Source organism: Chlamydotis macqueenii, chromosome 26 (assembly GCF_036417535.1).
Source record: "Chlamydotis macqueenii isolate bChlMac1 chromosome 26, bChlMac1.mat, whole genome shotgun sequence".
NCBI classification, from domain to species: domain Eukaryota; kingdom Metazoa; phylum Chordata; class Aves; order Otidiformes; family Otididae; genus Chlamydotis; species Chlamydotis macqueenii.
The window spans coordinates 4,413,591-4,481,596 of NC_141581.1; the positions used below are offsets into that span (position 1 = coordinate 4,413,591).

General features: G+C 62.4%; 3 protein-coding genes across 7 annotated transcripts; all 3 read right to left on the reverse strand.

Annotated features, from left to right (window-relative positions):
* Positions 1-30,350: 30,350 nt before the first annotated feature.
* On the reverse strand, positions 30,351-33,291 carry LOC147597572 (perilipin-3-like). 3 transcript variants are annotated; one of them, XM_086767552.1, is made up of 7 exons: positions 33,230-33,291; positions 32,949-33,144; positions 32,739-32,821; positions 32,436-32,655; positions 31,672-31,856; positions 31,484-31,597; positions 30,351-31,024 (listed from the first exon to the last, which is right to left on the reverse strand). In XM_086767552.1, exons 1-7 carry the CDS (start codon positions 33,269-33,271, stop codon positions 30,629-30,631), a joined length of 1,236 nt encoding a protein of 411 aa, XP_086623678.1. In that variant the 5' UTR covers positions 33,272-33,291; the 3' UTR covers positions 30,351-30,628. The 3 variants fall into 3 exon arrangements, with proteins under 3 accessions (XP_086623678.1, XP_086623677.1, XP_086623676.1); XM_086767551.1 differs by having other exon boundaries at positions 33,224-33,291; XM_086767550.1 differs by having other exon boundaries at positions 32,949-33,147; positions 33,224-33,291.
* A 2,176-nt stretch (positions 33,292-35,467) lies between these two features.
* LRG1 (leucine rich alpha-2-glycoprotein 1) lies at positions 35,468-37,063 on the reverse strand. Its single transcript, XM_086767553.1, has 2 exons — positions 36,980-37,063; positions 35,468-36,838 (listed from the first exon to the last, which is right to left on the reverse strand). The coding sequence occupies exon 2, from the start codon at positions 36,824-36,826 to the stop codon at positions 35,807-35,809; it is 1,020 nt and encodes a 339-aa protein (XP_086623679.1). The 5' UTR covers positions 36,827-36,838; positions 36,980-37,063; the 3' UTR covers positions 35,468-35,806.
* A 653-nt stretch (positions 37,064-37,716) lies between these two features.
* On the reverse strand, positions 37,717-57,567 carry SEMA6B (semaphorin 6B). 3 transcript variants are annotated; one of them, XM_086767542.1, is made up of 17 exons: positions 57,428-57,567; positions 45,637-45,785; positions 45,144-45,273; positions 44,900-44,960; positions 44,741-44,803; positions 44,247-44,348; positions 44,028-44,118; positions 43,826-43,945; positions 43,634-43,722; positions 43,310-43,527; positions 43,051-43,182; positions 42,588-42,737; positions 41,647-41,841; positions 40,281-40,421; positions 39,936-40,013; positions 39,660-39,718; positions 37,717-39,569 (listed from the first exon to the last, which is right to left on the reverse strand). In XM_086767542.1, the coding sequence occupies exons 2-17, from the start codon at positions 45,749-45,751 to the stop codon at positions 38,578-38,580; spliced, it is 2,736 nt and encodes a 911-aa protein (XP_086623668.1). In that variant the 5' UTR covers positions 45,752-45,785; positions 57,428-57,567; the 3' UTR covers positions 37,717-38,577. The 3 variants fall into 3 exon arrangements, with proteins under 3 accessions (XP_086623668.1, XP_086623667.1, XP_086623666.1); XM_086767541.1 differs by lacking the exon at positions 57,428-57,567 and adding an exon at positions 49,013-49,140; XM_086767540.1 differs by lacking the exon at positions 57,428-57,567 and adding an exon at positions 48,493-48,644.
* Positions 57,568-68,006: the final 10,439 nt, after the last annotated feature.

The window sequence follows — 68,006 nt, forward strand, 5'->3', positions numbered from 1 at the left end:
TTGCGCTGGGACAGTTACAGCCGTGTTTTGCAAGCTGTCCGGGGTTCTGAGGCACTAAAAGTGCGGATGTGTGGCCACTGTGCAACACGAGAACCGGCTGCTCTGAAAGCCCTTCCTGCTCTTCCCGTACGCTTTCTAGCAGCTCTACGGACACACACACGTCAGCCTCTTCACTGTCCTACACAGCTAGCACGCTGGCAGTTACTGTCAGCTTGGAACCAGCCGCGCAGAAGGCAGTCGCCCTCCAACCGGCGAACAGTGCACATTCGCGGGCACACGCGAGCTGGCCGCACTCGGAGCTTTCGCGGCTCTTCTCTCGCTCTTTCCCGCAGAGCTCCGGCGATGCACAACTCGAACCGCGAAAGCCAAAATGAGCTTTGTGCAAGCTGCGCAGAAGAAACAAGGCACTAAACCGGCAAATGTCCAGCTAATCTCCCACGTGAAAAGGGTCAGCAAGGAAAGCTCTTGCTAACAGCCCAGAAGCATTGCGACTCTTCTCTGGATGATTTGCCCACCAACACTTCACATCAGCTCAAGCCGGCTGCCCGGAGGAAAAGCGGCTAGGAAAGATCGCAGAAAACACGGTTGTTGCCGCACGAGAAGTGCCTGCTCCGGAGGCTTCTTGCGAACAGCGCTAAAAGCACGCGAACATCGCGTTTCTGTGCTTTCCTGAACAGCTTGCGCTGGGACAGTTACAGCCGTGTTTTGCAAGCTGTCCGGGGTTCTGAGGCACTAAAAGTGCGGATGTGTGGCCACTGTGCAACACGAGAACCGGCTGCTCTGAAAGCCCTTCCTGCTCTTCCCGTACGCTTTCTAGCAGCTCTACGGACACACACACGTCAGCCTCTTCACTGTCCTACACAGCTAGCACGCTGGCAGTTACTGTCAGCTTGGAACCAGCCGCGCAGAAGGCACTCGCCCTCCAACCGGCGAACAGTGCACATTCGCGGCCACACGCGAGCTGGCCGCACTCGGAGCTTTCGCGGCTCTTCTCTCGCTCTTTCTCGCAGAGCTCCGGCGATGCACAACTCGAACCGCGAAAGCCGCAATGAGCTTTGTGCAAGCTGCGCAGAAGAAACAAGGCACTAAACCGGCAAATGTCTAGCTAATCTCCCACGTGAAAAGGGTCAGCAAGGAAAGCTCTTGCTGCTCTTCACTCGCTCTTGCTAACAGCCCAAAAGCATTGCGACTCTTCTCTGGATGATTTGCCCACCAACACTTCACATCAGCTCAAGCCGGCTGCCCGGAGGAAAAGCGGCTAGGAAAGATCGCAGAAAACACGGTTGTTGCTGCACGAGAAGTGCCTGCTCCGGAGGCTTCTTGCGAACAGCGCTAAAAGCACGCGAACATCGCGTTTCTGTGCTTTCCTGAACAGCTTGCGCTGGGACAGTTACAGCCGTGTTTTGCAAGCTGTCCGGGGTTCTGAGGCACTAAAAGTGCGGATGTGTGGCCACTGTGCAACACGAGAACCGGCTGCTCTGAAAGCCCTTCCTGCTCTTCCCGTACGCTTTCTAGCAGCTCTACGGACACACACACGTCAGCCTCTTCACTGTCCTACACAGCTAGCACGCTGGCAGTTACTGTCAGCTTGGAACCAGCCGCGCAGAAGGCAGTCGCCCTCCAACCGGCGAACAGTGCACATTCGCGGCTACACGCGAGCTGGCCGCACTCGGAGCTTTCGCGGCTCTTCTCTCGCTCTTTCCCGCAGAGCTCCGGCGATGCACAACTCGAACCGCGAAAGCCGCAATGAGCTTTGTGCAAGCTGCGCAGAAGAAACAAGGCACTAAACCGGCAAATGTCCAGCTAATCTCCCACGTGAAAAGGGTCAGCAAGGAAAGCTCTTGCTGCTCTTCACTCGCTCTTGCTAACAGCCCAGAAGCATTGCGACTCTTCTCTGGATGATTTGCCCACCAACACTTCACATCAGCTCAAGCCGGCTGCCCGGAGGAAAAGCGGCTAGGAAAGATCGCAGAAAACACGGTTGTTGCTGCACGAGAAGTGCCTGCTCCGGAGGCTTCTTGCGAACAGCGCTAAAAGCACGCGAACATCGCGTTTCTGTGCTTTCCTGAACAGCTTGCGCTGGGACAGTTACAGCCGTGTTTTGCAAGCTGTCCGGGGTTCTGAGGCACTAAAAGTGCGGATGTGTGGCCACTGTGCAACACGAGAACCGGCTGCTCTGAAAGCCCTTCCTGCTCTTCCCGTACGCTTTCTAGCAGCTCTACGGACACACACACGTCAGCCTCTTCACTGTCCTACACAGCTAGCACGCTGGCAGTTACTGTCAGCTTGGAACCAGCCGCGCAGAAGGCAGTCGCCCTCCAACCGGCGAACAGTGCACATTCGCGGCCACACGCGAGCTGGCCGCACTCGGAGCTTTCGCGGCTCTTCTCTCGCTCTTTCCCGCAGAGCTCCGGCGATGCACAACTCGAACCGCGAAAGCCAAAATGAGCTTTGTGCAAGCTGCGCAGAAGAAACAAGGCACTAAACCGGCAAATGTCCAGCTAATCTCCCACGTGAAAAGGGTCAGCAAGGAAAGCTCTTGCTAACAGCCCAGAAGCATTGCGACTCTTCTCTGGATGATTTGCCCACCAACACTTCACATCAGCTCAAGCCGGCTGCCCGGAGGAAAAGCGGCTAGGAAAGATCGCAGAAAACACGGTTGTTGCCGCACGAGAAGTGCCTGCTCCGGAGGCTTCTTGCGAACAGCGCTAAAAGCACGCGAACATCGCGTTTCTGTGCTTTCCTGAACAGCTTGCGCTGGGACAGTTACAGCCGTGTTTTGCAAGCTGTCCGGGGTTCTGAGGCACTAAAAGTGCGGATGTGTGGCCACTGTGCAACACGAGAACCGGCTGCTCTGAAAGCCCTTCCTGCTCTTCCCGTACGCTTTCTAGCAGCTCTACGGACACACACACGTCAGCCTCTTCACTGTCCTACACAGCTAGCACGCTGGCAGTTACTGTCAGCTTGGAACCAGCCGCGCAGAAGGCAGTCGCCCTCCAACCGGCGAACAGTGCACATTCGCGGCCACACGCGAGCTGGCCGCACTCGGAGCTTTCGCGGCTCTTCTCTCGCTCTTTCCCGCAGAGCTCCGGCGATGCACAACTCGAACCGCGAAAGCCGCAATGAGCTTTGTGCAAGCTGCGCAGAAGAAACAAGGCACTAAACCGGCAAATGTCCAGCTAATCTCCCACGTGAAAAGGGTCAGCAAGGAAAGCTCTTGCTGCTCTTCACTCGCTCTTGCTAACAGCCCAGAAGCATTGCGACTCTTCTCTGGATGATTTGCCCACCAACACTTCACATCAGCTCAAGCCGGCTGCCCGGAGGAAAAGCGGCTAGGAAAGATCGCAGAAAACACGGTTGTTGCTGCACGAGAAGTGCCTGCTCCGGAGGCGTCTTGCGAACAGCGCTAAAAGCACGCGAACATCGCGTTTCTGTGCTTTCCTGAACAGCTTGCGCTGGGACAGTTACAGCCGTGTTTTGCAAGCTGTCCGGGGTTCTGAGGCACTAAAAGTGCGGATGTGTGGCCACTGTGCAACACGAGAACCGGCTGCTCTGAAAGCCCTTCCTGCTCTTCCCGTACGCTTTCTAGCAGCTCTACGGACACACACACGTCAGCCTCTTCACTGTCCTACACAGCTAGCACGCTGGCAGTTACTGTCAGCTTGGAACCAGCCGCGCAGAAGGCAGTCGCCCTCCAACCGGCGAACAGTGCACATTCGCGGCTACACGCGAGCTGGCCGCACTCGGAGCTTTCGCGGCTCTTCTCTCGCTCTTTCCCGCAGAGCTCCGGCGATGCACAACTCGAACCGCGAAAGCCGCAATGAGCTTTGTGCAAGCTGCGCAGAAGAAACAAGGCACTAAACCGGCAAATGTCCAGCTAATCTCCCACGTGAAAAGGGTCAGCAAGGAAAGCTCTTGCTGCTCTTCACTCGCTCTTGCTAACAGCCCAGAAGCATTGCGACTCTTCTCTGGATGATTTGCCCACCAACACTTCACATCAGCTCAAGCCGGCTGCCCGGAGGAAAAGCGGCTAGGAAAGATCGCAGAAAACACGGTTGTTGCCGCACGAGAAGTGCCTGCTCCGGAGGCTTCTTGCGAACAGCGCTAAAAGCACGCGAACATCGCGTTTCTGTGCTTTCCTGAACAGCTTGCGCTGGGACAGTTACAGCCGTGTTTTGCAAGCTGTCCGGGGTTCTGAGGCACTAAAAGTGCGGATGTGTGGCCACTGTGCAACACGAGAACCGGCTGCTCTGAAAGCCCTTCCTGCTCTTCCCGTACGCTTTCTAGCAGCTCTACGGACACACACACGTCAGCCTCTTCACTGTCCTACACAGCTAGCACGCTGGCAGTTACTGTCAGCTTGGAACCAGCCGCGCAGAAGGCAGTCGCCCTCCAACCGGCGAACAGTGCACATTCGCGGCCACACGCGAGCTGGCCGCACTCGGAGCTTTCGCGGCTCTTCTCTCGCTCTTTCCCGCAGAGCTCCGGCGATGCACAACTCGAACCGCGAAAGCCGCAATGAGCTTTGTGCAAGCTGCGCAGAAGAAACAAGGCACTAAACCGGCAAATGTCTAGCTAATCTCCCACGTGAAAAGGGTCAGCAAGGAAAGCTCTTGCTGCTCTTCACTCGCTCTTGCTAACAGCCCAGAAGCATTGCGACTCTTCTCTGGATGATTTGCCCACCAACACTTCACATCAGCTCAAGCCGGCTGCCCGGAGGAAAAGCGGCTAGGAAAGATCGCACAAAACACGGTTGTTGCCGCACGAGAAGTGCCTGCTCCGGAGGCTTCTTGCGAACAGCGCTAAAAGCACGCGAACATCGCGTTTCTGTGCTTTCCTGAACAGCTTGCGCTGGGACAGTTACAGCCGTGTTTTGCAAGCTGTCCGGGGTTCTGAGGCACTAAAAGTGCGGATGTGTGGCCACTGTGCAACACGAGAACCGGCTGCTCTGAAAGCCCTTCCTGCTCTTCCCGTACGCTTTCTAGCAGCTCTACGGACACACACACGTCAGCCTCTTCACTGTCCTACACAGCTAGCACGCTGGCAGTTACTGTCAGCTTGGAACCAGCCGCGCAGAAGGCAGTCGCCCTCCAACCGGCGAACAGTGCACATTCGCGGCCACACGCGAGCTGGCCGCACTCGGAGCTTTCGCGGCTCTTCTCTCGCTCTTTCCCGCAGAGCTCCGGCGATGCACAACTCGAACCGCGAAAGCCAAAATGAGCTTTGTGCAAGCTGCGCAGAAGAAACAAGGCACTAAACCGGCAAATGTCCAGCTAATCTCCCACGTGAAAAGGGTCAGCAAGGAAAGCTCTTGCTAACAGCCCAGAAGCATTGCGACTCTTCTCTGGATGATTTGCCCACCAACACTTCACATCAGCTCAAGCCGGCTGCCCGGAGGAAAAGCGGCTAGGAAAGATCGCAGAAAACACGGTTGTTGCCGCACGAGAAGTGCCTGCTCCGGAGGCTTCTTGCGAACAGCGCTAAAAGCACGCGAACATCGCGTTTCTGTGCTTTCCTGAACAGCTTGCGCTGGGACAGTTACAGCCGTGTTTTGCAAGCTGTCCGGGGTTCTGAGGCACTAAAAGTGCGGATGTGTGGCCACTGTGCAACACGAGAACCGGCTGCTCTGAAAGCCCTTCCTGCTCTTCCCGTACGCTTTCTAGCAGCTCTACGGACACACACACGTCAGCCTCTTCACTGTCCTACACAGCTAGCACGCTGGCAGTTACTGTCAGCTTGGAACCAGCCGCGCAGAAGGCAGTCGCCCTCCAACCGGCGAACAGTGCACATTCGCGGCCACACGCGAGCTGGCCGCACTCGGAGCTTTCGCGGCTCTTCTCTCGCTCTTTCCCGCAGAGCTCCGGCGATGCACAACTCGAACCGCGAAAGCCGCAATGAGCTTTGTGCAAGCTGCGCAGAAGAAACAAGGCACTAAACCGGCAAATGTCCAGCTAAACTCCCACGTAGAAAGGGTCAGCAAGGAAAGCTCTTGCTGCTCTTCACTCGCTCTTGCTAACAGCCCAGAAGCATTGCGACTCTTCTCTGGATGATTTGCCCACCAACACTTCACATCAGCTCAAGCCGGCTGCCCGGAGGAAAAGCGGCTAGGAAAGATCGCAGAAAACACGGTTGTTGCTGCACGAGAAGTGCCTGCTCCGGAGGCGTCTTGCGAACAGCGCTAAAAGCACGCGAACATCGCGTTTCTGTGCTTTCCTGAACAGCTTGCGCTGGGACAGTTACAGCCGTGTTTTGCAAGCTGTCCGGGGTTCTGAGGCACTAAAAGTGCGGATGTGTGGCCACTGTGCAACACGAGAACCGGCTGCTCTGAAAGCCCTTCCTGCTCTTCCCGTACGCTTTCTAGCAGCTCTACGGACACGCACACGTCAGCCTCTTCACTGTCCTACACAGCTAGCACGCTGGCAGTTACTGTCAGCTTGGAACCAGCCGCGCAGAAGGCAGTCGCCCTCCAACCGGCGAACAGTGCACATTCGCGGCCACACGCGAGCTGGCCGCACTCGGAGCTTTCGCGGCTCTTCTCTCGCTCTTTCCCGCAGAGCTCCGGCGATGCACAACTCGAACCGCGAAAGCCGCAATGAGCTTTGTGCAAGCTGCGCAGAAGAAACAAGGCACTAAACCGGCAAATGTCCAGCTAATCTCCCACGTGAAAAGGGTCAGCAAGGAAAGCTCTTGCTGCTCTTCACTCGCTCTTGCTAACAGCCCAGAAGCATTGCGACTCTTCTCTGGATGATTTGCCCACCAACACTTCACATCAGCTAAAGCCGGCTGCCCGGAGGAAAAGCGGCTAGGAAAGATCGCAGAAAACACGGTTGTTGCTGCACGAGAAGTGCCTGCTCCGGAGGCTTCTTGCGAACAGCGCTAAAAGCACGCGAACATCGCGTTTCTGTGCTTTCCTGAACAGCTTGCGCTGGGACAGTTACAGCCGTGTTTTGCAAGCTGTCCGGGGTTCTGAGGCACTAAAAGTGCGGATGTGTGGCCACTGTGCAACACGAGAACCGGCTGCTCTGAAAGCCCTTCCTGCTCTTCCCGTACGCTTTCTAGCAGCTCTACGGACACACACACGTCAGCCTCTTCACTGTCCTACACAGCTAGCACGCTGGCACTTACCGTCAGCTTGGAACCAGCCGCGCAGAAGGCAGTCGCCCTCCAACCGGCGAACAGTGCACATTCGCGGCTACACGCGAGCTGGCCGCACTCGGAGCTTTCGCGGCTCTTCTCTCGCTCTTTCCCGCAGAGCTCCGGCGATGCACAACTCGAACCGCGAAAGCCGCAATGAGCTTTGTGCAAGCTGCGCAGAAGAAACAAGGCACTAAACCGGCAAATGTCCAGCTAATCTCCCACGTGAAAAGGGTCAGCAAGGAAAGCTCTTGCTAACAGCCCAGAAGCATTGCGACTCTTCTCTGGATGATTTGCCCACCAACACTTCACATCAGCTCAAGCCGGCTGCCCGGAGGAAAAGCGGCTAGGAAAGATCGCAGAAAACACGGTTGTTGCCGCACGAGAAGTGCCTGCTCCGGAGGCTTCTTGCGAACAGAGCTAAAAGCACGCGAACATCGCGTTTCTGTGCTTTCCTGAACAGCTTGCGCTGGGACAGTTACAGCCGTGTTTTGCAAGCTGTCCGGGGTTCTGAGGCACTAAAAGTGCGGATGTGTGGCCACTGTGCAACACGAGAACCGGCTGCTCTGAAAGCCCTTCCTGCTCTTCCCGTACGCTTTCTAGCAGCTCTACGGACACACACACGTCAGCCTCTTCACTGTCCTACACAGCTAGCACGCTGGCAGTTACTGTCAGCTTGGAACCAGCCGCGCAGAAGGCAGTCGCCCTCCAACCGGCGAACAGTGCACATTCGCGGGCACACGCGAGCTGGCCGCACTCGGAGCTTTCGCGGCTCTTCTCTCGCTCTTTCCCGCAGAGCTCCGGCGATGCACAACTCGAACCGCGAAAGCCGCAATGAGCTTTGTGCAAGCTGCGCAGAAGAAACAAGGCACTAAACCGGCAAATGTCCAGCTAATCTCCCACGTGAAAAGGGTCAGCAAGGAAAGCTCTTGCTGCTCTTCACTCGCTCTTGCTAACAGCCCAGAAGCATTGCGACTCTTCTCTGGATGATTTGCCCACCAACACTTCACATCAGCTCAAGCCGGCTGCCCGGAGGAAAAGCGGCTAGGAAAGATCGCAGAAAACACGGTTGTTGCCGCACGAGAAGTGCCTGCTCCGGAGGCTTCTTGCGAACAGCGCTAAAAGCACGCGAACATCGCGTTTCTGTGCTTTCCTGAACAGCTTGCGCTGGGACAGTTACAGCCGTGTTTTGCAAGCTGTCCGGGGTTCTGAGGCACTAAAAGTGCGGATGTGTGGCCACTGTGCAACACGAGAACCGGCTGCTCTGAAAGCCCTTCCTGCTCTTCCCGTACGCTTTCTAGCAGCTCTACGGACACACACACGTCAGCCTCTTCACTGTCCTACACAGCTAGCACGCTGGCAGTTACTGTCAGCTTGGAACCAGCCGCGCAGAAGGCAGTCGCCCTCCAACCGGCGAACAGTGCACATTCGCGGCCACACGCGAGCTGGCCGCACTCGGAGCTTTCGCGGCTCTTCTCTCGCTCTTTCCCGCAGAGCTCCGGCGATGCACAACTCGAACCGCGAAAGCCGCAATGAGCTTTGTGCAAGCTGCGCAGAAGAAACAAGGCACTAAACCGGCAAATGTCTAGCTAATCTCCCACGTGAAAAGGGTCAGCAAGGAAAGCTCTTGCTGCTCTTCACTCGCTCTTGCTAACAGCCCAGAAGCATTGCGACTCTTCTCTGGATGATTTGCCCACCAACACTTCACATCAGCTCAAGCCGGCTGCCCGGAGGAAAAGCGGCTAGGAAAGATCGCAGAAAACACGGTTGTTGCTGCACGAGAAGTGCCTGCTCCGGAGGCTTCTTGCGAACAGCGCTAAAAGCACGCGAACATCGCGTTTCTGTGCTTTCCTGAACAGCTTGCGCTGGGACAGTTACAGCCGTGTTTTGCAAGCTGTCCGGGGTTCTGAGGCACTAAAAGTGCGGATGTGTGGCCACTGTGCAACACGAGAACCGGCTGCTCTGAAAGCCCTTCCTGCTCTTCCCGTACGCTTTCTAGCAGCTCTACGGACACACACACGTCAGCCTCTTCACTGTCCTACACAGCTAGCACGCTGGCAGTTACCGTCAGCTTGGAACCAGCCGCGCAGAAGGCAGTCGCCCTCCAACCGGCGAACAGTGCACATTCGCGGCTACACGCGAGCTGGCCGCACTCGGAGCTTTCGCGGCTCTTCTCTCGCTCTTTCCCGCAGAGCTCCGGCGATGCACAACTCGAACCGCGAAAGCCGCAATGAGCTTTGTGCAAGCTGCGCAGAAGAAACAAGGCACTAAACCGGCAAATGTCCAGCTAATCTCCCACGTGAAAAGGGTCAGCAAGGAAAGCTCTTGCTGCTCTTCACTCGCTCTTGCTAACAGCCCAGAAGCATTGCGACTCTTCTCTGGATGATTTGCCCACCAACACTTCACATCAGCTAAAGCCGGCTGCCCGGAGGAAAAGCGGCTAGGAAAGATCGCAGAAAACACGGTTGTTGCTGCACGAGAAGTGCCTGCTCCGGAGGCTTCTTGCGAACAGCGCTAAAAGCACGCGAACATCGCGTTTCTGTGCTTTCCTGAACAGCTTGCGCTGGGACAGTTACAGCCGTGTTTTGCAAGCTGTCCGGGGTTCTGAGGCACTAAAAGTGCGGATGTGTGGCCACTGTGCAACACGAGAACCGGCTGCTCTGAAAGCCCTTCCTGCTCTTCCCGTACGCTTTCTAGCAGCTCTACGGACACACACACGTCAGCCTCTTCACTGTCCTACACAGCTAGCACGCTGGCAGTTACTGTCAGCTTGGAACCAGCCGCGCAGAAGGCAGTCGCCCTCCAACCGGCGAACAGTGCACATTCGCGGCCACACGCGAGCTGGCCGCACTCGGAGCTTTCGCGGCTCTTCTCTCGCTCTTTCCCGCAGAGCTCCGGCGATGCACAACTCGAACCGCGAAAGCCAAAATGAGCTTTGTGCAAGCTGCGCAGAAGAAACAAGGCACTAAACCGGCAAATGTCCAGCTAATCTCCCACGTGAAAAGGGTCAGCAAGGAAAGCTCTTGCTAACAGCCCAGAAGCATTGCGACTCTTCTCTGGATGATTTGCCCACCAACACTTCACATCAGCTCAAGCCGGCTGCCCGGAGGAAAAGCGGCTAGGAAAGATCGCAGAAAACACGGTTGTTGCCGCACGAGAAGTGCCTGCTCCGGAGGCTTCTTGCGAACAGCGCTAAAAGCACGCGAACATCGCGTTTCTGTGCTTTCCTGAACAGCTTGCGCTGGGACAGTTACAGCCGTGTTTTGCAAGCTGTCCGGGGTTCTGAGGCACTAAAAGTGCGGATGTGTGGCCACTGTGCAACACGAGAACCGGCTGCTCTGAAAGCCCTTCCTGCTCTTCCCGTACGCTTTCTAGCAGCTCTACGGACACACACACGTCAGCCTCTTCACTGTCCTACACAGCTAGCACGCTGGCAGTTACTGTCAGCTTGGAACCAGCCGCGCAGAAGGCAGTCGCCCTCCAACCGGCGAACAGTGCACATTCGCGGCCACACGCGAGCTGGCCGCACTCGGAGCTTTCGCGGCTCTTCTCTCGCTCTTTCCCGCAGAGCTCCGGCGATGCACAACTCGAACCGCGAAAGCCGCAATGAGCTTTGTGCAAGCTGCGCAGAAGAAACAAGGCACTAAACCGGCAAATGTCCAGCTAATCTCCCACGTGAAAAGGGTCAGCAAGGAAAGCTCTTGCTGCTCTTCACTCGCTCTTGCTAACAGCCCAGAAGCATTGCGACTCTTCTCTGGATGATTTGCCCACCAACACTTCACATCAGCTCAAGCCGGCTGCCCGGAGGAAAAGCGGCTAGGAAAGATCGCAGAAAACACGGTTGTTGCTGCACGAGAAGTGCCTGCTCCGGAGGCGTCTTGCGAACAGCGCTAAAAGCACGCGAACATCGCGTTTCTGTGCTTTCCTGAACAGCTTGCGCTGGGACAGTTACAGCCGTGTTTTGCAAGCTGTCCGGGGTTCTGAGGCACTAAAAGTGCGGATGTGTGGCCACTGTGCAACACGAGAACCGGCTGCTCTGAAAGCCCTTCCTGCTCTTCCCGTACGCTTTCTAGCAGCTCTACGGACACACACACGTCAGCCTCTTCACTGTCCTACACAGCTAGCACGCTGGCAGTTACTGTCAGCTTGGAACCAGCCGCGCAGAAGGCAGTCGCCCTCCAACCGGCGAACAGTGCACATTCGCGGCTACACGCGAGCTGGCCGCACTCGGAGCTTTCGCGGCTCTTCTCTCGCTCTTTCCCGCAGAGCTCCGGCGATGCACAACTCGAACCGCGAAAGCCGCAATGAGCTTTGTGCAAGCTGCGCAGAAGAAACAAGGCACTAAACCGGCAAATGTCCAGCTAATCTCCCACGTGAAAAGGGTCAGCAAGGAAAGCTCTTGCTGCTCTTCACTCGCTCTTGCTAACAGCCCAGAAGCATTGCGACTCTTCTCTGGATGATTTGCCCACCAACACTTCACATCAGCTCAAGCCGGCTGCCCGGAGGAAAAGCGGCTAGGAAAGATCGCAGAAAACACGGTTGTTGCCGCACGAGAAGTGCCTGCTCCGGAGGCTTCTTGCGAACAGCGCTAAAAGCACGCGAACATCGCGTTTCTGTGCTTTCCTGAACAGCTTGCGCTGGGACAGTTACAGCCGTGTTTTGCAAGCTGTCCGGGGTTCTGAGGCACTAAAAGTGCGGATGTGTGGCCACTGTGCAACACGAGAACCGGCTGCTCTGAAAGCCCTTCCTGCTCTTCCCGTACGCTTTCTAGCAGCTCTACGGACACACACACGTCAGCCTCTTCACTGTCCTACACAGCTAGCACGCTGGCAGTTACTGTCAGCTTGGAACCAGCCGCGCAGAAGGCAGTCGCCCTCCAACCGGCGAACAGTGCACATTCGCGGGCACACGCGAGCTGGCCGCACTCGGAGCTTTCGCGGCTCTTCTCTCGCTCTTTCCCGCAGAGCTCCGGCGATGCACAACTCGAACCGCGAAAGCCGCAATGAGCTTTGTGCAAGCTGCGCAGAAGAAACAAGGCACTAAACCGGCAAATGTCTAGCTAATCTCCCACGTGAAAAGGGTCAGCAAGGAAAGCTCTTGCTGCTCTTCACTCGCTCTTGCTAACAGCCCAGAAGCATTGCGACTCTTCTCTGGATGATTTGCCCACCAACACTTCACATCAGCTCAAGCCGGCTGCCCGGAGGAAAAGCGGCTAGGAAAGATCGCAGAAAACACGGTTGTTGCCGCACGAGAAGTGCCTGCTCCGGAGGCTTCTTGCGAACAGCGCTAAAAGCACGCGAACATCGCGTTTCTGTGCTTTCCTGAACAGCTTGCGCTGGGACAGTTACAGCCGTGTTTTGCAAGCTGTCCGGGGTTCTGAGGCACTAAAAGTGCGGATGTGTGGCCACTGTGCAACACGAGAACCGGCTGCTCTGAAAGCCCTTCCTGCTCTTCCCGTACGCTTTCTAGCAGCTCTACGGACACACACACGTCAGCCTCTTCACTGTCCTACACAGCTAGCACGCTGGCAGTTACTGTCAGCTTGGAACCAGCCGCGCAGAAGGCAGTCGCCCTCCAACCGGCGAACAGTGCACATTCGCGGCCACACGCGAGCTGGCCGCACTCGGAGCTTTCGCGGCTCTTCTCTCGCTCTTTCCCGCAGAGCTCCGGCGATGCACAACTCGAACCGCGAAAGCCGCAATGAGCTTTGTGCAAGCTGCGCAGAAGAAACAAGGCACTAAACCGGCAAATGTCCAGCTAATCTCCCACGTGAAAAGGGTCAGCAAGGAAAGCTCTTGCTGCTCTTCACTCGCTCTTGCTAACAGCCCAGAAGCATTGCGACTCTTCTCTGGATGATTTGCCCACCAACACTTCACATCAGCTAAAGCCGGCTGCCCGGAGGAAAAGCGGCTAGGAAAGATCGCAGAAAACACGGTTGTTGCTGCACGAGAAGTGCCTGCTCCGGAGGCTTCTTGCGAACAGCGCTAAAAGCACGCGAACATCGCGTTTCTGTGCTTTCCTGAACAGCTTGCGCTGGGACAGTTACAGCCGTGTTTTGCAAGCTGTCCGGGGTTCTGAGGCACTAAAAGTGCGGATGTGTGGCCACTGTGCAACACGAGAACCGGCTGCTCTGAAAGCCCTTCCTGCTCTTCCCGTACGCTTTCTAGCAGCTCTACGGACACACACACGTCAGCCTCTTCACTGTCCTACACAGCTAGCACGCTGGCAGTTACTGTCAGCTTGGAACCAGCCGCGCAGAAGGCAGTCGCCCTCCAACCGGCGAACAGTGCACATTCGCGGCCACACGCGAGCTGGCCGCACTCGGAGCTTTCGCGGCTCTTCTCTCGCTCTTTCCCGCAGAGCTCCGGCGATGCACAACTCGAACCGCGAAAGCCGCAATGAGCTTTGTGCAAGCTGCGCAGAAGAAACAAGGCACTAAACCGGCAAATGTCCAGCTAATCTCCCACGTGAAAAGGGTCAGCAAGGAAAGCTCTTGCTGCTCTTCACTCGCTCTTGCTAACAGCCCAGAAGCATTGCGACTCTTCTCTGGATGATTTGCCCACCAACACTTCACATCAGCTCAAGCCGGCTGCCCGGAGGAAAAGCGGCTAGGAAAGATCGCAGAAAACACGGTTGTTGCCGCACGAGAAGTGCCTGCTCCGGAGGCGTCTTGCGAACAGCGCTAAAAGCACGCGAACATCGCGTTTCTGTGCTTTCCTGAACAGCTTGCGCTGGGACAGTTACAGCCGTGTTTTGCAAGCTGTCCGGGGTTCTGAGGCACTAAAAGTGCGGATGTGTGGCCACTGTGCAACACGAGAACCGGCTGCTCTGAAAGCCCTTCCTGCTCTTCCCGTACGCTTTCTAGCAGCTCTACGGACACACACACGTCAGCCTCTTCACTGTCCTACACAGCTAGCACGCTGGCAGTTACTGTCAGCTTGGAACCAGCCGCGCAGAAGGCAGTCGCCCTCCAACCGGCGAACAGTGCACATTCGCGGCCACACGCGAGCTGGCCGCACTCGGAGCTTTCGCGGCTCTTCTCTCGCTCTTTCCCGCAGAGCTCCGGCGATGCACAACTCGAACCGCGAAAGCCGCAATGAGCTTTGTGCAAGCTGCGCAGAAGAAACAAGGCACTAAACCGGCAAATGTCCAGCTAATCTCCCACGTGAAAAGGGTCAGCAAGGAAAGCTCTTGCTGCTCTTCACTCGCTCTTGCTAACAGCCCAGAAGCATTGCGACTCTTCTCTGGATGATTTGCCCACCAACACTTCACATCAGCTCAAGCCGGCTGCCCGGAGGAAAAGCGGCTAGGAAAGATCGCAGAAAACACGGTTGTTGCCGCACGAGAAGTGCCTGCTCCGGAGGCTTCTTGCGAACAGCGCTAAAAGCACGCGAACATCGCGTTTCTGTGCTTTCCTGAACAGCTTGCGCTGGGACAGTTACAGCCGTGTTTTGCAAGCTGTCCGGGGTTCTGAGGCACTAAAAGTGCGGATGTGTGGCCACTGTGCAACACGAGAACCGGCTGCTCTGAAAGCCCTTCCTGCTCTTCCCGTACGCTTTCTAGCAGCTCTACGGACACACACACGTCAGCCTCTTCACTGTCCTACACAGCTAGCACGCTGGCAGTTACTGTCAGCTTGGAACCAGCCGCGCAGAAGGCAGTCGCCCTCCAACCGGCGAACAGTGCACATTCGCGGCCACACGCGAGCTGGCCGCACTCGGAGCTTTCGCGGCTCTTCTCTCGCTCTTTCCCGCAGAGCTCCGGCGATGCACAACTCGAACCGCGAAAGCCGCAATGAGCTTTGTGCAAGCTGCGCAGAAGAAACAAGGCACTAAACCGGCAAATGTCCAGCTAATCTCCCACGTAGAAAGGGTCAGCAAGGAAAGCTCTTGCTGCTCTTCACTCGCTCTTGCTAACAGCCCAGAAGCATTGCGACTCTTCTCTGGATGATTTGCCCACCAACACTTCACATCAGCTAAAGCCGGCTGCCCGGAGGAAAAGCGGCTAGGAAAGATCGCAGAAAACACGGTTGTTGCTGCACGAGAAGTGCCTGCTCCGGAGGCTTCTTGCGAACAGCGCTAAAAGCACGCGAACATCGCGTTTCTGTGCTTTCCTGAACAGCTTGCGCTGGGACAGTTACAGCCGTGTTTTGCAAGCTGTCCGGGGTTCTGAGGCAGTAAAAGTGCGGATGTGTGGCCACTGTGCAACACGAGAACCGGCTGCTCTGAAAGCCCTTCCTGCTCTTCCCGTACGCTTTCTAGCAGCTCTACGGACACGCACACGTCAGCCTCTTCACTGTCCTACACAGCTAGCACGCTGGCAGTTACTGTCAGCTTGGAACCAGCCGCGCAGAAGGCAGTCGCCCTCCAACCGGCGAACAGTGCACATTCGCGGGCACACGCGAGCTGGCCGCACTCGGAGCTTTCGCGGCTCTTCTCTCGCTCTTTCCCGCAGAGCTCCGGCGATGCACAACTCGAACCGCGAAAGCCGCAATGAGCTTTGTGCAAGCTGCGCAGAAGAAACAAGGCACTAAACCGGCAAATGTCTAGCTAATCTCCCACGTGAAAAGGGTCAGCAAGGAAAGCTCTTGCTGCTCTTCACTCGCTCTTGCTAACAGCCCAGAAGCATTGCGACTCTTCTCTGGATGATTTGCCCACCAACACTTCACATCAGCTAAAGCCGGCTGCCCGGAGGAAAAGCGGCTAGGAAAGATCGCAGAAAACACGGTTGTTGCCGCACGAGAAGTGCCTGCTCCGGAGGCTTCTTGCGAACAGCGCTAAAAGCACGCGAACATCGCGTTTCTGTGCTTTCCTGAACAGCTTGCGCTGGGACAGTTACAGCCGTGTTTTGCAAGCTGTCCGGGGTTCTGAGGCACTAAAAGTGCGGATGTGTGGCCACTGTGCAACACGAGAACCGGCTGCTCTGAAAGCCCTTCCTGCTCTTCACGTACGCTTTCTAGCAGCTCTACGGACACACACACGTCAGCCTCTTCACTGTCCTACACAGCTAGCACGCTGGCACTTACCGTCAGCTTGGAAGCAGCCGCGCAGAAGGCAGTCGCCCTCCAACCGGCGAACAGTGCACATTCGCGGCTACACGCGAGCTGGCCGCACTCGGAGCTTTCGCGGCTCTTCTCTCGCTCTTTCCCGCAGAGCTCCGGCGATGCACAACTCGAACCGCGAAAGCCGCAATGAGCTTTGTGCAAGCTGCGCAGAAGAAACAAGGCACTAAACCGGCAAATGTCCAGCTAATCTCCCACGTGAAAAGGGTCAGCAAGGAAAGCTCTTGCTGCTCTTCACTCGCTCTTGCTAACAGCCCAGAAGCATTGCGACTCTTCTCTGGATGATTTGCCCACCAACACTTCACATCAGCTCAAGCCGGCTGCCCGGAGGAAAAGAGGCTAGGAAAGATCGTAGCAGGCACGGTTGTTGCTGCACGAGAAGTGCCTGCTCCGGAGGCTTCTTGCGAGCAGCGCTAAAAGCACGCGAACATCGCGTTTCTGTGCTTTCCTGAACAGCTTGCGCTGGGACAGTTACAGCCGTGTTTTGCAAGCTGTCCGGGGTTCTGAGGCAGTAAAAGTGCGGATGTGTGGCCACTGTGCAACACGAGAACCGGCTGCTCTGAAAGCCCTTCCTGCTCTTCCCGTACGCTTTCTAGCAGCTCTACGGACACACACGCGTCAGCCTCTTCACTGTCCTACACAGCTAGCACGCTGGTAGTTACCGTCAACTTGGAAGCAGCCGCGCAGAAGGAAGTCAGACAATTACTCCAACACCGGAAGTGCCTGCTCTAAAAGTTCTTGCTGCTCCTCACCGACTCTTCCCACCACATCTACAGGCTCAGAAACATTGAGTCTCTGGGCTTTCCTCCACCACCAGGACTCTGACACTTACCATCACCTAGAGCTGCTGCACAGTGAGAAATAAATCTTAAAAATCACGAACGTCAGACGATTGCTCCAACACCAAAAGTGCCACCTCTGAAAGTTTAGTTGTGTACATGGTGGCAAAAGTCAGAGTCCTGATTTTCTAGGAAAGAACGGAGCCCCAATGTTGCTGGGCTTGTAGATGCGGTGGCAAGAGCCACTGAGGTGTTTTCAGAGCTGGCACTTCTGGTGTGGGATCTACCGTCCAACGTTCATGATATACAAGTGTTTTCACTGGGCGGCCATAAGCGCACGGTGGTAAACGTTGGACTGCTGGTGTTCTAGGAAATCTCGCAGTCCCAATATTTGTGAGCCTGTAGATGCGGTGGCAAGAGCCGGGCAGGAGAAGCAAGAGCTTTCAGCAATGTCACTTCTGGTGTGGGAGCAGTCTTCTGACGTTTGTGATTTTTAAGATTTTTTTCAAAAGGGACTGCTGAGTTGAGGTGATGGTAGACGTCGGAGTCCTGGTGTCCCAGGAAATGCCGGATCCCCAATGTTTGTGAGCCTGTAGATGTGGTGCCTAGAGCTGGTGAGAAGCAGCAAGACCTTCCAGAGCTGACACTTCTGGTGTGGGAGCAGCTGTCCGACATTCATCATTTTTAAGCTGTGGTTTAACACTAGGCGGACAGCTCGAGCTGGTGTTAAATGTCGGAGTCCTGGTGGTCTAGGAAATCCCGGAGCCCCAATGTTTCCTGGCCTGTAGATTTTTTTTACGCCTGTAGATCTTTACCACCCTGTCCTGGTGGTCTAGGAAAGCCCGGAGCCCCAGAGTTTGGAGCCTGTATGTGTGGTAGCAAGAGCCGGTGAGGAGCAGCAAGGGTATTCAGAGCTGGTCACCATGTAACAAAAGGTTCAGGATTTTTAAGATTTTTTCCCACTGAGCAGTAGGGACTGTTTCTCACTCCTTACAAATGAGTCCTTCGTCAGGAAAAGAAAAAAAAAACAGACTTCCTCTTCCATTAATTGTTTCTCTAAGCTATATGGGTACGTGACTATGTTTTATAACTGTATTCTTGTCCTGGTTCTGGCTAGGATAGAGTTAATATTTACCTGAGCTGGGTGGAGTACTGAAGCTGGTAGCCCCTATGGCTGGGATAGTTAACTAATTAGCTAACTGCTGGGGCTCAGTATGTAAGTGAGGAGGGTGATGAAAGGAGCCTCCTGCTACTTGGAAGAAACTAGGTGTGGAGATTTGTTGTAAGCCATTATACTATATTTGTATTGCATCACTGTTTTGTTTTCTTCTGTCATTACCGTTAAATTTACTTTTTGTTCAATCTCAACCCACGTGTTTGGTTTTTTTCCTGGTTTTCTTTTGTTTACCAAATCTCCCCCTGTTCTCTTGGAGGGTGGGGGGGGAGTGAGAGAGAGACTGCGTAGTCTGGTCCCGATCGGGGCTGAACTACAACAATTCTTTAAGTGCATACATATATAGTTGTGATTAACTTATTGTCCCCTATATCAATCCCCCCTTTTTATCACACTAAGTAAATTCTTTTACTTAAACAGTTTCCCTGAATGATATGAAACATCATACATGGTTTTGTTTAGTGACGGGGGGGCCTAAGGTGGTAGCTTCTGTAGGAAACTGCTAGAAGTCGCTCCCCTTTGTTCAGTGGACTCGGCCGGGCCTAGAGCGGACCCACTGCTGGCCAAGGCCGAGCCAATTGGTAGCAGAATGTCCCGTGATAACACCTCTGCGATAACGTATTTAAATAGGGGAAAACAGAAAAAAAAAAGGGAGAGATGTGAAGCAGCTGAGCGGGGGGCAGAGAGGGGGAAGCGCGAGCCTTGTGGGCCTTGCAGGCCTCACCCTCTGGCCTCCCGCCGGGCAGCCGACTGGGCCCAACTCGGCCCGGCCTGGCTGCAAGAAGTGGAGAGGAGCAGTTGAAGTGAATAAGATGTAAAAAGGATCCTGAGAGGCATCTGCCAGCCTGTTGTGAGGAACGGCTGCAGACGCCAAGGTCAGTGAAAGAGGAGGGGGAGGAGTAATGCGGCTCCTGGCCAAGATTCCTCTGCAACTCGTGGTGACGACCATGGTGGAGCAGGTTGTCCCCCTGCAGCCCATGGAGGTCCACGGAGGGGCAGAGATCCACCTGCAGCCCGTGGAGGACCCCACGCCGGAGCAGGTAGAGGCCTGAAGGAGGCTGTGGCCCATGGAGGGCCCGCTGGGACAGCTGTTCTAGAGGGACTGCACCCCGTGGAAGAGATGACCCACGCCGGAGCAGTTTCACGGAGGACTGTGGCCTGTGGGAGGGACCCCACGCTGGAGCAGAGGAAGAATGCAAGGAGTTCTTCCCCCGACGATGACACAGAGGCGTGTGATGAACTGACTGTGACCCCCATTCCCCCCCCCCCCAGCCCCAACCCCCCCCTCCGTGCCGCTCGGGAGGGGAAGGTAGTAGAGATAATGTTAAGCCCGGGAAGAGGGAGGGGTGGGGGGAGGTTATCTTGTTCCCTGTCTCATTCTCCTGCTAGTTTTAGAAATAAATGAGTGTTTTTCCCCAAGTCGAGTCTGTTTTGCCTGTAACGGTAACTTTAAAAATTTCTTCCCGTCCTTATTTCAAACCTCGAGCCGTTTTTCTTATATCATCTCCTCCTATTCTCTCGGAGGGTGGGGGGAGCGAGAGAGAGACTGTGTAGTCTGGTCTCGATCGGGGCTGAACTACGACAGTGGCCCAGCTGTCTGAGAGCAGTAGCAGCTGTCATTCTAAACATTCAAGAAGCCTGAAAGTTCACTCTAGGCCAGAAAATGACTGTCCTAGTTTCCCAGACTGTATCTGCGATCCTTGAAGCAAAAGGAGGGCATTGGTTTTCCCCACAAAGGTTCCTGAAATATCAAGCTATAATGGTTGAACAGGATGATGTTGAAATCATGACCACAAACATCATCAATCCGGCCTCATTCCTTGATGGGAACATCGGGGAGCCGGTGAGTCATGACTGCGTGGAAACAATTGAAACCATGTATTCTAGTCGAACGGATCTTAAAGATGTCCCTGTCGATGGAGCCGAACATTGGTTCACCGATGGAAGCAGCTATATGTTAAATGGAAGGCGACATTCCGGATATGCTGTTACCACTTTTGAAAAGGTGATAGAGTCCAGGCCACTATCAGCCGACGTCTCAGCCCAAAAGGCCGAGATCATAGCCCTTACCTGAGCCCTGGAGAGAGCCCAGGGAAGGACTGTAAACATTTGGACTGACCCTAAATATGCCTTTGGGGTGGTACATGCCCATGGAGCAATATGGAAGGAAAGAGGACTGTTAAATTCTCATGGAAAAACCATCAAACACGCAGAAGGGATTTTGAAAATCCTGAATGCAGTCCAGCTTCCCAAAAAGGTGGCAATTATGCATATTAAAGCACACCAGAAAGTGAGCACAGAATTGGAAAGAGGAAATGAGCTGGCAGATAGGGAAGCAAAACAAGCAGCTAGAGAAACAATCAAGGTAGAGGGTGCGCTAATACCTGATGGACAGGTATTTCTAGAAGGTAAACCAGAATACACAAAGGAAGTCGGCAAACTTATTAATGATCTAAAGGGGTCATATAATGAGGAAGGGTGGGCCAATTACTACCCCTCACACGGGAGGGTAGTAATTCCCTCCTACATGATATGGTCAGTAGTCCGAGAAGAACTGGGGGGGAGGGGGGGGCAGAAGCCCTATATAAAGATCTCATCAGGAACATAATAGCGCGAAACTTAGACACTACCGTTAGACAAGTAACTCAACAATGTGATCTTTGTCTCCAGACTAATCCTAAAGTTGTAAAAGGGCCGAAACTTGAAAAAATCGGAAAGGGGAATGGTCCGGGACAACGTTGGCAGATTGATTTCTCAGAACTCCCTAGAAAAGGGGGGTATCGATACTTATTAGTACTTACGGATACCTTTTCAGGCTGGCCAGAAGCTTTCCCGTGCGGAACTGCTAAAGCCTGGGAAGTAACCAAAATACTGCTCCAGGAAATAGTACCTAGGTTTGGAGTCCCAGCAGTAACGTCCTCGGATACAGGACCACATTTTGTGTCCAGAATAGTACAAGCAATTAGCCACCATCTAGGGATAGAGTGGCAATTACATATCTCTTACTGACCACAATCAAGTGGCCAGGTGGAGAAAATGAATCACCCAATCAAACAACAGATTGTCAAGTTGGGTCAGGAAACTAATCTAACTTTACCATTAGCTCTTATACGAATACGAACCAGACCAAGAGCAAGAGAAGGGCTTAGTCCATTCGAAATTCTATATGGACGACCCTATGGGGTACAAAAGGGAACGTCTTCACAAATTGGTGAAGAAATAATGACCTCCTATATGGTGGCACTAAACAAACAATTAAAAAGAATTGAAAAACATGCAATGGGAACACGTCGTAGGGGTCTGGATGGGCCTGTTCACGATATACAACCAGGGGACTATGTATATGTTAAGTCTCTTACAGAAAAAACTCTGGAACCACAGTGGGCCGGAACTTTTCAAGTCCTCCTCACCACCTACACGGCAATTAAGGTAAAGGGACAGAACTCCTGGATACACCATACTCGGATCAAGAGAGCCTCTGCAACCTTGTGGAAAGTAACTCCAGACAACAACGAAGACTTGAGACTTAAACTCGTTCGAACGGATAAGGGCAGGAACACTGCAGTAGTGAACCGGAGGGACACCACAGCAAACGATACCGGACAAAGAAACCGGGACCGGCCAGTAACTAATCTCGCCCAAATCTGTCATCGGTGCAGTTTATATCTTATTTGTCATTTTATTATAGGAAATATAAAACCCATTTTAGCAGGTCACCAAAGGCAGTACGTTATCTACAGAAGTAGCTGTACTAATCCACTAGACCAACTAAATCCTAAAATGACCAATTGTTTAATTGGAATTGTGATTGGGCTTACAATATTTTCCTGCATCTTACCACTAACTTGTAATCAAAAGGACACCAAATGGCCGTGGTCTCACGCCTCCCTTGGGTTTACAGGAAGCATGGGACCACCTTTTAAACGGTCGGGCTTAAACTTGGCCACTGTGGTTATGCACAAAATGGAAATGTACTCAGGGCATGAGTGGGGCTGGGACAGAGGCAACAGGGATCCTTAATACTGTGGTGCGCCCCGTTGTGATCTTATTGATTAGCTTAGGAATTTTATTAATATTAACTATTGTGCTGTACCTATGGGTTTGGAGAATGTTTAAGAAAGTAACACTGTCGTAGTTCAGCCCCGATCAGGACCAGACTACGCAGTCTCTCTCTCACTCCTCCCACCCTCCGAGAGAACAGGGGGAGATAATGTAAGGAAAAACGGCTCGAGGTTTGAGATAAGGACGGGGAGAAATCCTTAAAGTTACCATCACGGGCAAAACAGACTCGACTTGGGGAAAACTATTCATTTATTACTACAAACAGCAAGATAATGAGACAGAGAACAAGATAACCTCCCTCCACCCCTCCCTCTTCCCAAGCTTAACATTATCTCTACTACCTTCCCCTCCCGAGTGGCACAGGAGGGGGAAGAGGGAATGGGGATTGCGGTCAGTTCAGCGTTGTTTTACGCTGCTGCTTCATGGTTGGGGGAAGAACTCCTCACATTCCTCCCCTGCTCCAGCGTGGGGTCCCACCCCTACGCCACAGTCCTCCGTGAAACTGCTCCGGCGTGGGTCATCTCTTCCACGGGTGCAGTCCCTTCAGAACAGCTGTCCCAGCGGGCCCTCCATGGGCCACAGCTGCCTTCAGGCATCCACCTCCCCCAGTACGGGATCCTTCATGGGCTCCAAGTGGATCTCTGCTCCTCTGTGGACCTCCATGGGCTGCAGGGGGACAACCTGCTCCACCATGGTCGTCACCACAGGCTGCAGGGGAATCTTGGCCAGGAGCCACATTAGCCAAAACCCTGGCCCTTAGCACTAACCCTGGCCCCTAGCAGTAACCCCGGCCCCTAGCCCTAACCCTGGCCCCTAGCCATAACCCTAGCACCTGGCCGTAACCCTGGCCCAAAACCCTGGCCCCTAGCCCTAACCCTGGCCCCTAGCCCTAACCCTGGCCAAAAACCCCAGCCACTAGCCCTAACCCTGGCCCCTAGCCCTAACCCTGGCCACAGCACTAACCCTGGTACCTAGCACTAACCCTGGCCCAAAACCCTGACCCCTAGCCCTAACCTTGGCCCCTGGCCCAAAACCCTGGCACCTAGCCCTAACCCTGGCCCAAAACCGTGGCCCCTAGCCCTAACCCTGGCCCGTAGCCCTAACCTTGGCCCATGGCCCAGAACCCTGGCCCCTGGGCCAAAACCCTGGCCCCTAGCCCTAACCCTGGCCCCTAGCCCTAAGCCTGGGTTCTAGCCCTAACCCTGGCCCCTAGTCCTAACCCTGGCCCAAAACCCTGGCCTCTAGCCCTAACCCTGGCCCCTAGCCCTAACCCTGGCCCCTAGCCCTAACCCTGGCCAAAACCCCGGACACTAGCCCTAACCCTGGCCCACAACCCTGGCCCCTAGCCCTAACCCTGGCCCAAAACACTGGCCCCTAGCCCAAAACCCTGTCCCCTAGCCCTAACCCTGGCCCAAAACCCTGGCCCCTAGCCTCAACCCTGGCCCAAAACCCTGGCCCAAAACACTGGCCCCTAGCCCTAACCCTGGCCCAAAACCCTGGCACCTAGCCCTAACCCTGGCCCCTAGCCCTAACCCTGGCCCAAAACCCTGGCCCCTAGCCCTAACCCTGGCCCCTAGCCCTAATCCTGGCCCAAAACCCTGGCCCCTAGCCCTAACCCTGGCCCACAATCCCGGCCCCTAGCCCTAACCCTGGCGCAAAACCCCGGCCACTAGCCCTAACCCTGACCCACAACCATGGCCCCTAGCCCTAACCCTGGCCCCTAGCCCTAACCGTGGCGCCTAGCCCTAACCCTGGCCAAAATCCCGGACACTAGCCCTAACCCTGGCCCAAAACCCTGGCCCCTAGCCCTAACCCTGGCCCCTAGCCCTAACCCTGGCCCAAAACCCTGGACCCTAGCCCTAACCCTGGCCCCTAGCCCTAACCCTGGCCCAAAACCCTGACCCCTAGCCCTAACCCTGGCCCACAATCCCGGCCCCTAGCCCTAACCCTGGCCAAAAACCCCAGCCACTAGCCCTAACCTTGGCCCACAACCCTGGCCCCTAGCCCTAACCCTGGCCCCTAGCCCTAACCCTGGCCCCTAGCCCTAACCCTGGCCAAAACCCCGGACACTAGCCCTAACCCTGGCCCACAACCCTGGCCCCTAGCCCTAACCCTGACCCAAAACCCCGGCCCCTAGACCTAACTCTGGCCCCTAGCCCTAACCCTGGCCCAAAACACTGGCCCCTAGCCCAAAACCCTGTCCCCTAGCCCTAACCCTGGCCCAAAACCCTGGCCCCTAGCCTCAACCCTGGCCCAAAACCCTGGCCCAAAACACTGGCCCCTAGCCCTAACCCTGGCCCAAAACCCTGGCACCTAGCCCTAACCCTGGCCCCTAGCCCTAACCCTGGCCCAAAACCCTGGCCCCTAGCCCTAACCCTGGCCCCTAGCCCTAATCCTGGCCCACAATCCCGGCCCCTAGCCCTAACCCTGGCCCAGAACCCTGGCCCCTAGCCCTAACCCTGGCCCCTAGCCCTAACCCTGGCCCAAAACCCTGGCCCCTAGCCCTAACCCTGGCCCACAATCCCGGCCCCTAGCCCTAGCCCTGGCCCAAAACCCCGGCCACTAGCCCTAACCCTGGCCCACAACCATGGCCCCTAGCCCTAACCCTGGCCCCTAGCCCTAACCGTGGCGCCTAGCCCTAACCCTGGCCAAAATCCCGGACACTAGCCCTAACCCTGGCCCAAAACCCTGGCCCCTAGCCCTAACCCTGGCCCCTAGCCCTAACCCTGGCCTCTAGCCCTAACCCTGGCCCCTAGCCCTAACCCTGGCCCAAAACCCCGGCCCCTAGCCCTAACCCTGACCCAAAACCCCGGCCCCTAGACCTAACTCTGGCCCCTAGCCCTAACCCTGGCCCCTAAGCCTGGCCCCTAGCCCTAGCCCTGACCCAAAACCCCGGCCCCTAGACCTAACCCTGGCCCCTAGCCCTAACCCTGGCCCAAAACCCTGGCCCCTAGCCCTAACCCTGGCCCCTAGCCCTAACCCCGGCCCCTAGCCCTAACCCTGGCCCACAATTCCGGCCCCTAGCCCTAACCTGGCCCAAAACCCTGTCCCCTAACCCTAACCCTGGCCCAAAACCCTGGCCCCTAGCCTTAACCCTGGCCCAAATCCCTGGCCCAAAACCCTGGCCCCTAGCCCTAACCCTGGCCCAAAACCCTGGCCCCTAGCCCTAACTCTGGCCCCTAGCCCTAAGCCTGGCCCAAAACCCTGGCCCCTGGCACAAAACCCTGGCCCCTAGCCCTAACCCTGGCCCAAAACCCTGGCACCTAGCCCTAACCCTGGCCCCTAGCCCTAACCCTGGCCCAAAACCCTGGCCCCTAGCCCTAACCCTGGCCCCTAGCCCTAACCCTGCCCCAAAACCCCGGCCCCTAGCCCTAACCCTGGACCCTAGTCCTAACCCTGGCCCAAAACACTGGCCCCTACCCCTAACCCTGGCCCCAAGCACTAAACCTGGCCGCTAGCACTAACCCTGACCCAAAACCCTGGCCCCTAGCCCTAACCCTGGCCCCTAGCCCTAACCCTGGCCCCTAGCCCTAACCCTGGCCCAAAACCCCGGACACTAGCCCTAACATTGCCCCACAACCCCGGCCCCTAGCCCTAACCCTGGCCCACAACCCTGGCCCCTAGCCCTAACCCTGGCCCAAAACTCCGGCCACTAGCCCTATCCCTGGACAAAAACCCCGGCCCCTAGCCCTAATCCCGGCCCCTAGCCCTAACCCTGGCCCAAAACCCTGGCCCCTAGCCCTAACCCTGGTCCACAACCCCAGCCCCTAGCCCTAACCCTGGCCCAAAACCCCGGCCCCCAGCCCTAACCCTGGCCCAAAACCCTGGCCCCTAGCCCTAACCCTGGCCCAAAACCCTGGCCCCTAGCCCTAACCCTGGCCCACAACCCCGGCCCCTAGCCCTAACCCTGGCCCAAAACCCCAGCCCCTAGCCCTAACCCTGACCCAAAACCCTGGCCCCTAGCCTTAACCCTGGCCCAAAACCCTGGCCCCCAGCCCTAACCCTGGCCCAAAACCCTGGCCCCTAGCCCTAACCCTGGCCACTAGCCCTAACCCTGGCCCAAAACCCTGGACCCTAGCCCTAACCCTGGCCCCTAGCCCTAACCCTGGCCCAAAACCCTGACCCCTAGCCCTAACCCTGGCCCACAATCCCGGCCCCTAGCCTTAACCCTGGCCCAAAACCCTGGCCCCTAGCCCTAACCCTGGCCCAAAACCCTGGCCCCTAGCCCTAACCCTGGCCACTAGCCCTAACCCTGGCCCAAAACCCTGGACCCTAGCCCTAACCCTGGCCCCTAGCCCTAACCCTGGCCCAAAACCCTGACCCCTAGCCCTAACCCTGGCCCACAATCCCGGCCCCTAGCCCTAACCCTGGCCCAAAACCCCGGCCACTAGCCCTAACCCTGGCCCACAACCCTGGCCCACAACCCTGGCCCCTAGCCCTAACCCTGGCCCCTAGCCCTAACCCTGGCCAAAACCCCGGACACTAGCCCTAACCCTGGCCCAAAACCCTGGCCCCTAGCCCTAACCCTGGCCCAAAACCCTGGCCCCTAGCCCTAACCCTGGCCCAAAATCCCGGCCCCTAGCCCTAACCCTGACCCAAAACCCCGGCCCCTAGACCTAACTCTGGCCCCTAGCCCTAACCCTGGCGCAAAACCCTGGCCCCTAGCCTTAACCCTGGCCCAAAACCCTGGCCCAAAACACTGGCCCCTAGCCCTAACCCTGGCCCAAAACCCTGGCACCTAGCCCTAACCCTGGCCCCTAGCCCTAACCCTGGCCCAAAACCCTGGCCCCTAGCCCTAACCCTGGCCCCTAGCCCTAATCCTGGCCCACAATCCCGGCCCCTAGCCCTAACCCTGGCCCAGAACCCTGGCCCCTAGCCCTAACCCTGGCCCCTAGCCCTAACCCTGGCCCAAAACCCTGGCCCCTAGCCCTAACCCTGGCCACTAGCCCTAACCCTGGCCCAAAACCCTGGCCCCTAGCCCTAACCCTGGCCCACAATCCCGGCCCCTAGCCCTAACCCTGGCCCAAAACCCTGGCCCCTAGCCCTAACCCTGGCCCCTAGCCCTAACCGTGGCCCCTAGCCCTAACCCTGGCCAAAACCCCGGACACTAGTCCTAACCCTGGCCCAAAACCCTGGCCCCTAGCCCTAACCCTGGCCCCTAGCCCTAACCCTGGCCTCTAGCCCTAACCCTGGCCCCTAGCCCTAACCCTGGCCCAAAACCCCCGCCCCTAGCCCTAACCCTGACCCAAAACCCCGGCCCCTAGACCTAACTCTGGCCCCTAGCCCTAACCCTGGCCCAAAACCCTGGCCCCTAGCCCTTACCCTGGCCGACAACCCCGGCCCCTAGCCCTAACCCTGGCCCACAAGCCTGGCCCCTAGCCCTAACCCTGACCCAAAACCCCGGCCCCTAGACCTAACCCTGGCCCTAGTCCTAACCCTGGCCCAAAACCCTGGCCCCTAGCCCTAACCTTGGCCCCTAGCCCTAACCCTGGCCCAAAACACTGGCCCCTAGCCCTAACCCTGGCCCCTAGCCCTAACCCCGGCCCGTAGCCCTAACCCCGGCCCAAAACCCCGGCCCCTAGCCCTAACCCTGGCCCACAATTCCGGCCCCTAGCCCTAACCCTGGCCCAAAACCCTGGCCCCTAGCCCTAACCCTGGCCCAAAACACTGGCCCCTAGCCCAAAACCCTGTCCCCTAACCCTAACCCTGGCCCAAAACCCTGGCCCCTAGCCTTAACCCTGGCCCAAAACCCTGGCCCAAAACCCTGGCCCCTAGCCCTAACCCTGCCCCAAAACCCTGGCACCTAGCCCTAACCCTGGCCCCTAGCCCTAATCCTGGCCCAAAACCCTGGCCCCTAGCCCTAACCCTGGCCCCTAGCCCTAATCCTGGCCCACAATCCCGGCCCCTAGCCCTAACCCTGGCCCAAAACCCTGGCCCCTAGCCCTAACCCTGGCCCACAACCCTGGCACCTAGCCCTAACCCTGGCCGCTAGCCCTAACCCTGGCCAAAAACCCTGGCCCCTAGCCCTAACCCTGGCCACTAGCCCTAAGCCTGGCCCAAAACCCCGGCCCCTTGCCCTAACCCTGGCCCAAAACCCTGGCCCCTAGCCCTAATCCTGGCCCAAAACCCCGGCCCCTAGCCCTAAGCCCGGCCCAAAACCCTGGCACCTAGCCCTAACCCTGGCCCCTAGCCCTAACCCTGGCCCAAAACCCTGGCCCCTAGCCCTAACCCTGGCCACTAGCCCTAACCCTGGCCCAAAACCCTGGCCCCTAGCCCTAACCCTGGCCACTAGCCCTAAGCCTGGCCCAAAACCCTGACCCCTAGCCCTAACCCTGGCCCAAAACCCTGGCCCCTAGCCCTAATCCTGGCCCAAAACACTGGCCCCTAGCCCTAACCCTGGCCCAAAACCCTGGCACCTAGCCCTAACCCTGGCCCCTAGCCCTAACCCTGGCCCAAAACCCTGGCCCGTAGCCCTAACCCTGGCCCAAAACCCTGGCCCCTAGCCCTAACCCTGGCCCCTAGCCCTAATCCTGGCCCACAATCCCGGCTCCTAGCCCTAACCCTGGCCCAGAACCCTGGCCCCTAGCCCTAACCCTGGCCCCTAGCCCTAACCCTGGCCCAAAACCCTGGCCCCTAGCCCTAACCCTGGCCCACAATCCCGGCCCCTAGCCCTAGCCCTGGCCCAAAACCCCGGCCACTAGCCCTAACCCTGGCCCACAACCCTGGCCCCTAGCCCTAACCCTGGCCCCTAGCCCTAACCGTGGCCCCTAGCCCTAACCGTGGCCAAAACCCCGGACACTAGCCCTAACCCTGGCCCAAAACCCTGGCCCCTAGCCCTAACCCTGACCCAAAACCCCGGCCCCTAGACCTAACCCTGGCCCCTAGCCCTAACCCTGGCCCAAAACCCTGGCCCCTAGCCCTAACCTTGGCCCCTAGCCCTAACCCTGGCCCAAAACACTGGCCCCTAGCCCTAACCCTGGCCCCTAGCCCTAACCCCGGCCCCTAGCCCTAACCCCGGCCCAAAACCCCGGCCCCTAGCCCTAACCCTGGCCCACAATTCCGGCCCCTAGCCCTAACCCTGGCCCAAAACCCTGGCCCCTAGCCCTAACCCTGGCCCAAAACCCTGGCCCCTAGCCCAAAACCCTGTCCCCTAACCCTAACCCTGGCCCAAAACCCTGGCCCCTAGCCTTAACCCTGGCCCAAAACCCTGGCCCAAAAACCTGGCCCCTAGCCCTAACCCTGGCCCAAAACCCTGGCACCTAGCCCTAACCCTGGCCCCTAGCCCTAACCCTGGCCCAAAACCCTGGCCCCTAGCCCTAACCGTGGCCCCTAGCCCTAACCCTGGCCCAAAACCGTGGCCCCTAGCCCTAACCCTCGCCCAAAACCCCCGGCCAGGCTACACTGGCCCCGCCCCCGGGACCCGATATCTCCCCCCCGGTACCGGATCCCCCAGGAATTGAATGCACCGACCCCCGCCAAGGGACCGGATTCCCTGGGAGTGGGCTGCCCCGATCCCCCCCCCCCCAAGACTGGGATCGGGACCCCTCCTGGTTCAGGATGCCGTCCGGGACCAGGCTGAACCGACCCCCCCGGGACAGGGACCCCCCGAGACCAGATTCCCCCCCCGGGACCGGGCTGCACCAATGCCTCCAGGCCCTGATCCCCCAAGCCAGGCTGCACCGACCCCCTGCCCCCCCGGGACAGATCAGGCACTGACTCCCCCAAAACCCCCCCTCCCCTTGTGGGGCGTCCCCCAGCACGAGGCTCCCAGTGCTCCCCGCCACCGGGCCCAGTGGTGAGGATCAGACTGGCCCCAGTGGGTGCCAGTGGTGGGAGAATGGCCAGACCTCGGGTTTGGGGGGGATCCCGGTGCCGCGGCCCCCCTGCGCCTGCAATTTGGGGGATCCCCAGGGCCCAGCCCCGCGGCGGCGATAACCAGGCCGAAGTCCAGTGCCACACGGCCACGGTTCACAGTCCAGCCGCCACGGCACCCCGCATCCCAGCACCCCACCCGCACCCGCCCCGTTCCCCCCATCCCGGCACCCCGCCGGCCAAACCCTTCCCATGGGGTCACCCTGCACCCCGGCTCTGCCGCCCCTGCCGAGCCCCCCGGCACGACAGGTGGCTGTGCTGTCGTGAGTCGTTTTAAGGCCTAAAGGTTTTTTTCTTCCTCGTTAAAGTGCTTCGAAGCCACTAAGACAAAAAAATCTCGACGCTCCCAGGCTCGGGGATGGCACGGGGAGCCCCCAAACCCCAAACGGGCAGGGCTGCGTCCTCCACGCGCCACCGTCCCCTCCCTCTCTGAACGAGTCCCCATCAAGGGTCCCCACGCCGGGTCACCGAGTCCGTCGCCGCCTCATCCGCGGGGTTCGCTGCTGCGGGCGGGTGGGTGCTCCCCCGGTTTGGCGGTGTCGGGGCTCAGTGCACCCGGTGCGTCCCCCCAACGGTGATGCAACCCTCCCACTTGGCCATCTCCACGGGGAAATCCTCCGGATACTCCACCAGCGCCGGGGCGAAGGGTCCCACCAGCCAGGGCAGGGGCGCGTGTTGCCCCACGTACTCCAGCAGCTCGTCGATGCTCAGCTGTGCCCGCATCACCGTCTCCCGGCTCTGCGCCAGCACCAAACCCGACAGGTCGTGCAAGGAGCGGGCGCGGGAGAGGGAAGCCTGCACGCCCTCCACGCTGTGCCGGACGTGTCCCGCTGTCTCCTGCACGCTGCTGGGGAGAACTCGGGCGCCGGCGGCCAGGCGGGTGCAGGCGGCGCAGAGCTGGCGCAGGAGCCCGCGCAGCATGGCCAACGTTCGCATCTCCACCTGCAAGGGAGCCAGCGGGCAGCAGCAGCCCTGGGGCACGATGTTCACCCTGCCCGGCCTGCCTCGGACACCCCTACCTTCGTGTCCCCCGTGAGCGTGGTCCCTCATCCTAAACCTTGGTGTCCTCCATGGCCATGGCTCCCCACTCCAAGCGCTGGTGTCCTCCATGGCCATGGCTCCCCACTCCAAACCTTGGTGTCCTCCATGGCCATGGCTCCCCATTCCAAACCTTGGTGTCCTCCATGACCATGGTGCCCCATCCAAAACCTTGGTGTCCTCCACGGGCATGGCCCACCACCCCAAACCTTGGTGTTCTCCATGATCATGGCTCCCCACTCCAAACCTTGGTGTCCTGCACAGGTATGGCCCACCACTCCAAACCTTGGAGTGTCCTCCACAGGCACAGCCTCCCACCCCACCCCACATCTTGGTGTCCCCCACAGTACCCACGCCCAGTACCTCGCTCTCCTCCATGGGCACGGCGTCCTGCTGGCTCCACTCCAGCCACATGCGGTGGAGATGCTGCTGGGCGCCGTACAGGGGCCCATCCATGCCCTGCCGTCCCTGCTCGATCTGGGGGAAGGGACGGCGAGGTGGGAGCGTGCCAGGCTGGCATGGGGCTGGCGCGCTCCCCGCTGCATCCTTACCAGCTCGAAGACGCGGTGGAGCTGGGCCAGGACCCGCTGGGCGCTGTGCCGCGCCCGCCGCAGCTCACCCAGCGAGTACCGCAGGGCTTGGTGCCGCAGCTTGGCCGAGAGCGAGCCCACGCGGACGAAGTAGCTCTGCCGTCGTCTCTGCCGTTCCGGTGAGGCCACTGCGACGCCTGCCACCACTGCGGGGCCAGGGGGTGAGAACGGCGTGGTTGGACCATCCCGCGCCAGACACCGGAGTGTCCCGCCGCCGGCGCTGGAATGAGCCCCCCCCGAACGCCGTACCCTGTCACGGGGACGTGGAGGTGCCCGGTTGCAGGATGCTTGGCCACCGAGTCATGCGGAGGTGTCACCAAAAAGCCAGGTGGCCTCTCCGGTCACCTCTGCCGTGACACGCGGCCAGCTCTGCCCACCGCTACCCCGTGCCGAGCTATAAATACCCGGGGTGGGTGGCACAGGGCTATATTTGCTTTCTGGTTTCCAGGTGAGAGTTCACCCGCTGCCGTGCCGCGTTCCCCGGCTTTGGGTTCTCGCCAGGTGGGGATTGTCCCCGGCGTGGTGTCGCGGTGGCCCCGGGCACCGCGTGGGGCTCGGCGATGCCCTGGCACGGCAAAGCCGCCCAGGTAGCAGCGTGGGGGAGGGCTGAGCGGGGGCACTGGGTGCAAGCAATGCTGGGGTGGTGCTGAGCAATGGGGTGGGGGTCCTGGGGGGGGGGGGGCGTTTGGCATCCTCAGATTTGGGAGATGGTTTCCGGCACTCACCCAGCTCCTCGTCTGTCCCGGGCAGGTATCGCTCCACCAGCTCCTCCGATTTCCCCAGCACCACGTCCACCCCCGTGGCCAGCAGCCGCCCCACGCGGGAATCCACCGCCGCGCTCAGCGCCCAACGCGTCCCCTCCACGCCGCCCCGCACCGCGCCGTGGGCCAGGCCCATCGCGCTGCTCACGGTGGACGACACCAGCTCCCTGGTCCCTGCCACCACCTGCGAGGGGACAGTGAAGGGGACACCTTGGCCCAGCTCCTCACCCAGGGCCGGACCCCCGTGACGTCCAGGGGAGACCTTACCTTCTCCGTGGGCTGCTGCAGGATGGGCAGCTTCTCCTCCAGCTTATCCAGCCCCTTGCAGGCGTATTCGTTGGCGGTGGAAACTGGAGACGGGGAAAATCGATGGTTTTTAACCCCCGGCTGCCTTGCAGGGGCTCTGCTAGGGCCACTTTTTGGGGTACTCCAAAATTAGCGGGGTGCTGCCCCCACCCTTGCCCCAGCCCCACTCACTCTGCGGCTCCAGCTTGGTGAGGATGGGCTGGGCCCCGCTGACCGCCGCCGCCGTCAGCGTCTTCACCCCCTTTTCGGCGGCGGCGCAGATGGACTTGACGTAGGGGTGGCTCTCCTTGGTGGTGGCGTAGGCGGCCGAGACGGCACCGCAGGCGCAGCTCACCAGGGCCAGGCTGGCCACCCGGCTCACCACGCTCTGCTGGGGGGGGATGGCGCTGAGCTGGGGTCCCCTGCGATACCCGCAGACCCCCCCCCACTCTTCCTTGCACCCCTACCTTCACCTCCTGCCTGTCCTCTGCCGGCACGGTGTTTTCGGCCGACATGGCAGCAGCGGCTGCAGCGGGAAGGGAAAGATCACGGGGTGCCGTGCGTGGCTGAACCCGGTGTGGACCCCCGAGGCGGCCGAGCCCCACGGCCACCCCTCACCGTGCCGGGGAAAGCAGCACGTGGTGGGGCTGAGCCTCCCAGCACGCCTCTACTCCTCTGAGGGCCGAGACCCAGCAACTCATGACATGAGTGGGATGCAGCCGGAGGCCTCTGAGCCACTCAAGGGGGTGTCATGGAGGGTCTGGAAGGGGTCCGGGGATGGGGCTGGCCTCCTGCCGTGCTGGGCTGCAGGTGGTTCGGGTCCGCCCATCCCCTCTTGGGTGCCGTTTGGGCCCAGGGAGGGGTTTTTGGGTGATGCAGCCGGAAGCCGGGCTGGATTGGCCTTTCGCAAGCGCGCTGTGAGGACGTGCCACCGGTCACCGCCACCTCGGCCGGGGCGGCCCCAGGTCCCACCGCAGGGAGCGGAGCAGCCGGCAGCCCCCCCTGCACGCGCTCCCCCCCCCCCCCCGGCAGCATCTCTGCCTTTTGGAGTGTCCTGCTGCCCCACGGCCTGGCCCTGTGCGTCCCGGGGGGCAGGTTCTGGGGGGGCCTTGGGGGGGACTCTGAATACAAGTCCGGGGGGGGGCAGGTCCCCTGGGGGGGTCCTTTTGGGTTCTGAGGGGCAGGTCCTGATGGGGGCAGTTCCCCTGGGGGGGGTCTCTTTGGGTTCTGGGGGGGGCAGGTCCCCTGGGGGGGGTCTCTTTGGGTTCGGGGGGGCAGGTCCCCTGGGGATGCCGGGGGGGGGCAGGTCCCCTGGGGGTGCCGAGACGGGGGGGGTCCCTTTGGGTTCTGGGGGACAGGTCTTGGGGGGGGGCGGGTCCCTGGAGGGGTTCACCCCGGAGAGGCTGATGGGGGACAGGCAGGGGACACCTGGGACCCCCCCCTCCCTCGCAGGGCTCCCAGCCGCCCTGGGGGGCTCTGCCCTCCGTCAGCCCCCCGGAGCCTCCCGGGCTCTGCGGGACCGGATCCGGGGATCCCCGGGAACCCCCGCACCCCCCCGGGGCCGCCTTCCGCCCTCCAACCGCCACCAGGTCCCGGGGATGGTACTCACGGCGGGGGGGGGGGCGGGGGCTCTGTCGCGACCCCCGGTCACGATCGCGATCCCCGGTCGCGATCTTCGGCCCCCGCCCAGCGTCGGATTCATAGTTGGCGGCGGGAGCCAATCAGCGAGGGGGAGGGCCACACCGTCACCAATCAGAGAGAGGGGCGGGACGAAGGGGGGCGGGCTTTGGGGCGAGCCGCCACGTGGGGTGGCGGGGGGGGGCCTGATCCTGCGGGAGCGGGGACACCGGCGGGGACAACCGGTGCCGGGTGGGCGGCCAGGAGCCCCGGGCCACCGCCCCGTGCCAAGAGTCCCTACTTCGGGTGTTCCCACGCCACATGACCCCCCAGCAAGGGACCTAAGGGCGGGTGACACTGTGCCCAGTGTCCCCATGCCGGGCATCGCCATGCCCGGTGTCCCTTTGACACGTGTCCCCACGTCAAGTGACCTCATACCAGATGTCTCCATGCCCAGCGGTCCCATGCCAGGCATCCCCATGCCAAGTGTCCCCTTCTTGTGCGTCCCCATACCAGATGTCCTCTTGCCAAGCATCTCTGTACCTAGTGTCCCCATGCCAGGTGTCCCCACAGCAAGTGACCTCATACCAAGTGTCCCCATGCCAGGTGTCCCTGTGCCAAGCACCTCCATACCAAGTGTCCCCTTGCCGTGTGTCCCCATGCCAGGATCTCCATCCCAAGTGTCCCCATGGCAGGTGTCCCCATGCCAAGCATCTCCACACCAAGTGTCCCTTTGACCTATGTCCCCATACCAAGTGTCCTTTTGTCCTGTGTCCTTCTACCAGGTGTCCCCGTGCCAAGCACCATGCCAAGTGTCTCCACTCCAGCTGTCCCCAAGCCAAGCAGAGCCCGGGGAGGGTCCCAGGCACCCCCTAGCCCCTGCAGGTGCTCAGGCCAGGGGACAGCAGTGTCACCCACCAGTGAACAGCACCTGGGGCTGGGAGAGGGTGGGCAATCCTGGGAGGTGGCCCCATGGGGGGCCAGGCCAGGCATGGGCAGGGGACACTGCGTATGGGACCAGCATGGCCCAGGGACGTGGTGCCCACAACTGCCTTGTCCCTGGGGACTTCACAGGACAACAACAGGAGAAAGTGTGCGGTGGCATCAGGTGACCACGTTTAATGTGCTCTTGCGGGGTGGGGACAGGGACACGCGTCAGGCGGGACAGGGACAGAAGATGTGGGACAGCCTGAGCCAGGTGGGATCGGGCTGGGGGCCACTGGGATGGGCATCACGGGGTGGGGACAGGGGTCTTTACGACAGGGATGGGAGGGTGGGGACAGGGGCCACTGGGATGGGGATGGCGGGGTGGGGACAAGGGCCTTTGGGCTGGGGACAGCTGCACTCCTGTCTCCCTGCCTCAGTTTCCCCAAAAGAGCTCACCTTGGCTGGGGACAGCGTGGCAGGGAGGGAGGTGACCCCAAACCCCTGGCCTAGGGGTCTGTCGGGTGCTGCCGCTGCCCGTCCCCCTTGGGCTCACAGCCCTGGTCCCCAGCCTGGCTGACGGCAGCCACCACCTCCTGTCCCCGGAGACGCGCGGGGCCGGCGCAGAGGGTGTCGCGGGTGGCGGTGAGCTGGGGGGCCGCCCGCCGCAGCAGCGCCAGCAGCCGGCACTCGCAGAGCCAGGGGTTCCCCGAAATGTCGAGGTCCAAGACGGGGCCGGGGGGCCGGGGGGGCAGCTCCAGCGCCCGCAGCCTGTTACGCGCCAGGTCGAGGACGCGGAGGTGACGCAAGGGGCCGAAGATGCCGGCGGGCAGCGCTCGCAGCTCGTTCTCCTGGAGGAAGAGGAAGCGCAGGGCGGGCGCGGGCGCGAAGGCGGCGGGCGGCAGCGTGCCCAGCCGGTTCCCCTCCAGGTCCAGCCGCTCCAGCGCCCGCAGCCCGGCCAGCGCGTCCGGAGCCAGGGATGCCAGGTGATTGTGGGACAGGTCCAGGCTGCGCAGGGAACGCAGCGGGCTGAAAACCTCCGGCGGCACCTCCGTAAAAGCGTTGGCAGCCAGGTCAAGCCAGAGCAGGCGGGGAAGGTGCCGGAACCAGGCGGGTTGCAGTGTCCACAGCCGGTTCCCCCGCAACACCAAGTGCTGGAGGAGGCCGGTGTCGGCGAAGATGGCGGCGGGGAGGTCGGTCAAGGCGTTGTCCGTCAGGTCGAGGACGCGGAGCGTGGGCACGGGGCGCAGCAGGGTTTCGGGGAGGGCGGCGAGGCGGTTGGAGGAGAGGTGGAGCTCCTGCAGCCGGGGCAGCCCGGCCAGGGCGTCTGGGCGGAGGGCGGCCAGCGCCGTGAACTCCACCGAAACGGCCACGGTGGTCGGGGGCAGCCCGGCAGGGAAGGTGCTGAGGGTGGGCTCCGTGCAGACGAAACGGGTGGCGTTGGGCTGGGGGGAGCACGGCGCGGCGGTTCCCAGCGCCGGCAGCAGCGCCAGCAGCAGCAGCAGCAGCAGGATCCGGCCCGCCGGCATCGTGGCGCGGGGCTGCGGGCGGGCGGCCATCGTCACCCGAGGGTTGTGCAAGCCCTGCCGCCGCCATCGCCACGGCTGCGGGCTGGGCGATGCCCTGCCCCCCACGTCTCCCCATCCCTGACCCCGCTCCGAGCCCCCCAGCCCTGCCCTCACCTTGCCAAGCGGCCGGCGAGGCTCCTCGGGGACCGTCCTGGCTCCTGGTGGCCGTCACCCTGGGGTGGGGCTGGTGGCTCGGCCTCACGTGCCGGTTGGGAAATCGTCGCCTTCGCTCGCAGCGCGCTGGCATCCGGGGCAGGGTCAGGGTGCTGGCGTCCCCGCGTCCCCATTGCCACCCCCCCACTCCCCAGCTATTTGGGAGACGCGGCATTGACACCCCCCCCCAAGCCACCCTCACCCCTCTGAGGGACCCCCGCACCCACCGCGCTGCCGGCTGCGCGCCCCGGGGGAAACTGAGGCACGGCGCATCGCGGGGGGCAGCGGAACCCTGCGTCGCACCCACTGCCCCGTGGCAAAGCCCCACGCGTGGCACCGGGGCACGACGCGGCTGCTGCGGGCTGAGCACGGAGGAACTCGTGGCATGGGAGAGGGGATGGGAGAGGGTGGGTGGGGGTGCTGGTGCCTGTAGGGGGGCGGGGGTTAGAACAGGGGCGGGGGGTGCCCAGGGGCGTGGAGGGGTGCGAGGAGAGGGTGGGGGTACAGGGGTGCGGGTGCATGGGTGGGTGTATGTGTGGGGGGGTGAGCACAGGGTGTGGGTGCACAACGTGGGGTGGGTGCATGGGGGGGAGGAGCAGAAGCGTGAGTGGGTGGGTGGGTGGCAGCAGAGTGGGTGCGCGGCGGTCCCGGGGTTGGGGGGGGTAAGAAGGTGCCGAGGCGGCGCCGGGGGAGTCCCCTCCGGTAAACGGGCGTTTATTGGGGTCGCGGGGTACAGACCGCAGGCGGCCGCATGCATGGCCGCGGGGGGGGGGGGGCACCCGCTGCCCCCACCCTATTTACAGCCTGCCACCCACCCTGGGGACCTGTCATCCCCCCCGGGGACCTGCCACCCTCCGGGCCAGGCAGGGGGGGCACCGAAAGGGCACCCTTTGCCAGCAGAGAGTGGGTTCGGTGGGGAACACCCCCCCCCCCAGCCCCATCGGTGCCCCACACCCCGACTGTGCTTTCCAGGAAGGGGGTGTCAGGGTGGGGGGGATGGATGAGCCCCCCCCTCAAGCTGGCACTGGGCAGAGGTTGACCCCAGGCTGGAGTCGGGGGGTGAGTGTGCCCCCTCCCCAGATAACACACACATTTTGGGGCTCCCGCCCCTCTGCACCCCAAATGTTCACCGTGTCCCATCACCACAACCAACGCACCCCGGCGGCACCCCCGGCCGAGTGTCCCCAGGGTGCTGGCAGCACCCGTGAGCCCCCAAGGCCGATGGCTCCGAGGGGCCAGGGGTAGGGGGGCACAGCCTCGGCCGCGCCCGTGTCCGTGCGTCCGTCCTGCTGCCCCCCAGGGATCCCCCCCCAGGGTGCCGTCATCCCTGGGTCCAACCTGGGGAGGGGACGGGATGGACGCACACCCCCCCCCCCCGCCCATCCCGGGGCAAAGCAGCAGGAGCGCGGGGCACTGCCCCACGCCAACTACAGACACCCCCAAACCCTATCTGGGGGCACCCAGTGAGAGCCTACCCCCCCGTCCACCCCACGCCCGCAGCTCCTTCCTGTCCCCAGGGAGCCGGGGGGACCCCACTGGTGCCTGGGGGAGGGGGGACCCTATTTTCCCGAGGGAGTCCGCTCCACGTAGTGCAGGAGGTGGTGCAGGTCCGTCAGCGCCCGCGGGGGCCCGGCGCTGGGTGCCCGGGGTGCCGTCCCGTGTCGCCCGTAGGCGCTCGCCGGCACCTCGCCGCTGTTGAACGTGTGGTTCCTCTTGAGGTGGGCGCCGGGGCGGCCCGCGCCGTTGTTGGCGTTGAAGTTCAGCTGTTCGGGGTGCCAGGGTGGCCCCTCGGTAAAGTCTCCCCCCACCTCCCCGCTGGGTGCCGAAACCACCCGTCGGCGATCGGGGCTGGGGTGCGGCGTGCCGCCGGCGAAGTCGCCGTAGGAGCTGCGGGGTGGGCGGCGGGCGGCGGCGGGGTGCTGCCGGGTGCGGGGACCCTCTTGGGGGTCTCGACCCCAATGCCCGTCGCCCGAGGAGTCGCTGAGTTCGGCCTCCAGCTCCTGATCCACCAGGATGGCGTGGCAGGAGAGGGGGATGCCGCGAGCCGAGCGGCTGGAACCGGCGCGCAACCGACCAGCGCCGGCGGCGGCGGTAGTGCTGGATCCGCCGGGGTCCCGCAACGCGGCGTTGATGATGTTGTGACTCTGCTCCCAGGTGCAGTTTTGGAGGGCGCCTGGGCAGCGTTTCTGCTGCAACGGGGTCTGCTCCGGCGTGGGCAGCACCCCCGAGTCCAGGTCGTGCTGGTTGACCTTCCCCAACTCCTTGGGCCAACCGTTGGGCATGAGCGGGGCCAGCAAGGCGCCGGGTTGGCCGCCGCGCGCCCGCCGCTCGCCCAGCCGGCTGACGCTCACCACCGACTCGCTGTGCGCCAGGATGGTCTCCTTGTCCTTGCGGCGGGCCAGCTCCTTGCGGTCGCGGTGGCCGATGAACCAGCAGACGCTGAAGCCGGAGATGACGGCGCCGATGACGAAGGCGGCTACGGAGGAGATCACCAAGAGGTTCACCGACACCAGCCCGTCCGGCTCGTCCACAAAGCTCTCCGTCACCAGCCCTGGGTGATGGCACGGGGGACACACACATCAGGGGACGGCCACGGTGCCACCGCCGTGTCCCTCGAGCCCCGTCCCCGTCCCGCACTCACCCTCGCACTCGCCTAGGTGGGACGTGCTGCCGCCGGCGATGTCCTGCTCGAAGGCCACCCTGGGGGAGGGGTGCAAATTGGGGGTGAGGATGGGGGTCAACCAGTCTCTCATAGCCCGGCAGAGGGCTCCCAGCTTGCTTCAGCAAGTGATGAGTTTGCTGGGTCTCAGCGGTAGGAGGGTTGCAGGAGTCGCTGCTCTCTGGGAAGCCCCTGAGACCCCCCTGTCCCTCCTCACTGTCCCCCCCCGGGGTGCCCCCCCAGCCCTGGCAGCGTTACCTGGGGCTGGGGTCCAGGAAGACGCAGGAGCCCTCGGGCGTCCAGCCGCAGTAGGGGTCCCGGCTCCCGAGACAGTTCCTGGCAGGGAGCAGAGACATCGGGATCAGTGCCGAGACAGGGAGGGAATGACACCCTAGACCCCCACGAGGGACCCCGACCCCGCACCACGCCGTGCCTCAGTCTCCCCTGGTCATGCTCCCAGCCATGCCGAGCCCTTCCAAGCCGGATCGTGGCACAGGGCAAATTCCTGGGACGTGCAGGTGACCCCTCCCTGCTCCCCACATGCCCCCCGCCCACTGGCGAGCCCTGCCCACCCCGAGGGGCGGCTGAGACCGGCGCACTCACTTCATGCAGCCCGAGTGCTGCTGGCAGCGAGCCACGGGCACCCTGGCCACACACGGGGGGAAGGCCAGCAGCAGGGACCCCGCCGCCTTGTCCAGCTCCAGCCCCAACAGCCGCCGCTCATCCTCCGTGTCCCGGCCACACCTGGGGACAGGGCAGAGCTCAGCGTGGCCCCAGTCCTGGTCCACGCCTGCCCTCCACGGAGCCGGCCCCAGCGCAAGGCATCCTACCCGTTCCCCCCACCCCATTCGCCCACCCCCCCACCTCCCGCATCCCTCTGACCCATCCTCTCCAACCTCCCATCCATCTCATCCATCCCTCCATCCCCAACCACCTCACTCGTCCTCCTCGTCACCTTGCAACTGTCGATCAACCCCTCCCTGAACATCTCATCCACCCACTCACCCACCGGTCCAACCACCCCCACCCATCCAGCTCTCCAACCCCTCATCCACCCGCAGAACAGAACAGAACAGAATCACTACGGTCGGAAGAGACCTCCAAGATCATAAAGTCCAACCGTCAACCCAACACCACCATGTCCACTAAGCCATGTCCTGGTGCCACACCTACACGTTCTTTGACCGCCTCCAGGGATGGTGACTCCACCACTTCCCTGGGCAGCCCGTTCCAGTGCCTGGCCACTCTTCCAGTAAAGGAATTTTTCCCGATATCCACTCTAAACCTCCCCTGACATAACTTGAGGCCATTTCTTCTCGTCCTAGCGCTAGTTACTCGGGAGAAGAGACCAACACCCACCTCCCTACACCCTCTTTCAGGCAGTTGCAGAGAGCAATGAGGTCTCCCTTCAGCCTCTCCTTTTCCAGACTAAACAATCCCAGTTCCCTCAGCCGCTCTTCATAAGACTTGTCCTCCAGACCCCTCACCAGCTTTGTGGCCCTTCTCTGGAGGGCATCCACCTACCCATCCATCCAACCTTTCACCCAGCCACCCACCCACCTGACCACTCATGCATCCATCCAACCATCCATCCATCCAACCACTCAGCCAGCCATCCACTCAACCAACCATCCAACCATCCACTCACCTAACTATCCAACCACCCATCCACATATCCAACCACTCACTCGCCCATCCAACCACCCACCCATTCAACCAATCATCTATCCAACCATCCATCCATCCACTCATGTATCCACCCAATCATCCAGCCATCCACTCAACCAACCATCCATCCAGCTGTCCATGCAACCATCCACCCAACCAACCATCCATCCAACCACTTACCATCCACCCAACCATCCATTCAACCACCCACCCATCCAACCAATCATCTATCCAACCACCCACCCATCCCTCCACCCATCTAACCACCTCCACCCCTCCCTCCTGGCACCTCAGCACCCACCTGCCGGGATGGTAGGTCTCAAACTCCTCCAGGAAGACGCTCTGGCTGCCGGGAGGGGCGGGCGCAGGGCTGGTGCTGGCGTTGGGCTGGATGAGGAACTTGAGGACGGTGCCCGTGCTGGAGCCCAGGAAGACCACGGTGTGGTTGCCCCACGGCCCCGCTGCGTTGTCCACCACGATCTTGCGGAGCTGGTACCTGTGCGGTGTGAAGGGAGCAGGTGTTGGGGTGTGCGGGGGTCCGCGTGTCCCTGGGGAGGGGAAACCGAGGCAGGGTGGGGGGCTGGCCCAGGCTGTGGCTGGCCCAGAGCGGAGAGTCCCCAGGGAGCGTGGGGGGCCGTGCAGATCCCAAACGGAAACGAATCCGGATCCCAGCCAGGACCCAGCCCAGGTCCCACTCAGGATCCTGCCCACATCCTGCCTGGACCCAGCCCGGATTGCAGCCAGATCCCAGCTGGTCCCCAGCCCCACACCCCTGTCCCCAGCTTCATGTCCCCGTCTCCGGTCTCATGTCCCAGTCTCCAACTTCACGTCCATCTGCAGACTCGTGTCCCTGGCCCCAGCTTGGTGTCCCCAGCCCCACGTCCTTGTCCCCAGCCCTGTGTCCCCGTCCCCATCCCCACGTGCCCGTCCCCAGCCCCGTGTCCTCACTCCCCGCCCCGGCGTGCGCCCCGGCTGCCCTGCCGGCGGGACGCTATGGCCCGAGAGCGCCGCTTGATTAATTCCCCATCAAGCAGCAATTAAGGCAGATTTAATTAGGATGAGACGATCTCGACTGCAAAGTTTATGAGATTTATCAGGTCTCCCAGCAGTCTCCTGGCGCTGGCACGTGCAAGGGCGGCACAAGAGGCTCCAGCCAGCAGCCACCAGCACCCACCTACCAGCACCCACCCACCAGCACCCACCAGCTCCTCCCCGGGCCGCATCCTGCCCCGCAGCGCTCACCGGCTCATGGTGCGGAGGATCCAGGGCGCGTTGCCCAGGGAGGGCACCGCCTCGTCCATCAGCGGGTGCGTCTTGACGAAGTTGAGGATCTCGTCGGGGAAGGCGCTGGAGGAGTTGTAGCGCATCCCCGGGGACGCGCAGCACCCGGGCCTGCGGCCGTGGCACCATTGGTGCACCACAGCCACGCAGGCCTTGTCCCCAGCCCACCACCAGCCACACCTGTCCTCATCCCCAATCCCATCCCTGTCTGTCCCCAGCCCCATCCCCATCCCAGCTGGTACCAGTCCCTGTCCCCATCCCTGTCTCCATCCCTGTCCCTTTTCCTGTCCCTGCCAGTACCAGCCCCTGCCAACCCTGTCCTTGTCCCCATCCCCGTCCCCATCCCCATCCCCACCACCCTCCCTGCAGGCACCAGCCCTGGCTGTCCCTGTCCCCATCCCTGTCCCTGCAGTGGGTGACCCACCGGGGTTTGGGCACCATGTCCTCGGGCACGGGCGTCCAGATGGACTCGGGCGATTTCTGCTCCCTGAACCGTCCCTCAAAGACAGCGGCCACTTGGGTCATGTCGAAGGCGCAGACGGCCGAGCCGGGGATGCTGGGGGAACGTGGGCATGGGGTGAACACCACGACCCGTCCCCCATGTCCCCTCATGGGCACTGGGGCACGTGGAGCGGTCCCAGCCCAACCCCGGGGGTCTCGGCGGGGGCACAAGAGGGTCTGACCTGTTAGCAGGCGTGGAGAAGACGGCCAGCACCACGGGGCGCCCGTCCAGCTCCAGGATGTCCGTCACGGCTTGGATGACGTTGAAGTAGAAATGCGAATCGCCCGGCACGGAGCAGTTCAGCCGGGCCTTGAGGAAGGAGGTCCACTGCTTCTCCAGCACCCGTTGCGAGCCCCCCATGTCGTTCTTGCACACCCGGGCCACCCGGGACACCACCACCTGCGGGGTGGACACCCGTCACCACCTGGTACCCAACCCTGATGACCTTCACCTTGTCCTCTTCCACACCCCAGGTGTCCCGGGCCACCCCGTGGATGTCTCCCACCTTCTCCAGGTAGTTGAACTCCATGGCGATCTCCCGGAAGAAGAAGTAGACATGGCTCCTCCATTCCACGGCGTGCACGAAGTAGGGCTCTGTGGGGACAGCGGCAGGGTCAGGGGAGTCCCAGGACGGTGTCAAAGGGGACGGGGACCCGTGCCACGCGGCACACGCCGGGCACCGCGCCGGGGGATGCACCTTTAAACCATTTGGAGTCGTGTTTGACGGTGCGGAGGGTGGGGCTGTCACCCAGGCTGCGGTAGATGACGGCGTCGATGGCCAGGAAATCCGTCACCGTGGCGGTGAAGAGCATCCCCCCTGCGCGCGAGAGGGACGGACGTCAGGCGGGCGCGGGGCAGGGGGTGGCGGGCAGAGCGCCTGGTGCGGTGCCAGCACTGACCTGTGAAGAGGGCCACGTTGGCGTGCTTGGGGTCGTAGGGACACCGGGCCATGCCGCTGATGTTGTCCCCGACGGGCTCCAGCGTGTCCATCTACAGGGAGTGAAACAGGGCCCTGAACGCCGCCACCCAGCCAGCAGGGTCCGGCCACCCGGACGCAGGGTGGGGTGCCAGGTGGGGTGCCAGGCGTCCCCGTCCCGGCGAGGGGCGGGGTGACTCACGCTGTAGTTGGCGCAGACGGGGTTGAAGGCGTTGGTGCCGCAGACGAAGAGCAGGCTCTCGTTCCGCACCAGCAGCACCTTGACGAAGTTACGGCACTCTGCCTGCGCCGGCGAGAGGGGACCGTCACCCCTCGGCACCCAGAGCCCCCCGCCCCACCCCTGGCTGCTCCCACCCTCTGTGAGAGTCTGGCTTTGGGGGCATTTTCACCCCCAAACGGCGTTTCTGGGACCTGGAAATTGGATTTCTGGCAGATGCCGGGCTGCGCCTGCTCTGATCCACGGGCTCGAAATAATTAATTACAAATCCAATTAGCCAGGCGGCCAATAAATCACGGGGATGCAACCGCCAGCAGGGAACGGGGAGGCGGAGGGTGACACGGGGCTGCGGGGCCGGGGTGGCTTTGTCCGCGTGATGCGGGGCGTGGAGGGTGCGCGGTCCCTGCTTTCGGGGGGGGGGGGGAGTGTCCCAGGGTGCGAACCCCCCCGGCCCGTACCTCATGTTTCCCCTTCATCCGGCAGATGCTGATGTCGTGCTGGTTCGAGCGCCACGTCAGCTTCTGGGAGGGGGGACAAAACCCAGTGTGGGGCTGGGGGAGAAGCCCCCCCCACCCCGGCACCCCCCCACCCCCGGCACCCCGGGGCTCGGCGCTTACCCGGTGGTAGCGCATCTCGCCGGATCCGGTGGGCTCCAGGCTGACGCGGTAGACGTTGTCCCTGCGGAGGGGGACACGGGTGTCACCACCCCGCGGGGCTCTCGAGCCCCCCCGGGGTGCCCCGTGGCAGGTTTTGGGGAGCCCCAGGGCAGGCAGGGGGACCCTCCCCAGCGAAGAGGGTTGGGGTGGGTGTCGGGTGCCCACCCCCATGGGGCGGGAGGTTTTAGGGCGCTGCGGTTCGGACCTGTCCCCGATGAAGAGGGTCCGGTTGACCTTGAGGATGCGCTGGATGTTGAGGCGCTGGGTGCCCCCACCCTCGGGGCTGGCCGGCCGGCTCGTCCCGTGGCCCACAAAGACGGCATAGTGCTTCACGTCTGGTGGGGGGGACACACGCACGGGGGGGTCACACGCTGCCGGGGCACCCCCACCCATCCCGGCTCCTCCAGCCAGCCGGGGCGATTGCCCCCCTCCCATTTTCACCCCAAAGCACCCCAAAACCCCTTCCTAGGAATGTCCCCCTCCTGTCTTCACCCCAAGGTGCCCCAAAACCCCCTCCCATGGGTGCTCCCCTCCTACCCTCACCCCAAACCCCCTCCCATGGGTGGCCCCCTCCTTGTCTTCACCCCAAAGCGCCCCAAAACCCCATCTCCTCTCCACGCTGAGCCCTGTCCCCCCCCACCTTGTGCCTCGACACAGCCCCCCCGACCCCCACCCTGCACCCCTGGGTGGGCACTCACAGTCCTCGGGGGCCACAGCGATGGGGCCGGGCTCCTCAGGGAAGGTGCCGCGGGCCGTCCTCTCCGTGGTGAGCAGGAGCAGCAGGACGAGGGGGACACGCGGGGGTGGCCCCATGGCGTCCCCCGGCACGGGTGGGCACCCACCGCACCTGCGGGCACGGGGAGCGGTGGGAGGGGGGCAGCACCCACCCGGGCACCCAAGTGCCCCCCGCCATCGCGTGCCACTGACCCCCTCATCCTGCAGCACCTGCACCCCAAACCCATCACCAGTGCTGGGGTCTGGGGTGGGGTGGGGGGTCTCGGGGGGGTTCTGGCGCCGGCGCTGGGTCCGTGCCAGTGGCGAGGGGCCAGCGCGGGATGCGGCTGGGATTGGCGATAGGGAAGCAAATCCTTCCCTGGCTGAAGAATTTCAAATATGCTGGGAAAAGCAGCCCCCCGCGCCCCCGCCGAGCTGCCCCCAGCGCCTGCGCGGCTCCACACTGGGGCTACTGGGCCCAAACTGGGGCTTTACCAGCAGTTCACCGCCAGCGAGCCATGGGGGCAATGAAGGCAGTGCATGGTGGTGCAGCGGGGCTGGGGACATGGGGGAAGCCAGCGCGACTCTTCCTCCATCCGGAATGCCACCGGGATGGCTTGGAAAATCCCTGGGGACACATCGGAATGCCACATGCCATGGCATCCCTGCCGCCGGCCAGCCCCGATGTCACCGCCATCCGCTCACCGTGCCACCCAGCCCTGCCCCACGGCCCTGCCGCTCGTATCTGTGGGGCAGGGCTGGGTAATTAGCAGCCAGGCGGGGATTTCATTGATTAGCGATTTGAATTATTAATTGGATCGAACCGTCGCTCTCCCGCCGCCGCGTCCCCTGCGGGGTGCGAGGATGGGTGACATTGCGTGGGGCTGGGGGGGTCACGGTGCCGGCACGCCGGGCGGTGCCAGCGGGGACACTCGTCCCCGTCCCCTCTGCGGGGTCACAGCCTCCGGGTAGGACCTGACCCTGGTGTCACAGCTCCTGGGGACAACTGGCCCCGTCCCCACGGTGTCACAGACCCCAGGGACGACTGACTCCATTCCCACGGTGTCACATCCCCTGGGGACAACTGGCCCCAGCCCCACGGCGTCACGGACCTCAGGGACACCCAGCTCCGTCCCCACGCTGTCACAGCCCCGGGGGACACCCCCACGGGCAGTGAGCCGGGCTCGGATGGGACTCACTTTCCCGGTGACCTCGCGGTGACAGCCACAGCCGCGCGAGGCCGGGACAACCAGCCGTGGGATGGGTCCGTGCCTCAGTTTCCCCACTTGCCCAAGGAGCAAACGGCGCCACCCTTTATTAATTTTTCACATATATTAATATATTTAATACATACTTCTATTAAAAAAAAAACTGACGGGTGCCTGCAAGAGCGAACCACGCATCAAAGCCGGCAGCACCGGCGGCACAGCTGTGCCACAACCCCGGCAAACGCCAAAAGCGACGCAGAGGTTTGGCGTTGCTGACGCGTTTGTGCCGAGGAGCGGGATGGGGGGGGGATTTTTCCCCAAAAAAGAGGAAAATGAACTGTTTTTGGCCCCATCCCTTGGGTGCCAACTTGGAAATTCCGATTTTTTAATTTATTTTTTTTGTGCCTGAGCTGCTTTATAAAAGCCATTAACAATTTAATTGCTGTAATTAAAGCCTCAGAGGCTTTTACCACCTGAATTAGGGGGCTCCTCCAAAGCCCCCCCTCCAGCTTTCCCCTTTGAGGGGCTCCTTGCTCAGCCTCGTTACCCAAAGGAGCCGTCCCACTGGGATAACGATGTCCCCCCACTGTAACTCCCCCTAACCTGCTCACCGGCACCAGCAGCATCCAAAAATCACCAAATTTAAGGTCCTGCAGAATCCCCAGGCGCCGGGGGGGGAGGACCCCAAAAAGCAGCCCAAGGGAAGGGCTCGGCGTCTATCAGCCACCTGAGAATCCACCCACGCCGGGTGGGAATTGGGGTGCAGGGAAGGGGGGGACCCACAAAAAGCAGCCCAAGGGAAGAGCTCGGCGTCTATCAGCCACCTGAGAATCCACTCTGGGATTTGGGGTGCAGGGAGGTCGCGTCGCAGCCTCGGGCACCTGTAACCCCAAACGAGGGGTCCGGTGTCACCGTGTCCCCCCACCCCCCGGCCTGCATGGTGACAGCGAGCGGGCGAGGGGTAACCGGAGCCTCCGGCGCCATAAATGCTTGCGATTGTGCGGGCGAAGAAAAGGCAGCGAAGGCAGCGGGGAGGAGGGGGCCGGCGGGGAGAGGGGTGCCGAACAGGGACCCATTCACGGCGGCGGCAGCGGAGGAGATGGGACGGTCACCGTGCTGGTCCCCAAGGCGGCTGCGGGGAAACCGAGGCAGCGGGTGGGGAGAGGGTGACCCAAGGATGCGGCGGGTGGTCCGGGAGGGGTGGGGGTCTCCAGGTGGGATTCTCCGATACTCTGAACAGCCTCGGGCGCGTCCCTTGTCCTCGTCCCTGCTGCAGCCCCCTGCTCCGTGCCTCAGTTTCCCCATTTGAAGGCGCGCTCAGCCCTCACCCTCTGCACACAAAGTTTTGGGGGGTGGGGGGGAAACGACGGGGTACAGCTGCTCACCTTGTCCTCCCCCCGCCTCCAGCATCTCCCCGACCCCCAACATGGGGCGACACGGCAGGAAATGGGGGCAGCCCCCCACCCCATCCTGCAATTCCCCAGTGCAGCAGCGATCCCCAAGCACAGCGGGGTCTCTCCGACCCTGCGGAGGGGGCTGCCAGCCCCCCCCGCCACGCACCACGGCGGGGTACGCTGTCCCCCTTCCCCTCCTGGCGATGGGAGCCCCCCCCCAGCACCCCAATCTGCCCACCTGAGCTCCGCCGGCCGCCTCCGCCGCTGACCCGAAGGCACGGCCACCGCCGTCCCCAGCGCTCAGAGGGGGGGTCCCAGATGCCTGGGTCCCACAGTTGGGGCGGGTGTCACCCCCCCACACACACCCACCCAGGACGCCCCGATGGCGCTGGGGGCTCCAGCGTCCTGAAAGCGGCTCAGCTGTCGCGTACCCCACCCCCCCCCCCAGGGACCCCCAGGGGAGGGGGGCCTGAGCCCCCCACCCGCGCCAGGTGGGAAGGTAGGGCTGATGTCACCGTAACCAGAGCCTCCAAACCACCCCCCCCCCCAGCAGCTGTCACCGCAGCCGGGGACCCGGCATGGAGGGGGGGGGCACCCATGGGACCCCCCAAGTGGCAGCGCGGCGTCCCCTCCCAAAGCATCACGGGAAACTGCCGGCGCGAGCCCACCCGGTGACACCCCGGGGCGGACTCCCCCCCTCCCCCCCCGCGAAGCCGTGGTGGGGACAGAGGCACCGTGGGCCCCCCCAAAATCCTCACCGGAGCTGATTCCCGTGGGATCCCAGATTTCAGCCGCGCTGGCTCAGCATCAGAACAGAAACCGGTTAGAAAGGCACTGGGAGCGGTGGGGGGGATACTGGGAAAGCGGGGGGGCATACTGGGAAAGGGAGGGGGGATACTGGGAAAGCGGGGGGGGACACACTGGGAAAGACGGGGCACACAGAAGGGCACCCCCATTGTCATAGAGAGGGTCTGGGGGTCACCAGCAGTGTGTCCCACCCCCAAAATGGCCATCGGGACCGCCCCCCCCCCCCCAGCTGCTGCTGCCGGCGGGGCTGGGGGGCTCGGCCCCCCCGGGTTTCCGATCCGGGGCCGGTTCAGATGGCGGAGCCAGGAAGCAGCTGTCCCCCCACGGCGGGGACGGAGCAAATGTCACCCCGGCCACCTGGCACCGCGCGCTGGCCCTGGCCCTGGCCCCCGCCGTGTGTGTCTGCCCCCCCCGCCGCCCCAAATCTGCACCTCCCGGAGGGGGGAGGCAGGCAGCCAGCGCCCCAGAGCTGGGGGGGTGCCAGGAGGATGGCAGGGACCCCAGTAGGGTCCCCATGCGAGTGACAGAGCCCAGCAGCGTGGCGGGGGGGGGTGGAGGGGGGGGCAGCACCCACCCGTTTACCTTGGCGCTTCCAGGGCCCCTTCGGCGGCTCAAATGTCCCCCCCGGGCCTCCCGCTCCGGTTACCGGCTCCGCTTACAGCTGCCGTTTATAGCCCCGTCCCTGTCCCGGTCCCGGTCCCGGTCCCCGTCCCCTCCTCGCCGCCCACGACCCCTCACCCGGGTGGGGACCCAGGCCCCCCGCGCCATCCCCACACCCCAAGGGGGTCCGACCCCCCCCCCCAACACGGGGCTCTGGGGACGGTAGAGACGCCGGGTTCACTTTGGGTGGCTTTGTCCCCTCCCATAGCCATCACCAGTGGGTGCCCGGGGGTGACACGAGCCTCTGGGCGCTGTCGGCACCTTCGACACTTGCCCGGTGACACCCGTGGGTGCCCGGTGTCCCCCGGCGGGTCCCTTCCGCCCCGCCCGGGCGGTGCTGGTGGCCGCCCAGAGCCGCGTGGTAATTTGCATATTAAATACACACACATAATAATTGCATATTAAATAAGAATAAAATAAAATAATATAATGTATAATATAAAAATAATAAAATAAAATAATAATAATTGCATATTAAACACATGCTCATCTGCATATTATGGATGGTGTCCTCTCGAGGACCCTCTGTCCCCAAGGTGGGACAGCCACCCCGCCTTGTCCCCCTCGTCCCCAAAGGCACTCACCCCCCTCGTCCTCCCCGGTCTCCTGTGCCACCCCAGGGGCTCGGCACCCTCGCCAGGTCCCCCAGCACCTGTTTCGGCACCCGCATGGCCCCGGGGCCACCCTGGCTGCGGGTGGCCACAGACAAGTCCAGGTCCGGCCGTTCCGGGTCGCTGCTCCCTGCCTCCTGCCTCGGTTTCCCCTTGGCGTGGGAAGGGGGAACCCCCTGCTCCCGAGCCTGGCCACCCCTCCTGGGACCCCGCACCCAAAGCCCTGCTGGTCCTCTGGGCCTCCCCTTGAACCCCAGGGTGCCCTGTCCCCAGGGGAGACCATGGCCCCAAAGAACCCTGTCCCTGGGGTGTTCCATCCCCACAGGGACCATGTCCCCAGGGAGCCCCATCCCTAGGGATCCCTGTCCCCAGGGTGCCCCCATCCCTAGGGTGACCCATCCCTAGGGATCCCTGTCCCCGGGGTGCCCCCATCCCTAGGGTGACTCATCCCCAGGGATCCCTGTCCCCAAGGTGCCCCCATCCCTAGGGTGACCCATCCCCAGGGATCCCTGTCCCCGGGGTGCCCCCATCCCTAGGGTGACCCATCCCCAGGGATCCCTGTCCCCAAGGTGCCCCCATCCCTAGGGTGCCCCATCCCCAGGGATCCCTGTCCCCGGGGTGTCCCCATCCCTAGGGTGCCCCATCACCAGGGATCCCTGTCCCTGGGGTGCCCCCATCCCTAGGGTGCCCCATCCCCAGGGATCCCTGTCCCTGAGTGGGCAGAGAGACATGCAGCTCCCAGTTCCAGCCCAACACAAACCAGCAAACCCAGCCCCGCGTGGGAGACCCTACGATGACAAACCAGCGCGCACGCTCCGCTCCGGGCGGTGACCCTACGCCAACAAACCGCTGCGTTTACACCCCGCTCCAAGCGGGAACCCCACAATAACAAACCCACGGATCCCAGCAGCCGGGAAGAGCCAGCGCAGCCGGAGGAGAAGCCGGGGACGCCGGGAGCAGCCCCTCAGCCTGCTCATTTTTTTTTTTTTAAGCCTTAATAAAGTTTAATTGGTGGGATTTGGTGGTTTTATTCCCGTTTCGGGCTCTCCTGCTCCGGTCGGGAAAAACAGGGCATTTCGTGCCTCCGGTTCAGATTTCTAGGCTTCAAAACACTTGTTTGTAGTAAAATAAAATTAAATATCCGCTCAGCGAAACCGCGAGGAGAGGAGCGAGGGCTGCGGGTGGGCGCTGGGGGGGTTGGCAGCCCCTGGGGTCCCCTCGGTCCCCCCTGCGTCACCGTCCCAAGCACCACGCTGGATGTAGGATGCGGGGTGGGATACAGGATGCACGATGGGATGCGAGACGGGATGTGGGAAGCAGAAGGAGATACAGGATGCGATAAAGGATGCAGGATGGATGTGGGGTTCAAGATGGGATACGGCATGCCGGATGGGATCCAGGATGCGGGATGGGATGCAAGAGAGGATGCGAGACGCAGGCTGGGATATGAGATGCAGGCTGGGATGCGGGATGCTGGGTGGGATACAGGCTGCGATGTAGGATACAGGATGGGATACGGGATGCAGGCTGGGATGCAGGATGGGATGCGAGATGCAGGCTGGGATATGAGATGCAGGCTGGGATGCGGGATGCAGGCTGGGATACAAGATAGGATGTAGGATGGGATGCGGGATACAGGATGGGATGTGGGATGCAGGCTGGGATGCGGGATGCCAGCGGCGGTGCGGAACAAAGGGCCATTGTTTGCGGGCGCGCGCCCAGCGCCGCCGCCTCCGCGCTCAGCGCCGCCTCGCCGGAAGGTCAGGTGCTGCCTCGCTGCCCCCAAAACGGCTCCTTGTTCTCCCGCTAGCGCCAGCAAAGCCCGCTCGGGCACGGGCACCCGCTGGGCCGGCGCGGTCCCGGCACCTCCGCACCGCCACTGCGTCCTCCCAGCCACCGCAACGCTCACGGCACGACGGGTGACAGAGGTCCCTGTCCCCCGGGCGGCCCCATCAGGCATGCCGGGTGTCATCTGCGTGCGGGTGTGTGGGCCTCACACATCACGCATGTGCGTGTGCAGGTGTCGGGGCGTGCGCTGGGTGTCACATGTGCGTGCCAGCGCGTGTGCACCAGCTGTCACGTGTGTGCAGGTGGCAGTATAGGCAGCGACTGGCACATATGTGCAGGTATGTGTGCTCCGCTTATCATGTGTGTACAGGTGTTGGCGTGTGCAGCAGCTGGCACGTGTGTCCAGCACATATGTGTGCACCAAATGTCACGTGTGTACATATGGCAGCATGTGCACCGGCTGTCATCTGTGTGCACCACGTCATGTGTGCACCGGCTGTCACACGTGTGCAGGTGCCTGTGCACGGGATATCACCTGTGTACAGGTGTGTGCGCACCGGTGTCACGCATGTGAGGGGTGTGCACAGGAGCGGTGTATGTGCACACGCGTGTGCACAGGGCTGTCACCTGCACACGTGGCGCACGCAAGCAGCGGGGGCCACGCAACGCACCCTGGCTCTGACCGACAGCCCCTCCCGGCTGGCAGGCAGGATCAGGTCCGGGCTATTCCCGGCGCTGACCTCATGCCGCGCCGGCTCGCTCCCTGAAAGCTGCCGTGAGGGACAGGGTGCAGGCGGTGCCGGGGCAGCTGCCGGGGTTATTTGCGGCTCCGCGCTCCCTACCTGCTGCCCTGGGCAGGATCGGGCCCCGCACGGCCCCAGCCTCCCAAATCGACGCCTCGACGCCTCCCGATTTCCCGGCGCTTTATCTCGACGTCCCCCGGCGGGAGATGACGGATGGGGCCGATAATAAAAACCAGTTACGTTCCCACCACCCAAACCGGGGCCGGATCCAGTCTCTCCGGGGGATGGGGGCACGTGGGTGCTGCCACCGCTGCCTCTTCCCACCCCGCCCTCCTCCGGCGCCTCGCGTTTGTTTTCGGCGCTGGGACGGGGGCGGCTGCCACCCCCCCAGCTACTGCAAAGCCACGTGCCGTCCCCCGCTCCGTGCCTCAGTTTCCCCACCCGGTGCCCGAGGAGCCCGTGGGCGCCCGCAGCCCTGCATCGCCCCGACGGGCACGCGCCCAAAGTCGCCGCTCCCCCAGGGCCACCGTGTCCCCAACGCCCAGATCCATCCGGCACCAAACCCGGCACCCAGCTTGGCCGCGGCGCTGCCGGGCGTGATGAGATTATCTCGGCGAGCGGGATTACAGAGGGAAGAGCCGGGGATTAGCCACGGCGCATCGGCACGACGCTGCCACAACCGCGGCCGGCCTCGTCGCCAGCGGGCCAAACTGGGCTGGACTGGGAGGAACTGGGACCGAGGTGTGATCGCCGAGTCCTGGGGCTGGGGTCCCCTGGGACCTCCTCTGGGAAGCGGTGGCTTCACCAGCTGCTCGTTAATTAACCGGCTGCCGGGAACCAGCACAAAGAGACGAGAGGGATCTTTTTCCCCCTTTTCTTTTCTTTTTTTTTTTTGATTTGACAAAATTGTAATTAAATAGGGAGTAAAATCCTGTTAGCACGAGGCAGCCCCGCTGGGATCTCCTCCGCGCCAGACAATCGCTCTTCCTCTCCTTCCCGAAGGGAACCAAAACCTCCATCGCTCCTTTCGGGGAGATGCGCCCAAAGGTCCCCGGGGGTGAGCCCGAGGGGGTCCCCAGGGTCACCAGGTCCCCTCCGCGGTGGGGTTGGGCGCTGCCGGGGATGCGGCAGCGTCTTTTTGGGTACCACTCTCCCATCCTGGGGATGGAGGGACGGGAAGGAGATGCCGGAGCCCCCCGGGATGCAGCACCCACGATGCTGGCGGCGATCGGGCGCAAACGGGTCAAGCAAGCGCAGCGGCACGGGTTTCCTTACTACCATTTACGTTACCGAACGCACGCCGGACGTCACCGCGCCGGCACCACCACGAAACCATCCCGCCCGCAGCCGGTGGCGACCCGCTCGCCTGGCACAGCGAGGGACAACGGCACGGGGAAAGGCACCGGTAGGAAAACCTCACCGAAGGCAACGCCGGGAAACGGGCACGGCCGGAGCGGCCTCGGCATGGGCGATGCACCGAGCGGCCGGCGCAGCTCAGCCCTCTGAGAAATTAAATCGCATCCAAACTGGCAGGTTTAATTAAAAATCTTCGAGCTCATCTAAGGATACAAACCGCGTCCGGCACTGCAGCAGGGATCCGCATCCAGCGCCGGCACCCGGCGAGCATTGTGCCGCCACGGGCCTGGTGGCCAGGCTGAGCCCTCCCAGGAGCCACTGGTTTAACTGGGAGCCAAACCATCACGTGGCGTGCGCAGAGCAAGCAAGGGATGCCGGCTGCGAGGGCGCGTGCGAGGGGAACGGTGACACTCAGCGCGGTGCGTCACCGCCCTGCCCCGTGACTTCGGGCTCCTGGCAGGGCTCGGGGGGCTGCAAAGTCACCGAAAACGTCCCAGTTTAGGGAAAGCGCCGGGGGTCCTGACGTCCCCGTGCAACCGGGGGCAGCTCTGCCGCGGGGAGCGGCATATCCACACGTGTGGACATGCATGCACACGCGTGCAACATGCGTGCACAGCCACCACCAGCCTGCTGCGGTCACCGGGCAGCGCAGGCCGGTTGGCCGGTGGCTGAATTTGGCCACTTCCCTTTGTTTAGGGGAAAGGCAGCAAAACCATCTCGGGAAGCGGCTCCGAAGGGAGCCACGGCCCCCACCGCCGAAGCACCGGCGGCACCGGCACCGCTGGCGGGGGCTGCGCTGCCCCCCAGCACCCTCGGAACCCGAATCTCACATCCCCCCACGGGACCACCTCCAGACCCACCCCCCCCCCATGCACCAAACCTCCCCACCGCAGCCACGTGCCCTGGTGACAGCGGTGACCCAATTCCCGTGTCACCCCGGGGACGCTGCAAAAAAAGCGATGGCGGCGGGGGGGGTATCGGTGGAGCATCGCTGCCCGCGCTCGCCTCTCAGCACCCACCTGGATCGGGCCCCCAGCACCCAGAGGGGACACCACGGTGCCGGAGGTGGGGGGACACGGCGCTGCCAGGGCCCTGGCACCCCAGGGCCCAATCCCGCACCAGCCGGCCGCGCGCCACCCTCCGCTGTCACCAGTTCAGGCCCCGAATTGTGGCTAAAATTGCTGGGGGCGGGCAGAGAGGTGACAGAGGGCCCCCCCCCAGGTCAACGCACCCCTTCCCCACAGTCGTCTCAACGGGATGGGGGGGCTGAGCCACCCCCCCCCCACCAAGAGCAGGATCCGGCCCCAGGGTGGGTGCAGCACCTAAAACCGCTGTGGGGAGGGGGCTCCCCTCTGCACCCCCCCCCCAGCTCACGACCCCGTTTGGCGGAAGGGAAACTGAGGCACGGCGGGAGGCAGCACTCACCCAAGGTCACCCCGGGCCGACGCCCCCCTCCTCCTCACTCTTCTAGGGTGTGCTGGGCCCCCCCAATCCTTCTGCGCAGGGATGGGGCTCCTCACTCCCTCCTGCCCCATGAGGGGGTCCGGAGGGGCAGGTGGGGACTTGGGGAGGGCCCCAGTACCCCGACTGCTCTGGGTTATGTGGGAGCGATGGAGGCCAGGCCTGGGGGGGCCGGGGAGGGTTGAGCGGGCCCGGGTCACCCCGCGGTGAGGGCGTTGGGGCAGGATTCGGGGCAGGATTCGGGTCAGGCCCAGCACCTCCCACCCCTCATTATTTTAGGGTTACCCCCCCCACCCCACCAGACGGTGCGATCGTGCTGAGCCCCAAAATGGGGATGGGGCCCCCACAGCCGCTGCCTGCATGGGGGTCCCCAGTCCTGCCCCAGGGGGTGCCAGCCCCCCGCCTCCCCACTCATGGGGGGTGCCCCACTTCTGCTGGCTGTTCCCCCCCATCCCTTGTCTCCACCATGGGAAAAGTTACAGCTCCAGTAAGACAGAGCCGGGAACCCCCCCAGTTTGTTGGGGCTATGCCCCCCTCAGCCCTGCATGGTTATTTTTTGGGGGCAGCCTTATTGCCAACCCCCCCAGACTGAGCCCTCGGCGCTCCCTTCTGCCCTTTCAGGGGTTGTATTGGCCGGGCCCCCCCATTTCAGCCCCTCTGCTCCCCCCAGCCCACCAGAAGCTGCACGGGAGGGGGTGCACACACCAGTCCCCCTCCCTTTTCCCATCCCCCCCCAAAAAACAAGCCCTGGCTGCTTCCCAAAGAAGCAGCAGAGGCAAAACAGAGCCTGGTGAAGCAGCGACCCCCCCAGTCTCCATCCTCCCAGCTCGGGGGGGGGACACATCCCCCCCTCGTCCCCTCAGAACCTTGTGCCCATCACCGTGCCCCGGGGCTGGGGCAGGGAGGGGGTCAGGGTGCCGGCCCGGGGTGCTGATGGGTGGGATGGGGGCGTGGGAGGGGATGGGGAGTGGGACTGGGGTGGAGGGGATGGGGGGGCTGGGTGCGGGATTAAGGGGATGGGGGGGGCTCAAGGTGGCGGGGGGGCGGAGATTGGAATGCTGGGACGGGGAGAGGGGTGCGGGATTGGGGTGCTGGGGGGAAGACGGGGGTGCGGGATCGGGATGCTGCGGGGGGAGCAGACTACGGGGGGGCTAGGGTGTTGAGGGGGGACCACGGTGCTGGGGGGGGCATCAGGGTGTTGGGGGGGGGCACGGGGATGCAGAATCAGGGTGCAGGGAGGGCCTCCGGGGTGGGCTAGGGGTGCGGGGATGGGCTGGGGGTGCAGGGGGTGCCCAGGGTGCCGGAGGGGGCTTGAGGGGGGGGGATTGGGGTGCCGGATGGGCCCCCCAGGAGTAATGGGTTGGGGATGGGGATGGGGGATGGAGCTGCTGGCGCGGGGGGGCGGGATGCGGGGGGACCGCAGGGTGCAGGAAGGAAAGGGCAGAGGGGTGCGGGCCGGGGGTGCTGAGGATGCTGGGGGTCCGGGGGAGCACGGGGGGGTCCCTCCAGCCCATGACCCTTCAAGGTTCCGCCCGCTCCGCCCGGAGCCGCTAACAAAAGCGCCGCTTCCCGATGCAGCAGCAGCCGGCGGGGGGGGCGGGGAGGGGGGGGCACTCCCCGCTGCCTCCCATCCCCCCCCTTCCCCGAGAGGGGGCAACCGACGGGGGGAGGGGGAGAAACCGGGGGGACACGCGACACCGGCCGGTGGGGCCGCGGGGGGCTGGGGGGGCACCAGCCGCGCTCTTACCTCGGGGGTCCGGGTCCAGGTCCGGGTGGGTGGCGGGGGGGCGGGGGGGGGTCCCGGGGCACCGCGCACCTGCGGCCGCCGGCAGCGGCCCGGCCCGGCCCGGCCCGGCCCCGCGGCTCCGCTCCGCGCCGCCGCGGCGGGAGGCGCCGGGGCACCGGAGCCCGGGCGGGGCGGGGCCGCGGGGAGGGCGGGGGAGGGGGGAGCGGGGATGGGGAACGGGGGGGCCGAGGCCGGGCCCACCCGGTGGCTGCGGCTGCACCGGGGGCGCTCCGGTACCAGCGGAGCTGGAGCAGCCCCCGCCCCCGCCGCCGTTCCCGGAGCGGCTGCGCCCCCCGCCCTGCCCCCGCCCCGGGGAGGCGGCCCGGCCCCGGGCCCCCCCCCGCCCCCGCCCCCGGCGCGGAGAGGAGCGGGCAGCCGGACCCGCCTGCCTGGGCACCCCCCCCACCCCAGCACCAGGAGGGGCTGGGACCGACCCCGGCCCCCCCGCCTCAATTTCTCCCCGTGCCCAGCACCGGGAGGGACTGGGACCACCCCCCTCCAACCCCCTGCCTCAGTTTCCCCCTTTCCCCGGTACAAGCAGGGGCTGGGACCCCCCCGCCCCAGTTTCCCCTCGTACTCCTCTGAGCCACTCTGTGCCCCACGGGTGCTGCCCGGCCGCAGGGCGCGGGGGGTGCCCGGGTGGGTGCCCGAGGGGGACACACACGGGAGGGTGGGGGGCTGGCACCCAGCGCGGTGGGAGAGGGTGCTCTGCTTCAGTGCTTTACCGCGCCCCCCCCCCGCCGCCGCCATCTGCTTCCCCAGCCCGTTTTAGCTGAACTTTCCCGGAAAAAAAAATCCCGAATCAGGGCAGGCAGAAAAAAAACACCCCCCCAAACCCCCCCCGCCCCGCCGCAGGCAGATGCTCAGGGTGGGAAATTTCAGCTCGGCGCCCCGAGGTGTCGGGGTGCGCCGCGGGTGCTGTCACCAACCTCCGGCGTGGGTGTCACGGGTGGGTTTCCGGAGAAGCAAAGCAGGGATGCCGCAGAGCTGCCGGTGCCGTGGCAGCGCGTCTCCTACCTGCTGCGGTGTCATCGGTGCGCTGAGTTGTGCCCAGTGCTCAGCCCGCCCTGGCAAGCAGGAGGTTTCTCGCGTCGCCGACGATTCGCCTCTTCCCGTCTCTCCTCTGGTCCCCGGGGCGGGGAAGGGGACAGCCACCCCCGGGGGTGGGACACTGGGCTGCCCGTGCCGGAAAGGGGGGGGTCTCAAGGGGAAGGAAACCGTGGCCTTGACTCAGCGCCTGAGTCAGCGTCCCCAGGGAGACGTCGAGGGGACGCCGCCGCGCCCCTTGACCTGTTCACACACCCCCTTGGCCCCCCACGCTGGCCAAACTCGGGCTAATTAGGGCTAATTAACACCCCTCTGAATTAATTCCTCCACAATTCTTGTGTGTCAATGCGATCCTTGCACCCTGACATCCCACGGCGCCCTAATATCCCACAGCACCCTGATATCCCACGGCAGCCCGATGTCCCCCGGCCGTGACGGTCGCAGGAATCCTCCTGGGTCGGGATTTTGGCCGGCAATCCGGAAAACCGCATCTCGGGGAGGGCTATTCTCGTCCACAGCCTCCGTATCGAGATTTATTCCCGGGTTTATTTGACCTTTTGGAAAGAGAGCGGGCGGCAGAGGAGCTAATTGGCCCGCCGTAAATCCCCCGGCCACATGTGTGATGAGGGCTGCCGTTCTCTGCTGTGGGGTGCCCAGGAGGGGAGTCCAGGAGGGAGGTCGGCCCCCGCGTGCGTGTGCCCCGCTGACCTTGTGCACGTCAAGCACGTGGGGCAGCGCGGGGAGGAACCACGGCCCCCAGGCCTGTCCCAGGACGCCTGCTGGGTCCAGCGTGGCACAAGATCCCATGCCACCCCCCTGCCCGACCACCCCCCAACCCCCGAGCCCTGCTGGTCCCAGTGACACTGGGGGACCCAGTGGCTGGAGCTGGGTGACGGGGGGAGACTGGGGCAGGGCTGAGCGCTGCGTGCGTGTGTGTACATGTGCATGTGTGTGTGTGCGTACATGTGCATGTGTGTGTGCGTGCATCCATGTGCACACCTACATGTGTGCATGCACGTAAGCATGTGTTTGTCTATGTGCATGTGCGAGCATGCCCCCGTGTGTACGCGCTCACATGCATGCACGTGTGTACATGTGCGTGCCTGCCCGTGCACACACACGTGCACTACTGTCTCCCCTGCAGTCCCTGCTGCGGCCGAGGCCTGCGGGCGGGGTGCCGGGCGCTTGCGGGGTGCCCCCGGGCTCTGCAGCGCTGGGTGCCCGCAAACAGGCCTGCCTTTCAGGCACCCCAAGTGTGCACGGGTATGCACACGCGTGTGCGGGTATGTACACATATATCCCATGCGTATCCCTGCGTTCGCTCGGCTGGGAGCGTTGCGGTTGCCCCCCAGACCTCCCCAGCTGGCGCCGGCCCCCCCAAAACGCACCGCGCGTCCCCAGCACCTGCCGCCGGCCGTGGCTGCGCCCGGCCCTTCCCCAGCACCCCGTGGCGCTCGGGGAGGAAGAGTGGTAATTAAGTTAATTTGCACATGCAAATCATCCTCCGTTTGAATCTGTTAATTTTATAATTTGATGTTTAATGTACATATCTGCTGTGTTTTCCCAGCCAGAAACCCGGCATTTTCTGGGTGCTAATGACGGGGGCTGCGCTCCGGGGGCGGGGGAGAAGGACCCCACGCTTGCACAGATGCTGGTGATGCACCGGAGGTCGAGCACCCCCGGGAATGGGTGCACCCAGCCGCGTGGGTGCCCGGCGAGGTGGGGAGAAGGGGGCTCACCCCGCGCCCCGACCGGGGGCCACGCCGCAAACCGGCAATTTGAGTTGGGTTTTTAAATATTTACCAATCGCTACCTGGCGGCGAGGCTGATGCCGTCCGGGAGAAGGCGATATGTGGGTGGTGGCGAGCTGAGACCTGGTGACTCGTGTCAGCCAGCCGCCAAGCTCCGAGGGACGCGTCAGCCCCTGGGAGCCCAGCACCAGCACCCCAAACCACAGGGCCCACGGAGGACACAGTGTCTTCGCCCTTTCCCCGTGCATCCCTGAGAGCTCTGCTGGCTCCTCCCTGTCCCTGAAAACCCTGCCGAGGATGAGGGGCTGCAAAAAAGTGGGGCTGTGTGGGGTGTGCTGGGGCTGAGCATCACCCCAAGGCCAAATATTGCCCTGGGGCTGAGCATCACCCCAAAGCTGAGCATCTCCCCAAGGTCAAATATTGCCCTGGGGCTGAGCATCACCCCAAAGCTGAGCATCTCCCCAAGGTCAAATATTGCCCTGGGGCTGAGCATCACCCCAAAGCTGAGCATCACCCCAAGGCCAAATATTGCCCTGGGGCTGAGCGTCACCCCAAAGCTGAGCATCTCCCCATGGTCAAATATTGCCCTGGGGCTGAACGTGACCCCGGGGCCGAGCATCACTCTGGGGCTAAGCATCACCCCGAAACTGAGCATCGCCCCATGGCCGAGCATCACCCAAAGCCAAACATCGCCCCATGGCCGAGCATCACCCCGAAACTGAGCATCGCCCCATGGCCGAGCATCACCCAAAGCCAAACATCGCCCCATGGCCGAGCATCACCCCGAAACTGAGCATCGCCCCATGGCCGAGCATCACCCCAAAGCCGAGCATCTCCCCATGGCCGAGCATCACTCCATGGCTGAACGTTGCCCCATGGCCGAGCATCGCCCCGCGGTCGAGCATCACCCCCTGGCTGAATGTTGCCCCATGGCTGGACATTGCCCCATGGCCAAGCGTCGCCCCGATGCTGAGCGCTGCCCTGTGCCGCAGCAGCCACGGGCTGGCGGAGGCCGGCAAACCGCATCCCTGTTTATCGGCGGTGCCGGCTGGGATTTTGCATACGCCGGATTTGCGGGTTCCCTTTGACGCTCATCCCTGCCTCGCCGGAGAGAACGCGGTTCCCCGCAGCCGGTGAGCCCAGGAAGGACGATGCCACCCGGCTGCCCGATCCCCAGATCCCCGGCAAGGCAGGGAGCAGGGGAGGGCGATGCCACATTTCTAATGAAAATTAATTGCGATTAATCCTGTCTCAGTGTTTACTCGGTGCTGATTTAAGCACATTTCAGGGGAGGCTGAGCAGTTCACCATTTCTAATGTATTTTTCTTTCTGCTTTAATGACCTCGTTCCCGCCACCCCGCTGCAGCTCCTTGCGCCGGGAGACGAGTGGTAACTTCATCGAGTCCGTCTGGAAAGACAAAACCCCGCTGTGTGCGCCGGGGGCAGCCGGGAAGGAACCGAGCCGCCCGAGCCCCGTGGCGACCCAGCTTGGCTTGGTGGTGTCCGGGACAGTGTCTTGTCCCCATGAGTCCCGCTGGTGGCTATTGCTGTCCCCCATCCCCCATCCAGCTGTTTCCCAAGGGCTAATCCAGCTGTTGGCCTTGCCAGTCCTGCGCAGCCCCTCTGGCCACTCTCCCCATTATCCCAGGGCTTTCCTGTCCAGATGTGCACCCACGACCCTCCTCCAGCTGGTCCCATTGTCACCCCAGGGCCATCCATCCAGCTGTTTCCCCCAAGCCAGCTGTACTCGCTGTCACCCAGGGCTCCCCCATCCAGATGTGTGCCCAGTCTCTCCCAGTCCAGCTGTTCTACCCCCCGACTCCAGCCCGCATCCCCTTCTCTCCCAGCCATCCCCACACCCCACCCTGTTCCCGTGTCCCCTCCAGTCCCCCCAGCGCCCCGGGAGGTGCCCATCTCCTCAAGTCCCCGCTCACCTTTTCCTCGGAAAAGCTGCCGCCCGTTCTCACTCCTCCCCAGCTTTTCCCCTTTTTCCCCACGAGGGCAAAACCCTTCAGGTTTCCGCATCCTGCTGAGGAAGAGGAGCAGAGCAAAGGTTATCAGGGTGGGTAGGGGGGGTGATTGGCCCTCTGGGGTGACAGCGTGGTGACAGGGTGACCAAGCATGTCCCCCCATCCACCATCCAACACCAGTGAACCCCACTCGCCCTTGCCCTGTGTCCGCTCGCTCCCACCCCGTGCCTCAGTTTCCCCAGTGGCCCAGCTCACCGCCGCCACGGGACCCCCCTAAATCCAACTGTGGGCACCAGCACCCCCCGGTTGGCGTGGATGCTGCCGACCCCCCCACCCCAGCTTTCACTTGTCAAGGAAAAGCCGGGGCCGGCTCCTGGCTCGAGGCCTGGGCACCGATTGTGATTTTCTCCTGAAGCGTGGCTAACGCCGGCGCTCGCCGGGCGGCACGGCCGAAGCCAACGCATTTTTTCCCCCCGCCGGGGTAGCTCAGGCAACACCCGCTGCTGAGACAAGACCTGGGAGGGGGGGATCACTTCCCACAGCCGGGAGAGAAAAGAAATCACGAGAATTTCACCCCAAATAAAGGCACAGAATTGGAGCAGGCTGCTGAACCCCTCCTGCCATTTATTTGGATATTTTTTTTCCACCCCCGTCAGCTATTTTCCAGCTTTCAGCTCAGTCCTGAAGCCCTGATGTCCCTTCTCCAAGAGGATAAAACCCCGCGAGCCGGGAGCACACATGGGGCTCTGTTCCTCAACCAACCAAATTCACTATATTCAAGGACAACCAGGGCCACAGAAGCTGCTTTTTCGGAAACATTCCTTATTTCTGCTATTTTTACAGCGAGTTGGTAAAAAATGATGCACCCCCAGCTTTGAAGTGGAGCAAACAAACCGCCCTAAAGGGTTAAAAAAAACCCCAATTAAATGGTGAAAAATCTGCCCTTCCTCCCTGTCTATAGGCTGGAGTTAAGGTCAGCTCTTTCCTTTCCTTAATCTGTGATTTTTTTTCACCTTGATAGCAATTTTCCCTGGGCTGCCAGCTGGTGGGTAAACGGCCTCTTTTGTGTTTAGCCCTTCCTTTCTTTTCAGGAAAATGGAATCCTATTTTTTTACTGATGTGTTATTTATATGCCGGGGGCGCGGTACCCAGCGCCGCGAGACGGGGTGACGCTCCGGAGCTGGGGCGATACTCCGGTACCCGCCACATCCCAGGATGGAGGGGATAAACCCGCAGCGGGTGCCATGGCAGCGGCAAGGCCGGTTGCTTTGGGCACCAGGCTGTGGCTTGTTTAACGTCCCCGTCTGTCACCGCGAGCGCCGGGACGTGGTCCAGCGAGCAGTTTGCAGCGGCGAAGTGCCAAGCCGGCAGGCCGCGGGCGCCTGGCAGGCCCGGGGAGGTTTCGTCGGCGTTTCCCATGGCCGAGCATCGCGCCCTTGCGTGCCCCCAGCCGCGGCGTGCTTTGTCCCCAGAGGGGTGTCCGTGCCAGGGTCGGGGCCCAGCGCCTCCGCGGGTTCGTGGCACTGGGAACACTCCCCACTTTGGCCTCTGGACCTCAAGGCCGGATCCTGCGTCCCGCTGCCCGGGGAAGCCTTCGGCCTCGCTGCTGCCCAGGGCTTTGCTCCGATCGATGCTCCAGCCTCTCTTAACACCTCGCAGGGATCGATGGACAAGGCAGGGAATTGCCTGCGCCGGAGGGACATGGCTAATCCCCCTGGCAGGGCTCTGCCTGCAGCCGCTCGCCTTAACCCTGCCCATGCTGCCACCATCGCTGGGCTCTCGGACAGTGTCACCCACCCAGTGCCCATCACCATGGCCTCCAGGCACCGCGACGGTGCTGCATCCCCGAGGATTTGCCTAGTTGAGTCGCCTCCTCCCGTCTCTGCTTCTCCTCCATCTGCAAAGAGCTCTGGCAGCCACCAAGAAAACATCAAAATCCACCAAAACCTCCCCGAAACCGGAGCCTGCTGGTGGCACTGGGGCTGTTTCCCCGCCTGTGGCTGACCTTCCCCTGCCAGATCCCCTCCCAGGTCCCCACGCTCCGTTCCACGCAGCAGTTTAATCACCGAAAGGCAATTTGGCACCTTAAAATCACGCTCTGCAAATAGGTGCTGGGGTGCCCGTGTTCCCACGGGGCTCCCGGGTGGGTGCACGTCCCCAGTGGGGCCCGCGGGGCTGGGAGAGGGGTCCCAGGCCGTGGGGACAGTGCTATCCCGCACTGCCAGCGGAACTGAAGCACCGGAGCATCCTTAGACGGGAGCAGGAACCGGCTCAGCAGATGCCAGAGACCTGCTGAGCCCTGTCACAGCTCAGCACACGCGTGAGCTCATCACAAGGGGGATCCGGGGGTGGCCGCGGCCAGGGGACGACGACGGCCCAACGGGGAGCTGGATGCCGTCCTGCGAAGCCGGCTTTCGAGGAGCAGCGGGGCGGGGAGCGGGAAGAGGAGGCTGGAAAGGCTCCGGGATCGGCGGCGTGGATCCCAAACCGCAAATCCTCCCCCTCCGAGCCCGGGAGGGAAGCGGGGGCCGAAGAACGCAGGGTATATAACCGGGGTGGGGGGCGGGGGGTCCCTCGGCCTGGCCGGGGCCGCGCCTCCACGCGTGGAAGGGGCCGGGATCCAAAATACCCCCACACCGCGCCCGCGCGTGCACACGCCCACGAGCGCACAGACACTCCCGCGCGTGTACGTACCCGTGCGCACACACCCCCCCCACCACCTCTGCACGCGCTCACGCGTGCACCCACCCGTGCACACACCCGTGCCCCTGCGCGCGCGCGCACACCCGCGGCACCCCGCGCCCCACCGGCACCCCACGACGCGCCGCAGCGTGTCCCGCAGCCGGACCCACGGGCAGGTTCCTGGGGTGCCACCGCGCCGCCCCGCATCTCCCCGCCTCTGGACACGCGCGGGGCCGGACCCCATCCCGGGGGGGCCGCCCACGGGTCCACTCACCCGACGGGTGCCTGGGACCGGACCCGCGGTCGGGCCGGCAGCGCCGCCCTCCGAGGGGGCACCCGTGGCGGGGTGCGGGGTGGGGGAGCCTCGGATTTGGCCCCCGAACACCCGTGGCACCGGTTGGCGGGGCCGGGGGCTGGCGAAGGGGTGCGGGCGGGGGCCGCGCAGCCAGACCCCGGCAGCAGCTCGGCGCGGGGGTAATTAGCGGTTTGCGATTGCGGCTCCTCATCAGGGGCTGGCACCCCCCGCCGATGCGCTGCGCGCAATTAGTCGCTAAGTAACGCGTGGATATTTCCACCGCGGCCGGGATGCTCCCGGTGGGGCAGGGGAGGGCGAGGTTTTAGGGACAAGCGACCGGTCCTTGCAGGACAAGGAGCTGAGCTGGGGGTCTGAGAGGCACCTGAGGCGCCCGGCAGTGGGGACAGCACCCTCGAGTGGGCGCCCGCAGCGACACGCGTGACACCGTCCCCACGGGGAAGACACGGCCCTGGGGGACCGGCTGCTCCGAGGGCCATTTCTATAGGGAAGACGGTTTATCTTCCCTCTCACCCCACCCTAATTCATTGTTTTAATTAAGGAAATGCCACTTTCGCTCCCGACTGCCATTTGCCTGCAGAAACGTTGCTAATTACAGCGAGGGAAACGCGCTGCGGCTTGTGAAACCCGTTCGCCGGCAGCTGGGAAGGGGGTTGCATGCGTGGGGGGGGCGCTAAAAATATATGGGAAGAGGGGAAAATAAATGAGCTCGACGATGCAAATCACCATCCGGGGAGTGGAGTGGGGTTCAGGGGGTCCCCTGCGAGGGGACGGGGTGGCCGTGGTCAGGGAATGGCCTGGAGCCTCCGCCCGTCACCTCTGCCCACAGCGTGTGGGCCCTAATTAAGCCCCCTTCATTACCACGTCCCCCGGATGGAGCCCAGCATGCGGATGGGGATGTAACCCCCAAATCTGCCGAGGTTCGGAGCCGCCACCAAGACCCCCTGCGCCGCCTTTGTCAGCAGCAGCCGGGAGCTCGCTGCTCTCTGCCTTTTACCAGGTTTCATGAATTTTAATGGGCAGTTGCTGCCGGGTTTCTCCTTCCCTTGCTGTTGCTTTCCCCCGCCGCAGCCCTTCACCTCCCCTTTCTCCTCCCGAGGGCTTCTCCAGGCTCACAGCTAGCCCTTGGCATCCTCCAGGCCCCCCAAAAACCTTCCCCAGCTCCCCCTCCCCACCACTCGTGAAACGGAGGTCTCGCCCCAACACCACAACCACTGACGCTGGCGACCGATGGTGCTGCTCTGGCCGGTGGCCCTGAGCACCTGGGTGGCTTTTCCCGAAATCCAATGGATGTAAAGACTCCGGAGACGCCACTTCAGAAACATCCGTCTTTATTAGCCGCCGTTTAACACCTCCCCGAGGGACCATAACGAAGGGAAGCCGCTTAATCACCATCACGCAGCGAAGTGCGGGCTAGCACGTCTTTCCCGGCCGCCCAGCCATGGCCATTCCCACCATCCACGCTGCTGCTTCCCCTTGGCTGCAGTGTCCTCAGGGGCTCTCACCCCCTGACAGTGTCCCTCCTGGTCCCGTCCTGCTCTGTGACCATCACCCTCCTGGCATCTCTTGGTCCTCTGGTGGTGTCTCTCCCGGCCCCGTGCGACACCATCCCTCCTGGTCCTGAAGCCTTGTCCCTGATGGTCCCTCCAGGTTCTCCTGGTTCTCCAGTCGTGTTCCTCTTGGTTCCACACCGCAAGGTCTCTCCTGGCCCTGAGCAATGATGCTCCCCTAGTCCCTCCTGGCCCACTGATGATGGTCCCTCCTGGTCCCTTCTGATCCCCCCTGGCCCTGTGGTGACATCCATCCTGCTCCCTCCTGGTCTGTGACAATGTCCCTCCTGGTCTCGTGCTGCTCCCAGGCAGGGGATGCTCCAGGCAAAGCCCCCGCCTCACAGCCCATCTCCAGAGCCCACAGCCAGGCCACTGCCAAAGTTTCTCCGGAAGGGAGGCTGGATCTTGCCTTTTTCCCCAGACAATTTGAGGTGCAGGGCCAGGACGTTGCAAAGCAAAGGGGTTTGGGTTTGGGTCTGCGAGGGAAAAGCCATGAGCACCCACCATGGCTTTGCTCCCACCCCATGGCACTGGCCCCAGCCCCACGTGGGTCCCCAGTGGCTCTCCCTCACCTTTGGACCACTGCCCATCCCCATCCATCCCAGCTGGATCCTGGGTGAGGGGGGAGCTGAGCCAGGCTTTTTTCCTTCCCCATCTCCTTTATATTTTGGTCCATTTCTGAACACAAAGCACCACTTCGAAAAGACTTGCGGTTGCCGAAGTGATCAAAATAACATTTTCTGGCAAAGATTTCACTTTGTTTTTTAAAAAAGCTGCTTAGAAATCACTCAGCGCTGTCACTCCCTCCCCTGCCACCACCAAATTCCTGGGGATTTTGGAGCTGATCCTGTCTGGCTCCAAAATTCCCCCTTTTCAGGGGGAAATTTCCTGGCTCGAGAAGCCGAGTGTTGGACCCGGGTGAGGTTTGGGAGGGATGGAAACAAGCCTGGGCCGCCTGCAGCTCCGCTTGGCTCCCCGGGCTGGGAAAAACCTGTTCCAGGAAGGGAGCGTAGGAGGGGGGAATGGAGCGGGAGAAGCTGGATCAATCCTTCCTGGAGCTTCTTCAGTGATGTTGAGCAGGACATGGCTATCCCAGGATGGCGGAGGGAGTGTGGTCCCACCACTGAGTGTCTGCAGCCATCCCTGGCCCTCATCTCCATCATCCCCAGCCCTGCCTTCATCCCCCAACCCTCATCTTCATCACCCCCAGCCCTGCTTTCATCCCTC

What these genes read in the sequence shown, in the direction of transcription:
- LOC147597572 (XM_086767550.1), bottom strand. Translation starts at nt 33,271, where the DNA reads ATGTCGGCCGAAAACACCGTGCCGGCAGAGGACAGGCAGGAGGTGAAG. An exon ending in TCCACCGCGTCTTCGAGCTG is followed by an intron (nt 31,598 to 31,671) that starts GTAAGGATGCAG and finishes CCCTTCCCCCAG; the next exon opens with ATCGAGCAGGGACGGCAGGG. An exon ending in TGCCCATGGAGGAGAGCGAG is followed by an intron (nt 31,025 to 31,483) that starts GTACTGGGCGTG and finishes GCTCCCTTGCAG; the next exon opens with GTGGAGATGCGAACGTTGGC.
- LRG1 (XM_086767553.1), bottom strand. Translation starts at nt 36,826, where the DNA reads ATGCCGGCGGGCCGGATCCTGCTGCTGCTGCTGCTGCTGGCGCTGCTG.
- SEMA6B (XM_086767542.1), bottom strand. Translation starts at nt 45,751, where the DNA reads ATGGGGCCACCCCCGCGTGTCCCCCTCGTCCTGCTGCTCCTGCTCACC. An exon ending in CGCTGTGGCCCCCGAGGACT is followed by an intron (nt 45,274 to 45,636) that starts GTGAGTGCCCAC and finishes CCCCCCCACCAG; the next exon opens with ACGTGAAGCACTATGCCGTC. An exon ending in GAGACCTACCATCCCGGCAG is followed by an intron (nt 40,422 to 41,646) that starts GTGGGTGCTGAG and finishes CCCTGTCCCCAG; the next exon opens with GTGTGGCCGGGACACGGAGG.